At 35.1% G+C, this 72089-nt stretch overlaps 3 protein-coding genes across 3 annotated transcripts; all 3 read left to right on the top strand.

Moving 5' to 3' along the window:
- The first annotated feature begins 28871 nt into the window (after window positions 1–28871).
- On the top strand, window positions 28872–29647 carry LOC131874176 (uncharacterized). The gene is made up of 2 exons (XM_059217431.1): window positions 28872–29201; window positions 29360–29647. The coding sequence occupies exons 1-2, from the start codon at window positions 28872–28874 to the stop codon at window positions 29645–29647; spliced, it is 618 nt and encodes a 205-aa protein (XP_059073414.1).
- Window positions 29648–29761: 114 nt separating this feature from the next.
- Window positions 29762–31568, top strand: LOC131066341 (cytochrome P450 750A1-like). Its single transcript, XM_059218339.1, has 2 exons — window positions 29762–30676; window positions 30815–31568. Exon 1 carries the CDS (start codon window positions 29762–29764, stop codon window positions 30578–30580), a length of 819 nt encoding a protein of 272 aa, XP_059074322.1. The 3' UTR covers window positions 30581–30676; window positions 30815–31568.
- LOC131855839 (cytochrome P450 71AU50-like) lies at window positions 30605–31426 on the top strand. Its single transcript, XM_059217430.1, has one exon. It carries the CDS (start codon window positions 30605–30607, stop codon window positions 31424–31426), a length of 822 nt encoding a protein of 273 aa, XP_059073413.1.
- Window positions 31569–72089: the final 40521 nt, after the last annotated feature.

The following is a 72089-nucleotide window of genomic DNA, read 5'->3' as shown; positions in this document are numbered from 1 at the left end:
CATTCCGCTTGTCTTGAAGTGGCTTATGAGGACACATACCTAATGCGCCTTTTTCCCCAAAGCTTGGGAGGAACAACCACATCATAGTTTTCCCGACTACCAGGTGGCATTAGAACATTTGAGGAACTCATCCAGAAGTTCCTATCTCATTACTCTTATAACATTGAACGCGACATCACCATGGCTGATCTATGCAACACCAAACAAAAACCAGGTGAATTATTCTCAGTATTCCTGCAACGATGGCGCCAAATGTCTAGCAGACGTTCTCTTCAGTTACCTGAACAAGAACTAGTGGAAATTTTCATTTCCAACTTAAACGAAGAAATGGAATTTCACTTGGATGTCAAAGACACAGATTCTTTTAACGATATGATCACCAAAGGTATAAAATGTGAAAGGGCACTCATCAAAAAAGGACTCATCAAAATCTTTAATGAACCCAAAGATGGTCCTCGTCCGCGCTTCAATAGTGATAAACCAAATTTCTGGAACAAGAATAAGAATATTGTCAACGATGGGGTTGTGGATGCTCGAACTATCCAAAATGCACAACCTGTGGTTCGATTTGTAGGACAAAATCCTCCACCTCAAAACAACACAAATGTTCCTCCTAATCAAGGTCGCATCACATCTCATGATGAACCAAGACCTCGACCACAAAAACAAAAACGCACATACACTCCCTTAGGGGAACCCATTGAAACAGTGTTGTGACAACTCCTCTCTCAAAATTTGGTCACTCTACCTAAGCTATCAAACTATGAGCCTCAGGTCAAACCGGCATGGTGGAGAGATACTGAACATTGTGAGTTCCATCAAGGAAGAGGACACAAGACAAGTAATTGTCACCGATTGAAAGATCTCATTCAAGATCTTATTGATCGAGGAGAAATTGAGATTGAAGGACATGACCCAAAAACAACAAATAATGATCATCTGATGTTCAAGAATCCACTTCCATCACAAGATCAAAGGGGTCCTTCCACTTCCCGGCGAGGCACTGATACCACTGATTATACGCAAGCTGCATATAATTACACTGTCAATCACCTGTATGATGCCAGTGAACAAATTGCAACTATCACCTTCAAAAATCCCACCTCAAATTGCAATGTTGTTACGCGTCGCGGCAAAGTTACCATCAAGGCAGCTCTACAAGGCACCACCTCCATCCCAAAGCAGTACAATCTTGTGGAACAATTAGACAAAACCCCTGCGCTTATATCCATTTTGGAGCTTTTGCGTCTGTCACCCTCTCATAAAACTATCTTGGATCAAGCACTCCAAGAGGCGTCAGTCCCTGCAAACCTAAACACGGACCAATTTCAAGCCATGGTTGGAAATCTCAAGTCATCACCTTGTCTCACTTTTTCCGAAAGTGACAACTCTTCATTCCAACAACCTCATAACGCCTCACTCCACATTGAAGGCTTTGTCAACCAACACAGCATCAAGTGAGTCTTGATCAATAATGGAGCAGGCCTAAACATTTGCACACTACAGTTGGTCTCAGCATTGGGATATGCAATAGAATCAGTGGATCCTCGCAAGAAGATCACCATCAAGGCCTATGGTGATGCAGAGCGTTCATCCAAAGGAGCTGTGGTACTACCAATCCGAGTGGGCCCTGTGGTAAAGCACATCATCTGTCAGGTTCTGGACCTTCCTCTGCCATATAATCTATTGTTAGGAAGACCTTGGATACATGCCATGCAAGCCGTTCCATCTACCTACCATCAATGTATCAAGTTCCCACATAACGGTGTAGAGATCACAATCCTGGGCGATGCAAATCCCTTTGCATATTGCCATAATATCAACCATCAACCAGAGATTACTGTTCCTAATAATAGAGAAGCCATTTCCTCCACATCATGTATAAATCCCGCCTCTCTTGCCAGTTCAAACACCACTATACCGAAGCAAGAAAAGCTTAAGATGAAGATCGCAGAGGAAGGTCCTAGAGAATACAACTTGAGTCAACTCTTTTGTGTGGGACAAATGCCCACGTCTCCTAGAACACATGGTAAGCCACAGCAATTACTCCAGCAACCACTAATCATACCAGCATGTGCCTTGACGCCATTCGTCCTTGGAAAGAGTCAAGAGGAAGAGACACAAGATGAGGACCTAGCGGACTGGATCTATAAAGATCCCATTACCACTGATAAACCACGAGTTACACTTCCTACGGATCAGTATGGCAAAGGCCTTCTCATTATGCAAAGAATGGGATATGATGGTCAAAGTGCTTTGGGATACTGCAAACAAGGATGACATGAACCTCTGCTACCAGAATTCAAGCCCAAAGGTAATACAGGCCTAGGTTTTGAAAAAGAGATCCTTCCTAAACTCAGATTCAAAGGAAAACCTAGCAAACCATTTTGCCTGCCTACTGCAAAGAGAACACCTTTCATAATCAAAGCACCATCAAACACTATCCCCACTGCCCCATCGAGGCTCACAAACCCACCACAACCATCTACAATACCAATCATCCCACCAAATGAACCAGTAATCCCATCAATAACACCAATAGCAGCTGCAACTATATCAGAACCCGTAGCAACATCTATGGCACCAGCCATTCCAACAGAAGCCACTGAGGCAACACTGCCGATACTTCCTGTACCCGATCCTTTAAACCCCATCACGGTTCCTGCAGCACTGATCACTACAAAGATACATAAACCAATCACACCTGTCGTGTTTAACTCCAAAGACATCCCAGTATGGTATAGCAATCGGATGCTAGAAAGTGATTCAGAGACCGACTCACATGAGTGGGAATTTGATTCTGTACAGCTTAACACTTCAGATGAGGAAGACACATCACCACCTCCGCCACGCAAAGACATCCCTGTTTACGGAGAAGCACAGATAAAGACCACTTGGGTACCTAAGCTGGAAACATCTTCCACAGACCCTACGTCTCATCCTACGCCTGATTCTAACAGGGAGAGTACCATCAACGACCTTCACCACACTGTCTTAAACCTCACTGATACCTCTAACGAACCTAACCTAATCGATGAAGTAATGCCCATTATCCACCCTGAACTCATTGAATGGAACCAACCAAATCCCCCATGTCTTGACCTCTTCCAAAACGATGAGGCTATCATTGACTTTTTGGAATTACGGGATAATCTACCAAGCGGGGATCACAAAGCTGGATTCGCCATTGCACTTAATAGCGCAGCATACTTCGGGGCGGATGCCAAACCCTTCAGCTGCAAAAATATAACAATAAAACATGGATCTTCTAGTGAAAACCACACTGTGGCACTATTTGATCCAACAAAAGTAAAAAGAAAGAGCGTATCCAACGGTGAAAACCTCTCTGAGGCGCCTGAGGATGAAGGGTTTGACATTCTCCCTGATAGTACACAATAGGAACGATCAACGATTCTCATCGAGGAAACCAATGAATACAATGTGGGGACTCTTGAAAATCCTCATATTATACATCTGGCATCCCTTCTCACTCCAAAGGAACAGCCTCAATTCATAGAGTTCTTCCAGCAGCGTCAGATCAACTTCGCATGGTCATATGCAGACATGCCTGGGCTTGATCCTGATTTAGTCATGCATCACCTCACCGTAGCAGAAGGAGCCAAACCTGTCAAGCAGAAGCTTCGTAAGATGCATCCCCAGATTGCAGTGCTAGTCAAAACAGAACTCAAGAAACTCCTGGATGTTGGTTTCATTAGACCAATTGATTATGCAGAATGGATCTCCAACATCATGCCAGTTGGTAAACCAAAAGGGGGCATCCGCATTTGTACCGACTTCAGAGATCTAAATAAGGCTTGTCCTAAGGATGATTTCCCCCTACCAAATATCGACATCATAGTGGATCTAACGGCAGGACATGCCATGCTTTCACTCATGGATGGCTTTTTAGGATACAATCAAATAAAGATCGCACTAGAGGACCAACATAAGACAGCCTTCACATGTCCATGGGGCACATATTGCTGGAATGTAATGCCTTTCGGTCTAAAGAATGCAGGAGCGACCTATCAAAGAGAAATGACCACCATCTTCCATGACATGATGCATACTATGATGGAAGATTATGTGGATGATTTACTAGCAAAATCACTTACTAGAGAAGGACATCTTCACATCTTAGATAAAATCTTTGATAGACTGGAACAATACCATGTTCGACTCAACCCAAAGAAATGTGTCTTTGGAGTGACCTCCGAGAAACTTCTAGGATACATTGTCTCAAGCAAAGGTATTGAGGTCGATCCAGCAAAGGTTAAGGCAATCATGGACATGCCACCTCCAAGGAATATCAGTCAGCTAAGGACACTACAAGGACGGCTTCAATCCATCCGAAGATTCATTGCACAATTGGCTGATAAGTGTCACCCATTCACACACCTACTACACAAGAACATACGCTTTCAATGGGATGACAGATGCCAGCAAGCATTTCAGGCACTTAAAGGCTATCTCATGAATCCACCCTTGTTGATACCACCAGATCCAAGTCGACCGCTGTTACTTTATATCTCAGCGACAAGTACAGCATTGAGTGTATTATTGGCACAACATAATGCAGAAGGCAAAGAGTGTGTTGTTTACTACATCTCTCGCACACTGGTTGGCTATGAACTCAATTACACACCTATTGAGCGAGCTTTCCTAGCAGTAATCTTAGCAGCCACTAAATTGCGACACTATCTGTTAACACACAAGGTACAACTCATTGCAAAGATTGATCCACTCAAGTACTTACTCAGCAAAGCAGCATTGACAGGTCGCTTGGCCAAATGGGTAATGATTCTAAGTGAATTTGACATTGAGTATGTGGACCGTAAAGCTATCAAAGGTCAGGTTATTGCAGATCAGTTGGCCGATGCACCACTCATAGGCGATCATCCTCTCATTTCCAATTTTCCAGATGAAGAGATATTCATGATCACAGAAGTACAACCATGGAAACTATATTTTGATGCTTCATACACTAGGCACGGCTCAGGGGCAGGCATTCTATTTATCACACCTCAAGGTGATAGCATCCCAAAGTCTTACAGGCTCACATTTCCATGCACAAATAACATAGCAGAGTATGAGGCCTTGATCACAGGACTCAGGTTAGCCGTACAATGGAAATTACAAGAACTACAAGTATATGGCGACTCCCAACTAGTCATTCGACAAGCAACAAATGAATATCAAACCAAGGGTGATAAACTCGTGCCATACAAGCAAATGGTGGACACTCTAAAGACATCATTTACTACTATCACTTTTGAGCAGATACCAAGAGATCAGAATCGAGCTGCTGACGCTATGGCTACCATCGCATCTCTCCTAGATCTTCCACAAAATTCAACACGCTACGAGTTCTTGGTAGAACAGCTTTGGATCCCCGCTTATGATATCCACGAATCCGAAATGATATGTCGCCTTGTTGGTTTCGAATCCCCATGGTACGGTGAGTTCTACACCTATCTTCACGATCATACCCTTCCTCCCAACCAATCGAATAACCAACGAAAAACCTTCATTCGCCAAACTGCTCGATATACCATTATTGCTGAAACCCTATACCGACGTAGTCTTGATGGTACTCTCCTTCGATGTCTGGAACAGGATGAGATAACAAAGGTTTTGGAAGAGGTACATGAAGGAATTTGCGGGACTCATTCAAGTGGTCCATCACTAGCCAAGAAGATCATGCGAGCTGGATACTATTGGCCATCTATGGAAAAGGATTCCTACTAATTTGTCAGAAAATGCAAGAAATGTCAAGTTCATGGCGACCTAATACATGCACCAGCTCAAGAACTGCAACCAATCACAACACCGTGGCCTTTTTGTCAATGGGGCCTTGACCTTGTGGGTAAGATTCATCCATCTTCATCCAATGGCCATAAATTCATTATTACCGCCACCGAATATTTCACCAAGTGGATCGAAGCTGTTCCACTTACCCAAGTCACCGGCAAGCAGATCGCCTCATTCATCCTCAATTACATCATCTGTCGGTATGGTGTGCCCATGTCCATCGTCACAGATAACGGTCTTCCTTTCAAAAATCAGGATGTCCGCGAACTTTGTGAGAAATTTCATATCCAACACCGCTTTTCCACCCCCTATTACCCACAAGGCAATGGTCAGGCCGAAGCATCCAATAAAAACATATTAAGAATCCTAAAGAAGACAGTCAATGATGCCGGTCGTGATTGGCATGTTCAATTGAATCCAGCATTATGGGCATATCGAACTAGCATTCGAACCCCTACAGGTGCAACTCCTTATTCATTGGTCTATGGTGCAGAAGCTATCTTGCCTATTGAGGTCGAGATACCATCATTACGGGTTTCCTTGCACAATCTCATCGATGATGAAGCCTACAGAGTATCTCGTCTTCAGGACTTAGAGTTACTTGATGAGAAACGACAAGCTGCATACAATCACCTCAAATCCTATCAGCAACGCATGAGTAGAAGCTACAATCACCGAGTTAGATCTCGTACATTTGAGGTAGGTGATCTTGTTCTTCGAGAGAATCCTCGCAACCAACCAAATAGAGAACATCAAGGCAAGTTTGAATCAAATTGGCTCGGCCCATATGTTGTCACTGCTGTATTCAGGTCTAGGGCATATCAGTTGGCTACATCAGACGGAGAACCACTCGCAGATCCAATCAATAGCATGCACCTCAAACGGTTTTATACCTAAGGTGTACAGAGCATCAGGCTCCCCTACATATCAGAAAAATACCAAAAACATTCAGAAAATGTCCTGAAGAAAATACAAAAACATTCAAAAAAGTAAAGAAAAATCATGCATCCAAACGGTGAACAAACACTCCGGTGGCACCTTGGGTAAGTATGATGGTGAAAACCTGGCAAACAGGCGCCACTCGTAAAGGCAATGGCTCCAGTATCTTTCAGGCTCGTTGCGATCACATTCATGCACACATACATCCATCCATCCCAACCATGGCTTGTTATTTGATCTACAATTAAGAAAGTACTCCATGCGTCTAGCATCCCACCTTTTCATAGTCAGGTCTACAAACTGGGGGCAATACCCTTACCCTAGTGATGGAAGTGGATTCTACATTGTCTTATATATCATTACGCTCTTCATTCAGGCAATCATCAGAAAATATCAAAAACATTCAAAAATGACTCTCAAAATACCAAAAACATTCAAAATTGTTTCACAAAATCCAAAAAACATCGGAAAACCCATCAAAAATCACACAAAAAAAAAACATGGCAACACCTTGTACATATTTATCCGATCAGATACAAAATAAACATTGACAACTACTCACACACTAACCATTTACCAATCAAACCAACACAATCGACTTCAACAATCCAAACCTGTCTTTAAACAAGGATGCATCCTTCCTTATCAAAAACAAAGACAAGATGACGTTTTCTTTGACAAGAAAATTATGTTAAGCTATCAAATACTTGGTTGATTTGTGAGTACAATCATTTGTTTATCTGTATCGAGATCCTTTCAGCATTGTTTTGTATCGTTTGCACATTATTTTCGATGAAGTTCTGGGGCATGTACTAATGGTGTCTACGTGGGAAGTTCACTAAGCTACGTGATCTTATGCAAAATGCAGTCATAGATCACTACGGCTTGCTGACTACAGTGTATACCTCGACCATATGAGCATGAGCCATTACCAAGGATCCTTATTCTTTATTCTTTATGTATATACTGTTTGTTTGCAGGTACAATGCTCTTCCTTTGGTTCCTCCTACCTCATCCAAACTGGATAAAGGTTTTTATCTCTTAGTACGGTATGAACTTGTCTCAGGATCTGATCAGCCTAAGATCAAGGAGGACGATCCAAGTCATGCACGAAAGGAGATAATCCTTGTCTGTTCCGCAAGCAATACTCTGGTCAACTTGATCCATTATATCAAGTTGCTTGTATTAACTTGCTATATAAAATCCATGTAAGAAATACTCTGGTCATCTTGAATCATTATGTCAAGATGCTTGTATTCTCTTCCAACATTTTAAAGCTCAATGATGAAAATAGAGCACTATGGATCGTCATCTCATCTCATCTGTATATATTGCATTTCGTTGCATTCCACCCATCCATACATTCATAATAGCTGCATATCATTCATACATAGTCATAATAATGCATACTCTATTTTCCTCTTCTTCCATAGGAATGAGTCATAGGTTTTCCATTTCTTCTATCTAACATTGAACCCCCCCCTCACCCTCCCCATCTCGATAATCAGCATCATATACCCTACATCGTTTCTCAATCAACCCAATCAAGCCACGTTCATCACCATCCATCTCTAAATAGGAGGGATTGTGTTTCCTATCCTAAGTCATCCAATAAGCCAAGCAAGTTACTCTGTCTGCACAGGTACATTGACTCACACACACCTAGACTATCAACAGATACTCTGATCAAGTATCTTCGGGTCTCAACAGGTAATCGATTATGGCAAACCTAGACTACATCAGGCATTTATCATAATGACCTAGTCTCAACGGGGCTGCCATGATTCCCCACAACCATCCATCACATGCACACACCATCAATTGATCAACCAATCAAACACAATCCAACAGACAATTACATCAATTGTCTAAGTCTCAACGAGTATTTTGCTTCAGATACCTTGACTTCATCGGGCAATTACATCAATTGTCTAAGTCACATCAGGTCACTTTGATTCACTTACTCAGACTTTATCTTGTCCAAGCAAACAACTGGCATCAATTGTCATGCTTTGACTTGACCAGGGCAATTCAACCGATTGCACCAGATTGTCCAACCAATTTTGATCAATTGTATAGGATCAATCCAAACCCCACACTACATCTGCTATGTATCTCTTGCATGACCTCAGGGTACTTGCTGGCTTGTTGTTTCTTCATATTCACTCCATTTTCTCCCATTCTTTCATCATTAGTTCTAATTTCTTCTATTCTACCTCCCCTCCACTTCTCATTCTTTTTCGAGAGATCGCCCAATTTTTTTGAAATTTTTCGACCCATCTCTCGAGGGGGCATACCACCCATTAAATTTACATTTTATGGGGCATTTCTTCACACCAGTTTTTCTTTCTTTGAAACAATGCGATAAACCGCACCGTCTCAAAGAGGGGCAAATGTAGTCACACAAATCTGTCCAGCTTAATTAAATAAATATTCGCTATTTATTTGATTAAAAATCTACTAGCCATCAGTTAATTAAATTAATATTTAATTAATTCATCTCCAAACATTCTTCTATTAATTAAATAAATTATTCAATTTATTTTAATTAATTCATTCAACCAAATTCAAATCAATTAAATAAATAAAATCTATTTATTTAATTAAAATCCCCTTTTCCTCTTTTAAATAAATTAAATAAAACATTTATTTAAATCATTATCCCCACCCCACTTGCATTTTCCTACAAATGCAACTTGCACACATTTTGAAATAAATGAATTTTTATTTTAAATAAAATCCTATTTTCCCTCACCCACCAAATCCACTTGCAAAAATCTAATCCCCTTCTAGATTCTTCTAACCCCTTCCTAATTAACTTAATCCATCCCCTAATTATTGTCACATTCCTAAGCAAAATGGAGTCACTTCTCAAAGCCTAAAAGTCTTTGATAACCATTAAAGGCTTTCAACCTTCAACCACTAAATGTCTCAAAGTCTTGGATAACCTTTGAAAGCTTCCAACCTTCAACCACTAAATGGCTCAAAGTCTTTGATAACCATTGAAGGCTTTCAACCTTCAACCACTTAATCCCCAAAGTCTCCAATAACCATTAATGGTTACCTCAAACCCTCCCACATGGTTAAAACATTTGTTTTGACTCAACCTCTACCCAACCCAAGGGTCTCATCAAGCCTTTAATGCTTTGACCATGATTATCTCTTAATCATTTGCACAAAGGTTTATCCTTGCATTAACTCCTAATCCAGTGGGTAATCCTAATTTAGGCTTGACCCTTACCTTCTAGATAACCATGAGGTCTCCTCAGGCATTTAATGCCTCCAACCTCTTCTCTCAACCCAATCTTATGTTGACACTTGTCACCATTTCATTGGTACAAATTGTGCACATGGATCCCCAACTTTCAAGCTTGACCCTTGACTAAACCTTTCAATCCTGGCCATCCATTGCTCCATTTTTCCTATAAATAGAGCCCATTCCTTCATAATCCAGATCCTGAAAACTTGTATGCATTTAGGCTATAGACATTTTTAGAGAGCATTTAGCATAGCATAACTAAAATCTTGTCTTTTTGGTAAAATCAATCATTTTAGCATCAATAGCATAGTATTTAGCTTTTCATTTCATATTTGAAGCTTAATATTATATCTCAATCCTCCATAAGCATCCATAGTGCAAAAAGCTGCTGAGAGCTACACTATTTTGGAACTTGGAGAGGAGAGGAACAAGGGAGAAGGAACTAGAGTATGTTAGGAGGTATTTGGAGATGCCTCATCATGTTTGCTTTGATAGTTAAATATGCTTGCATGCTTTTTAGTGTCTCTTTTGGTATGCCTTCATAGATTAGTTTTAGATTGACTAACACTAAACATTTTGTGTGTTTTTGTGTTCTTTGATCTTAGACTAAACTTGTGCCATTTAGGAGGGCATCAATATATATATATATTTCCCACAATAAAAGAAATTATTGATATGACTTGAAATAAAATCTAGAGAACAAGAAATATACATTACTTGTTTATAAGGGTCATATTATTTGTAAACTTTCATGGTATAACACATCACTTGTATACTAATCATTGCATAAATGAAGGAAAATACAAGGTGCATGATGCTATCCAAAATTTTCACATTAAAAGAAAGTGATGTGATTTGAGATATTAAAACAAATCAAATAGATTTCAAATAAAATCAAGAGTACATGGAAATCTACATTAGATGTTTAAAAAATGTTATCGAAATCTCACAAGAAAGTAATTTGATTTGATTTGAGATATTAAAGAAATTCAAATGAAACTCATAGTACATTAAAAAATATTATCAAAATTTCCACAGCTAAAAAGAAAGTGATTAGTTTGAGATATTAAGAAAAAAGTCTCAAATAAAACTTATAAAAATACACTTCTATTAAATTCTTTTTTATAGAAAATTCTCACAATATATGTGTGTATATATATCAAACGTGATGTGATTTAAGATATTAAAAAAAGAAAGAAAATACAACATTATAAAATAAAGAATACATAAAAATGTAAAAAGAATCCAAAACGAATTCAAAATCGCTCCGCGCTACGTAAGTTTGGTAGGTGGTTGTAAAGAGTTCAATCACATAAGAGAGAGAGAGAGAGAGAGAGAGAGAAAGTCTCTCATGGAATTTTGTCATCGCAGCCAAGGAAGCCATGTGAAATGCTCTAATAGGACATACATGCAAAATGTGGAAGCACAGACAAGGGACGTGAACCAGTTTGATCGAATGCCTCAAAACAAATGTGGTCTTATGGAATGCCATGATTCCTGGATAATACGCAAAATGGAGTTTTGAAAAGGCTTCAGGAACTTGCAAGCGAATGCAATGGGCAGATGTAAAACCGGAATCCGCAACCTTTACCAGTAGTCTCCCTGCCTGTGCCAAAATGGGAGCTTTGGAACAGGGTATGGAATCCGTCAAATGGTAAAGGACAGTGGAATTCTGCCAGATGCTGTAGTTGCAACTGACCTGGTAGACATGTAGAAAAATGTGGAAACATAGACAGGGAGCAGTAACTGTTTAACAAAACGCCTCAAAAAAATGTGATCTCGTGGAATGCCATGATTGCAGGATACGCACAAGATTGATTTGTGACAAAATGCCTCCAAAATTTGTAGCCTCATTGAATGTGCCATGATTGCAGGATATGCAGAATTATAGACGAGTCATGTCAATTTTTTAACAGAATGCCTCAAAGAAATGTGTTTTCATGGGTTCACAAAATCAATTTTTTAAAAAGGCTTTAGGAAATTTCAAGCAAATGCAGTTCGCAAGTGTATAGCTGGACTCTGCAACCTTTTCTAGCATCCTCCTAGCCCGTGCCAAAATGGGATCCTTGGACATCCATTAAAGCATTAAGGATAGAGCAATTTTGTCCAATGTAGTTGGAATTACTCTTGTACAAAATGTATGCAAAATGTGGAAGCATAATAAGGGGCAGGAGCTATTTTGAGACCACATTTATTACTAATGTAAATTCGACATCCCTATTCTATTATGTATTTCTCTAAACTTTTAGCACACTTTATGTTTGTTGTTATCTATAATAGAGGTATGGTTGCGAACATCCTTATATAAAAATGAAATTTGCTCTTTCAATAAGCAACTTCAGTTTTTTCAATAGGTTCTACTATTTTCTGTCAATCTTTTAAATGTCTTTAAATAATTTTTTCATTCATAAATTTAGCTGCTAGTAAATCATTTTTCAATAGAGTCTCATTTAGATTAAGAATTTCATTTGAGAAATATTAAGAAATTGAGCTAGAAAGAAAACTAATTTATTATTTAATTGGTAAAGGTTTTTTTATGTATTTATGTTAACTTAAATAAATCCATCTATTGCTTGAATCCTAAGGTAATTGAAAAAGACTTTCCTACATTTAAATTGTGTAGGCTATCTATATTCTATTTATATTTGTAGTGAACTTGACGTGAATCCTAACCTTCATTATGTATTCCTCTCTTCATCCTTAAAAGATATTTTCTCTCTAAACACCAAACTCTCACTCTAATGTTTGAAAGTTAATTATTCTACATTGATTTTTAAATTTTGTTGTCATTCCATGAAACTCTATGTTTTAGTAAACATAAACATAGTCATGTAATATATAGAGTATATAGCAATTAGGTTACTATCCATTTGCTACACTATTATCTTTGTCTTTATTTTCATTGAAAAAACTCTAAATTTTTCTACTCAAATTCCCTATAGCATATGAGGATGAATCATTTTTCAATTCTTTGATATAAATTATTATCTTTCCTTCTTTGACTATTCCCTCCTTATACATTATCTTTTATAGGAACCCTTATCTTAACCATCCATGTATTTTCCTTCCTCTTCCTTTTTTCATTACCTTCGTTCCTCCAAAGTCATTTAACCCACATGTCAAGTCTACATGTCTCACAATTATGACCACTTCGATAATGAATCCCTATTAGATGATGCTAAGTTTGTCACTTACCAAAATTGACTACCACTTGCCTCGCCTCCAAAGTATCACACTTGATAATGTCACCTACTCCTTAATAAATATCATCATCACCCATCTTGAGGGGCTAGAGATATTAGAAGGTATAAGACATATGATCTAAAATCATGTTCCTTTATAGTCTAGCTCTCCTACCTTAAACCCACTCTTCTAGCCAGCTATTTTCTTTTTCCTACCACTTAATATTCCTTCACCTAAATTTTCATGCCTACACCTTATTATCCAACCATGTTCCTACCATTTATGTGTCTCTCTTCGTTCCTCCTTTTAACTATGATCATGTTCCTTTAGGCAAATACTTTACCTCCTACCACTATGTGCAACCTTTTCAACCCTTACCCTTCACTTATATTGTTTGATCCTCTTTAACCACTACTTTCACTCCTCTCCTATTTTACCATGAACCTCACAACCCTTGCCACACTCTTAGGTCAAAACATGTTTTTTTTTTGCATCTCCTACCCTCAATGTCCCAACCCATGTCCTTATCTCTATCGTTTAACACCTACTTCATGAAATATCGATGATGCAATACTAGTTTCTATTCTCCCATCAAATTATACCCCTAGGAGATGGAACATTAAACCTCCTTCACGACATAATATGTTTGGATATAATAAATTAGCCACAAGTATCATAGTTCATCACATTAAACACTGACACATGTGTATGATTGGATAAGAGATATTAAGATGCATATTCTATCCTTTATAGATCAATGTGTATTGACTATTACTTTGATGATGTATTTATAGATAATCATTTATCTATTCATTAAGAAAAAAACATAAAATGGTTCTATTATTTATCTACCTATTATATGGGTTCCTTCATTTATCTCACTCATCTTTTCATGGAACACATTCAACTCAACATAGGATTGTAAGTCAATTTCACCAATTTTTATGCATTGTAATCAAGGTGTAAATGAGAAAGTGATGGATTTAATATTTTGTTATCAATGCATTATTTCACATATCTCCTATCTTCTTCTCAATTGTAATATCAAGAGGGTATTTATTACAATATTTTTCCAAATCTTCGCAATAAAAATTCTTGCATAAATATCTCTCTTTTATAATGTTTTTTACCACTCTATAGACCTATTTCATTATGAAACTACCTTACTATCATCCTCTCCTTTTAGTTTTTCTTAATTATCTCTCTGAATTTACTTCTCACCAAATCATTTTCACCCTTACCTAAATATTTTTCTTCACTTTCATAAGATTATCCTAGGATATGCTTCTATTATTCCAACCTCGAAAAATTATTGAAATTCATTTTTTTCTTTTTTCTTAGGTTTCTACATGGCCTTTTTCTTGAGTTTTTCTTTTTTTCCTTTGTATTATTTTTTCAATTTATCTTTTCTCATTGAGGATTCTCCTATTGTATATTTGATTTCTTAGATTGTCTAACATTTTATCCTTTACTTTAGCTATTCATTACTACTTTAGCCTCATGTCTTACATTTAGACTGGACAATTATCCACTTTTTAGTCATGGTGTCAACACTTCTTATAGAGCACTGAATTTGGGACAAATAGAAATATCATGTCATTTATCACCACAAAAATAATAGGTGGAGTTTTCTCCTATTTTTATTGTGCACTCATTAGTAGAATGTCCTTGTTTATCATAGTTATAGCATTTTGTCCTTTTGGTCCTTCCCCTTTCTTTGACTCATCTATTATTAATGTGGTAGCCTCCCCTACCATCTCCTTCTCTATAGTTATCATGGTAGCTCATATAGGGTCCTACATCTTGAATTTGTGGTACTACATAGTGGATATTGCTAAATGGTCTTATACTTGCTCTCAATTGAAGCTCCCACTATCCATGTGCCAAATAAATATTCAGTGTTCTCATAGCTTGATGATATGTGCTATACATACTCCTATCCAAAATCCTTCTCTAGTCAATCCAAGAGCCATTGGTGCATAGTTATCTTCTTCATGAAGAAAAAATGAACACCTTTTTTTGTCATGTTTGTCCCACTTTATATTTTATAATTTTTACATACTATATTTTTAGGGGAATTTAACCCTATTAGTGTGGTAGCCCCCTTGGTACCTTAGATGATCAAATATTCATTCCTTAGATGGTTTTTCATATTATAATTTTTAAACCAATTTTTACTTCTTCTAAGTTGGGTAGAGGTATTGACTTTTTTACCTTTCATTAGGAATTCTTATTCCAACATTATGTTTCAACTCCAATTTGAAATGACCATTTTCATCTATTCTCGCTAAATCATTCTCCCATACCTTTGACTAGGATTCTATTATGATGATCAATTCTAATAAATCCCTATATGAAGTGGAAATATTCTCATCTACTTCTATTATAATATGAGGGGTTAAACTTAAGATAAACCACTCAATTTTATTGAACTTTTATGTCAAGGTTTCTTCTAGTTTTCTAACCACACTATTAAATTATTGTTCATAATAGTTTTAAGATTCCTCAAAAAAAATTCATCTTCATTGTTTTCTTAATTATTTTTGTTCACACATTAGGTGAATGGATTTTTTTCAAAAATTAGTCACTCAATTATTTTTATGTTATATTATGTTTTAGACATTCTTTAATGCACCATCTTAGTGCCTCGTTATTGGGGGTCTTCACAAAATCATATCATTGATTCTAATCATCATTAATGCCAACCATACTCTAATGGTTGTCTAATGTAAGGATATGTTTGCTAGAATCCTTTGAGTATCTATTATCTCCAAAGTTTCCTTGAAAAAATCTAAGTGTTTGGTGATTGTTACCTATTTTTTGCTTCTAGCTTAACAATAAGTTAAGTTATGTTTGTTTTACAAAAATGGAACAAAGATACATATTACTTCTACTATATTGCATTCCAAGTGCACTAAGAAAATGAAAAGGCAATTATATTATCACATTGCAGATTGCATTCATGTAGATGCATATGACACAAGAAAGTGCAATTATTATTATTTTTAGAAGAAAATGTAATCTTTATTGACAATGTAAATGAATAACATCTCACACAAGTCGTGGGACTAACCATTATAATGCACATGAAGAACACATGATACATTTATAGGTGTTATGAAAAGAAAATACACAAGTAATGAAGGGTGACTCATCATTGCCTGAATGACAAGTCTGGCTTGAGCTACCCTGCATCGCCTTTAGTCTTCCCGTTTGCCTTGCATCCAGCTATTGTGCCCTCGTTGCTCCACATGCCTGCATCTGGAAGTGAAAATGTTGTTAGAGAAATGTTGGGTCATCAAGCAATACTTATACATGCATCTATAAACATACAATATGGCCTTCACATGCATCATAGGAGCTAGCTTGTTACGGATGTCCCAGAAAGCAAGAATTATCAAATATACTTATCATATCACCAATTTTTATCCAATGTGTTTGTTTCCTGTGCAGATACTGGTGTCTTTTCATGTATAGCACCGGGGGTCAAATGGGCTCCCGCAAGGGTTGAGCCCAATGTGCTACAGGTTAGCAAATGAACTATAAGGGGACAAGCGAATCAGGTTGGTATACGTACAAAATAATGGAATCACAATGAAATAATGTTTTCATTCCCAATATGCATGCTGGGTAAAGATAGTCATCTTAGCAACAAGGGGGTGACATTGAAGTTTAAATCATGCTATATTAAGGTGATTGCATTTAACAGTACCATTTGATATCAAAGGAAAATCGCATTCACCTTTATGATTGAGATCACCTTGAAAACAGAGAAGCAACATAAGGAATATGACAAAAAAATTTAGTCAAAGGGTCAAGGCCATGACTTCATAACAATGTCATAAGAGTATACAACAAATACAATATCAACACTAATCAGTAGCCTTAATCAAGAAAACTCCAAGATCCATGAAGTGCAGTGAAGGAAAAAGGACAAAGTCTGTGTATAAGGAATCAATGCTAGTAAAGACAGTAGTGTGCCCTATTTGAGGGCAAATAATAGCCTAAGGACTATTTGCACAGTCTATAACCTGATCAAATGCAGCAGTTCAAGATTCAAAGCAGAATTGTCAAACCCTATTGTAGTGTTTGAGGGTAAAAGAGTAGTTTATGATTCGATCTTTAGATATTATCACAGACTCTAAATTATCAAGTAAACAAAGGACAGAATGAAATTCCAAACAATGGCAAATTCGTCAGCTCTTTGCTCATCAGACATCATAGCACAATGACAGAAGAATACAGTCTAAGGTAAGGATGAATTAACAGTCAAATCATGATGAAGACAAACCCGAGATTAAAGGACAGTCTCGGTGGCAACATTGGATAGTGATTTTTATCAGTCTGGTGTGTTGTTATCTGGTCATCAATAACAACAAAATGAAGATAACAACTTCATGAGTAGTTGTGATAGTTCTGAGGTCACCAAAGATTAGTTCAAATGGTGAAATTTTCTCCAAAAATGCAGTGATAATTATGGCAGTATGGCAGTATTGGAGCAACTAGAGGACTGATCATAATATTATAGTTATGATGGAGGCTATTCTCAATGACAATCTGTATCATGAAAAGAAGAGATATGTTGATAAAGTAATAAAAAAAGTAGCCCCTACCATTAAAAGGGCCAGTTTTATATAAAATGGAGCAGATTTGTAGCCCAAGTAATAGCAATTTGTGGCCGCCAAAAGAGCACAAGAACGCATAGAAATGAAAATCATAGGCAGTGATAATTATAGCAGTGGTTTTCAAGCACACCTTCTGGTTCGAATGATCACAAAAATGCAAGGAGAAAACACTACAGCAATGCCATATCATTATAGTTTTTTTTTTCTTTCCAAGTAAGGTGCAAAAAATCGATTGTTTGTACAAAAAATTTTGTGCACCCGAAGTGGTTCATAACAGAGTAAAAGGCCTGCATTTTTTTTTTTCCAGAAAAGCTCAACTTTGACTCTCAGGGTTCAAACCCTCATGACAGCCTGATCTTTCATTTTCAATTTTTCAAAAGCCCCTTCAAGATGATTTTTAGATTTTCCAGAATGGCGGTGCTTCAAATCAAAAAGTGAAAAATACATAGAAAATATGCATCAAAATTAGTCAAGGTCATGGCCTTAGAGGCTCAAAATCACCTTCAATTTGAGAAGGATGGAGGTCAAAATATGGGTTTAGAAAATAAATCATCTTACCACACATTTTGTACAGAAAAATCCATATGACAACACTCAGAATCATGCCCAGCACACAGCAAATTGCCCAAAATTCCTCCTTTTCGTGTCGAGTTCAAACCCTAGCATGGCGTGGAGTTTCCAGCGGCAAAAGATGAAAGTATCGAATGCCAAAGAGATGAAGAATATAATGAGATTTTTAGGATGTATTTTCCCTATATTGTCATTGATTCATAGGGGCATTTTTTGTTTGCCTTGTTCTTTTTATTTTTCCTCAAACTTCATCCCCCATGAAAAGTAGGGGTGGATATGCAATGTTTTACATCTCTAGGAAATAATATTTATTAAGTGATCTACCATTTATTCACTTGATAATATTTTCTTAATAATTAATACTTATTAAGTGATAAATGATAGATCACTTAATAGATATTATCTCTTAAGAAAATATAACATATGCATTTTTTTTTAATAAATTACTTGTTAAAGTGGAGTTTTAAATTGTCACTTTAATAAATAACTTTATTATATTTATATTTATTAAATGCATTAGCTTGAAATGTAATATACGTAAGTAATAAAAATATTTACTAAAGTGATTTATAAATCATCACTTTATTAAATATCTTTCTTATTTATTAAAAAAAATTGACTTAAAATGTAAAAATGATTAAAAAGGTATTTAATAAAGTGGTGTTTTATAAATCACTTTATTAAATCTTTTTTTCTTTCATTTATTGATAAAGTCAAAGAGATATTTTTTGCATTGATGAAGACTTGCAAGCCTGTCAGGAGATATTTTGGGATCATTTATGATGCATTAGGAGCTTTTATGGCAAGGTATGGGCTGGCTTGACTTTTGCTCAAGTATGTTCCCTTTTAGACTTGTTTTAGGGCCTGAAAAGTGGGGTTTTTGAGCCTGCTCGACCCAAAAAAGAGGAGGTGGAGTCCTTTTGACCACTTTTTGTGAAAAGCATATATATTGCAGGACTTCATTTATTTGAGGGGATCTTACCTTTGCTTCTTGCAGAATGTAATTTTCTGATTTCTCTATGCAGAAAGGAAGGAGTTTGTAACCAGTTTCAGAGAGCTTTTTATAAGCTTTGTAACACTATTTAATAGTAATACATATTTTGCCTTCTCAGATTTCTTGTTTTTTTGTGCTTAGTGCTAATGCAGTTTCAAGTGATGTCTTTTATCCTTGTGATTGTGTTTCTATTAGCACCTTTATGTAGGAGTTTCTAATTATTTGCAAGTCATAGGTTGTGCTAGTTATAAGAGTAACCTTGGGTTGTGAGAAAACATCTTTTCTCCTGCTGAGATTATTATTTTTACAGCCTTCTTATGAAGTGTTGATGCAGAGGTTATGAATTTTTTGAGTTGTACAAGAGTTCCTTTTATTACTGGTTATTTTGTGTGTTAATCAGTTTTTCTAAATTTTTCAGATATTCATTTTGGTGTATCACCTGTTAGATAGTAGTTTCATTTTATGTTCTCCTTCTTCTCTTTTCTCAGCAAAATCATTAGGTTTAGGTGAATGCCAGTTAGAAAGAACCAGCTTTCTCTAGAGGTCCACTTCAGTTCTAGGTCACCCACAACATGGAAGTGTTCCCATGTTTCAATAGGTTCCTGAAGTTAACAGCTTTTGTGAGAGTGCAGGCTTCATTGATAACAATGACTTCTAAGTTTATTCTATTGCTAGATATTATCTCCTCTTCACCAATTAACAAATTAATTTCCTCCCTTATTTACTTCCTCTTCTTTCTCATGGAAACCCCACCTACAGTATCCCTACAAATAAGGTCAAACTTCTCTAATTTCATTATTGTCGTATTTTCTTTCAATTGCCTTAAATCATTTTAGTTAGTTTTTTCACTATAAATTTGATTTACATTATAAACCACTCTATTTATTTAATATTCATGATTTCCATGTCCATTGAGAATATATCTATCTCAATACTATAGTCTTTATATATTGCATCTCTCTTGATGCTTCTCACACTTTTTTGAACATTTTTCATTATCTTTCCTCTCAGTCCTAGGATTGTTTCAACATTTTTTCTTCTTCCTTCTTTTCTATCATGGTCATTAAATAATCTTCAAAACCTATCTTGATCATCTAATACTTATTATATCCATCTTGTTTTCATCTTTTTCCATAAACATTGAATTGATTTAATTTATTCATCATTAACTCCTCTTTTTTGTACCTTAATTTATCAAGTGGTAGTATAAGACATGTAATACTACCACATCTTTCTTTTTAATATCTACAATGATCTCTATCTTATTTTATATTCTAATAGAGTAATTTTACATGACTTATAGGTCTTAGTGCACTTATAGGTTTTCATCATTAATCTATATTAGGTTGCTCTCTTTATTTTTCTAAACTTAATAAGGATAGATCCAACCAACCTTTAGAATTTTTACAGAGGCATTCATGGGGATATCATGGCTCAATCTAAAATCCTTTTCCAAGGGACAATGTGTTGCATAGGACTAAGGAATTGAAGAATCTTATCAAAGTAATCTAGATCATTGATGAGGGTGGTACTTGAAAGAAAATCTCTATAAATTGAGGGTAGATTTCCTATAAACTAAATATGTATTGTTGGGGTTTGAAAAGGGATATAGTTTTCTTGGATATTGATAGTTTTCTTTGGTATGGAAGTCTTTTTATTAGTCACTCTTTTAATTTTTAGAAAGGCATTCCTAGGGAAATCATTGCTAAGATATGAAGGTCAAATTTAATCACATCAAAACATGCACTTTTCTACTTGCTTTGGGTGATTAGGTGCATGTAAGACATGTATCATGTTGTGATTAATTCAAGAAAGTGATTAGATGACACGTAAGAAAATGTCACTATCAGCATATGGCATTAGTTTGGTCATTAAAGGATCATCTTGTGGCGGGGTTTAATTGGTTGGTAGAATCTATAAAAGCCTAAGTTGCATTGAGTAGTTGGGAAGTAGGTTTTAGGCTTACCACATACGAACTTACTTTAGGGAATGTTGTATAAATAATCTTATAAGTTTGAAAGAAAAAATATGTAAAGAAGAGCAAGGATCAGTGAAAGGGATACCCAATATTGATGGAAGAAGTGGGATCAAAGTGAGGGAAAATTTGATACCACTAAATAGTATGAAAAAGGTAAAGGAAAGGGATCAAGGATTAGAGATATGGAGTAGTAGATGCAATTTATGGTAAAAGAAAATATATATGTTCAAAAGTCTAAGACAAGAGAAATGGGTTAGGGATACTTAATGTGGTGTCCCTAATGCTAGAAGAAGAAAAGCAAGGAAAATAGGGCGGAATACATTCAAGGTTCGAAGATTAGTTTTACCACATACCTTATACCTTTTGGATATGATGGTATGAGTAATCCTACAAGTACAAGTCCCATAAGGAGGAAGAGAGATGGAAAGTGGGGTGAGGAAAATGGGTAGGAAAAAAACTAAAAGCCCAAGATTTTGAGACATAAAAGAAAAGTGAATCCTCAAATTAGGAATTGGTGATTTTGAATACTCAATGCATAAAAGAGAGGAAGCATGGTTCAAAAGTGTACATGGAGAATAACTAAGGTTCATGGATTAGTCTTGTAACTTAAGAAGTACATGATTATATGGAGACCTCAAATCCTAGGGCCAATGACAAAAGCAAAGTAGGGAGTGCAAGCATGGGGAAAGTTGTGATAAAGTACATCGATAATGAGAACTTTAAAAGAATAAAATAGTCAATGCTCTCAAATAAAAATGAAAATGTTGAATTTCAAGGGATGGAAAGAAATAATATTGGTAAGAGGAAATATATAGACCCAATAAAGGCTAAAAATAGACATAGACCAATGTGCGCATGTGAAGTGCTTTTAAGAATAGTGAAATGCCTAACAACATGGGGTTTTGGAGTTTTCTGCATTGAAAAGTTTGCTTGGATGCTGAAATGAATCATTTTTTGTGTAGAGGAAGTCGTAGATAATGGGGTTAAGGAATTTAGTGATTGATTTGGAGCAACTATCTATTTTATGGAGGTGCAGACAAGGCATTCAAAAAATCCCTGAAGGGCATGTAGAGGAGACAAGTGGTTGTGTTCTTTTATGCCTATATAATGAAGAAGAATAGCATGGAAAAATATTAGAAGGAAGACAAATTGTTGTGTTGAATACAAGGTGACTTATCTTTGCAGTTTGTTGACCTGGTCATTACCATTTTTGTGGGGCGTTTGATATTTACTTGTTGGGCATTTGATGTATTGGTGATGCATGAACAAATTAATGGAATATGGTGAAGGCATGAAACTAAAACTTTTTTTAAACATTGATTTTGTAACAAGCCATCGAACCACTATAGATGAGGAATAATATAAAATAACATTATCAAACAAGAACAATTTGAAAACAAAAACATAGATATGTAATTATATATATATATATATATATATATGTGTGTGTGTGTGTGTGTGTGTGTGTGTGTGTGTGTGTGTGTGTGTGTGTAAATGATAAACTTAACATTTTTTTTTATGTAAGTAGTAATATCAATTATTCATGGAGTACAATGTATATAAACATTTCAAGAACTATTTTAACATGGATACATATTAAATAAAGTATAAGAGGAATTTAGGGTTCTCAACCTTTGGTAATCTATTAAATTGATTTTTTTATTATCTAAAGTAAGTAATCAAAGGGAAAGTATCATTAGGGCAATTTACCACTCAACCATAGACATGGAAATCTCCTACACATCTATCTACTAAAAGCGACCCTATCTTCGCAAGGGTGTAAGTAGGTTAAAAGTTCTAATGCTACATATGAGGCAAATGTTTTGATCCTACACAACCCTAGTAGGTCACACACTATAGGTTTTGCCTAACTAGTATGGCCTCTGACTAGGTAGTGCATCTAGACCATGTGAACCAACAAATGCTTGTAATTGATAGTGTCACCTTGGCCAAATTTTTTATAGTTGCAAGCATAATTTAATGTGTAGTCATTGTTCACCACTATATTCGACTAGAACCAATAATAGCCATTAGTCAACTGACCGATCACAACTACCTCTTATGCTAATTGTATACTAACTCAAGTTTAGAGGCTCACTTGTTTCTAGGTTTGATAATTTCTATCTAACCATTCTAATTTTAGACTTTGTTGTTCTACATGATTATGGATAGCTACCATTCACAACATTTTTTATATTACTTCAATTGAGTCCACTATTGTAGATTTCAATAGGCACCATATTCATGAACATGAGCTTGCATTATTGCACCCTCATATTTACAAATATACATATGCCCTCAGCTCTAGGGTTCACAATAGTTATCTTTACTTTTGTTTTGTAACAAGTTCAGTAAAATGAACCTTGACTTACAACATATGAGTGCATATGCTTGTTATTAAAATCAAAAGTTGAAAACACAATGCAAAATTCTTCCTTATTCAATACTTTAAACTAGAAATCCTTCAACCTTTTTTATTTGGTTTATCTTCTTCACTGTTCATGCAAGAACAAGTATGATTAAAGCACAATGCAACTACTGCATCTTCATACTTAATATCTGCTTCTATAAAGACTTCTATAAATCATACGACTATTTTGTTTAGCTAAAAGAGATGATAATTTTTATTTGTTGCTATTATAATTCTACCCATAAGGGCTATATAATTGAAGTTTATTGCTTTCATTATGGTTTAGGACAAAAAAAATGTTTCTTATCATTGCCATTATATTAGCTTCTTTGTCTCAGAATTGAGACGGTACAAAAGGCAAACCCTTTCTTTAATGACAAACATGAATGCCTTAGCATAGCTATGCTATTGAGCTTATTACATACTAAACCATAATATTGTTGTGATACAAACTTATTAACCTAAAATGTCAGGTATTAGAATTATTTCCTTCTAACAAGAACATATAAATTTACTTTAATTATTCTTCCTTTTTAATTTCAAAATTCAAACAAAAATTTTAAAATTGGAAACATGGCTTATGTGATTGTATTTCAAGTTGGTTGAGTAGAGTACTTCTTCTAAGCCTTCAATATTCCTTTCTTAGCTTTTCATAGTATCCCCAACCTCTATTCTACCAGAGTTTGAATTTCTTTTGCTTCTCCATTAGAAAGAATTTACCAAAAACAAGCTATGTGATTATCCTCTATTCAATCTTCTTTCCTTATATAATTTACAAACTTCAAGCTTTTCCCAATTAGCTATAATCCTTAGAAGGTTAAGAATATTTCAATTAACTAATAATAAAATTTAATGAATTTAAAATCCATTATATTAAACTATCATTGGATGTGTTGATTATCACTTACAAGGAGTTACGAAATTCTTCAATATATATTTTCACTTTCCATTTGCCTTGGATTCCATTACCCACATTGTTGGGTTCAACATCTTTTCCACAATATAAGATGTGGTTGAATATACTATGGCTTGGAGCCACCTTGCAATATGAATATAGCCAACATAAATGTGATTACTTTTAATTAAGTAATATGACCGATATATGTATGGTTTCTCATGTATTCTTAAGTATGACCTTTAGCCCTTATACATGAATAAAAATTGATTTATAAAGTTTACTAGTATCATTTTACGATACTTATATGAAAATGATACACAAACACACAATTAAGTTATATATATATATAACATGTCGCAAATGTATATACATATATATATATATATATAAACATGTATATATGTACTCCTTATATTATACATACATAATAATTTTGTATCAAATACATTATATTTAAATTAACTTATAAGTCCAGAATGATTATCAAATCAATTTTGAGTTTGAACTTAGTTATTTGATGCCTTAAGTCAACATCATGAGTTCTATGTTAATAACAAACCCTAACAACTTGAGTGATTGTCTAGGGTTGGCCATATTAGATACCTAGTTCACGACTCCACATCACTAGGCTCTATCATCAAAAATTGTCATGACCAATACCTAAGTTTTAGAGACTTCGATGGAAACTCAACCCTTCACCTGATTACCTCCATACCCAATGATATTTTACCTCCTTGGAGAATGGTGAATTTCTTTCAACCACTAGGTCAAAACAATGTAGTTAGTCTAAAATCCTATTAGTAATTTCAACATGTAAAAATATGAGTAGATAGTAGTATAAAACTTATTGACTTATCAAATAAAAACATCACATATGAAATTGTAAACCATTGTTCAATTGGCATCAACTAAACATCACATATTAGTGCAAATTAAGCATTGAAAAGTATTAATGAAAGAGAGAGATGTAACACATTCTTGCAAGATTAGTGGCTAGATAGAAGCATCCAGTAGCAAGGTATGAATGTTTTCTTTTGTTTCGGAATAGATGCAAGAAACTTAGTAAAATATATTTAAATTATGTGTGAAAATATTTGATAGAATAGGACCAATTTTGTGAGAAAAATGAATGTTGTTTCTATGTGTGGGAAGTGGGAAGTAATGTAAGGTAGCATGAGTGTTTTTATAGACTCTATCAATAACATTCCAAGCACTATCAATCTTTCAATGATACCCTTATAACAAGATTTTTTTACAAAGACAAACAATGTGGGCATGAATTTTAGGGCAGATCAGAAGTGGCAATGATAGGTTCAAAAAATCCATCTCTAGCATAAAATAAGTGGTTGACGTGAAATGTGCATGTGGTATGTTTTTTGAAAATAAAATTTAATTTATATATTTTCTCTAATTTTGAGTATTCTAATATCTTCAAGTTATAAGATCATGTTCTTGTCATTTTTAAATCGCTTAAATTTAACATCCTTGTTGTTATGTCACCATATGCTTGGACCTACCAAGCCATCATTGCTATAGTTACAATGCCTACACATCAAATGGATAGGGGATAAAAAGGATAAAATCAAATTTTGCAGATAATAGAGGCAGGAGGATATCTATCATCCCAAGCTATCTTATCGCTTAGGGATGATTTTTTGGATGAGAAGCAACCTATTTGGGCCCCTGACAAAAAGAGAGGGCTTGGCATTATGTGTCCTTTCAAGGATCCAAGAGGAGGCAAAATTTCTTATGGGTGCACTTAGCGTCTTCACATTTGGTTGGTAATTTTACAACACTTGAGGAGGGATAAAACACACATGGTGGAGATATGAACTTCCGAAGGAAAGATGACTCATGTGAAGACATTTGATGATATGCACAACAGAGGAGGGATTGTTTGCGTAGCACTTGAAGAGGTATTAGATACACTCAAAGAAGATGTGAACTTTCAGAGGAAAGGTATCTCATGTGCCTCACTAGAGGAGGTATTAGACATACTCAGATGAGATGTCGAATTTTAGAAGAAATGTGTCTCATTGTGCATAGATGGTGGGAACAATTTTATGTTCTCTCATGTTGCAGGCTATACAGTCAAGAGATCCACTAATGCAGTTAGTTCAGTGTTTCCTAGGTGAGTGAGGAGGATTGGTGAAGACACTTCATTAAAGTTTCAATAAAAGTTGTGTTCAACCCTTTCAATGTTTCACTCTAGTTTGAATTAATGTAATAAAGAAGAATGTTAGAATTTTACAGTAATTAGTATAATTTCTTGATTAATAGTTAAATAATTAATAAAATTAGATTAATGAGTTTTTAGGAAATTATACCATAGACATTTTTCTTAGGAAAAAATAAAACTTTAAAAAGCCAGTGCCTTCCAATTTTATCCGATTGAATTAAATTGATTATCAACTTTACCTTTTTGCGCGCTCAGAACTTATTATTCTAAAAGCTTTTGCAAAGAAAGGAGAGACCAGTAGGCCGAGGTCAGATGATCAAATCAAGTGGAAAGCTTAAATATTGAAGAGTGGTTTTCGACAAAGGCAAATAAAGTTAACGGGTAAGCGATTTTGTTCATGTCTTTGGTGTAGATTTTTCCATCACACCGAAAGCACGTACTGTTGGTTGAGAGGGATCTCATCGTGTATATAGTCGCTATGCCAACACCCCCCCACACGATAGAGCCGGATACAACCACGTACCATGTAGGATTCATACCCACTACGTACCACGTCGATAAGCCAAGCTTACGCGGATGAAGGGTCTAGGGCTTGAGGGACTCGAACCGATGACCTGTGCTCTGATACCATGTAGATTTTGCCATCACACCAAAAGCATGTACTGTTGGTTGAGAGGGATCTCATCATGTATATAGTTGCTATGCCAACATTTGGGCATTTGGTGTTTTAAATCGATAAATCCATGCATCTTTATGCCCCAAATCTGAGAACAACGCCTATGAATGAGTGTGAGTTGATATTTGATTTGTAATGAGTGACTAAGAAACCCTACGCTAGAATTATCAATTGAATCTTTACCAATGCTCGACACAAGGAAGGTCAATATATGCATTTGAGGGTTTCAAGATTGTGCGATAATTTATAGAAAAACCCTAGGTTAATAAATAATAGGGGGAGAGCTTCTGTGAAGTGTGTGAGATACTCGGGCCGATGCCCTAACAGTAGCTTCCACCGCTTTAACAAAATGCTTATTCCTATCATCATTATGGTGGGTATCATATTGTTTGTGCTAATGCTTCTTTGGTTTTGCTTCAAGTGAGTTTAAACACTCCTGCATTCTTATTTTCTGGAGGCTACCTTCCTCGGTTTATCATAGTTCTTTAGACTCTTGCCCCTGTATTTTCAACATGAATTAATTGAGGAGTGATGATGAGATCACTCATGCAACTTCATTGATTGAGTAGTGTCAGTGGGGTCACTCGTGTAGATTTATGTGTCATTTATATTTTTAATTGACTGATATTATAGTTGTTGTCATATGATTATTGTTTGAATGTCATCGTTTATGACACACATGCAGATTGTTGTCTTCTTGATCTTAATCATCATCTTGTTCGAGAGGAGATTCTTCAATTACAACATTTTATCAGTCTTGGTTATGAGCTTCAGCTTCAATTTAAAAATACACAACAAATTTAAAAATAATCTTAATGGCCTTGTGATTAGTGCATGCGTGTCTGTCATGGCAACATCCACTACGACGGTGACCGACCAAAAAACAAACATCCATTACGGCGGTTGGGCCAGGCAAATTTTTAAAGAATCTTAATGGCCATGTGATTTAGCACATGCATATCTGCTATGGTAGCGTCCAGTATGGCGGTTGAGGCGAAGCTCAAGCACCTATTTAAATGGATGAGACCCTCCTTCACTCGGTATCTCTGAAATCGTTAACTTGCTTGCTGTGTTTAACAAGATGAGGACTTTAACTGGTCTCATTAGTCTCATTGTATGTGTTTTTTCTTTCTGTTTTAGAGTCCAACTTAGGTAGTTTGTAAATTTACATTGCTTATGAGTTTCGTTGTTTGGAATTCACAGTCACTAGCGGCGAGCGGAGCTGCACATTTGCATGGTGAAAGAGTATCTGCCCACAACACCCATTCCACAACTTGTGCGGGAACTCATCTCACCTGATGATGATGATGATGATGATGATGATGGGAAAATAGCGTTGAATGTGGCCGATGGAGGAATTATTGAAAGTGGACGCGGGGATGCCTCCAAGAAAAGTTGGGACACAAGGCGTTGCGCCGGTGCCTTTGAATCGTTGCGACGTAGCAAAACTTTATGCTCCAACTACGCAAATGCCGATGGATGCAACGTCGTGCACGTTTCTGCTGGAGAAAGATTTGGTGAGCGGAATCAAAGTTTCTCTCACCTTCTTGCGAGAAAGGGAGAGGCGTTTTCTTCAACGCTCCGTGGCAGACCAAATCCCTTTCTCCTCCGACAAACTTCCGTCATGGGCGTGGCTATTAAGGAGACTTTGCAAGCATGCGAAAGACCTGCCGAGGAGGGCGAAAACAAGTTCTGCGCAACATCGTTGGAGTCCCTGGTTGACTTGAGCACGTCGAAGTTGGGGAGCAATCGCTTAACTGTGCTGGTCACGAATGTTTCAAAGATCATGTCAAAATCCGTGAGGCAGGATTATACCATTGTGGGAGTGAAAGACTAGGGCGCAGCAGAGAAGGACGTCTATTACTACCACAGTAAACAATATGCGTATGCTGTGTACTACTGCCATAAGTCGGCATGTACTTTGGAAGCAGGCAGGAGGATCGCAAGAGTTTGGGTGAAGGGAGAAGATGGTAGGACGGTGGAGGCGGTGGCTGTGTGTCACAAGGACACCAGCGCCTGGATTCCCAACAACATCCCATTTAAGGCGCTGAATGTGAAGCCTGGTACCCCCTCTATCTGCCTTTACGTTCCCCAAGGAGACCACCTGTGGCAGACAGCCGACTGATCAGATCCGCTTCCACCTGTGAAGTAAAACTTGTTAACCACGGTTAGACAATTTCACGACAAGCTGCTTTAAATACATAGATCAAGTATCTGTAATAAGTCAGGCTACCCAAATATGGCGTGGCTTAATTCCTCTGTAATGCAGTTGGGTTTTTCACTCATCTTCCTCTGGATAATATACAGAGTTATCACAAAAAATAAGAGAAAGAGCGACAAGGAAGAGTTGGGATTGCCACCAGGGCCACGGCCATGGCCGGTGGTAGGCAATCTCCATCTTTTGGGAAGTCTTCCTCACAAAGCTCTGGCTAAGCTGGCAACCAAGTACGGGCCCATCATGTTCCTACGCCTGGGCTCGGTGCCCACGGTGGTGGTCTCTTCTCCTGCCATGGCCAAAGAGTTTCTTAAAACCCATGATTTGATCTTCGCCAACAGGCCCCCTACATTGGCGGGCAAGTACATGACCTACGAGCGCAGAGACGTGGCGCAATCCCCTTACGGAGAGTACTGGCGGCAGATGAGAAAGCTGTGCACAATGGAATTGCTGACGCCCAAGAGAACGGAGTCATTCAGGTGGGTGAGGGAGGAAGAGGTGTCCGCCATGGTCAGATCTGTGTCGGAGGAGAGCCAGCATGGCGTGAGCCTCGTCGATCTCAGGAAGCACATCTTTTCCGTCTTACTCAACATTGTGTGCAGAATGTTTGCAGGGAGAAGTTACTCCGACCATCAACTGAGCGGAGGGCAGGAGTTTTCACAGATGGTGGCTGAGATTATGCATCTGACGGGAATAATTGTTCCGGGAGACTTCATTCCCTCTCTTGCTTTTCTCGATTGGGGAGGCTACTGCCGCCGCATGCAGGCCATCAATAAGGTATTCGATGAGTTTGCCGACAAGCTCATCGATGAGCACATTGAGCGAAGAAGGGTTAAAAAGTAGGAAAAATCGGACATTGTGGACGTGATGCTGGACATGGCTGAGATCGGAAGTGCGGAGATACAAGTCTCTCGGCTTCACATCAAAGCAATCATCACGGTCAGTAATTGTCATGGACCCTCAGAAACTACTAGCTCTTTAGTATTGTCAAATTGTGGAACTATTCATTTCGTTAATACCCAATTGCCAAATTTCTGCTTAGACCTCACTAACAAAACGAGTTTAATTCTTTCGCAGGATATGTTAATTGCTGGAGTAGAGACATCTACCACAACTCTAGAATGGGCAATGACTGAGCTGTTGAGAAACCCTCAAGCAATGTCAAGGGCACAAGAGGAGATTGAATTAAAGGTTGGAAGAGATCGTATGGTAAGAGAGAGTGATCTGGTAAGCTTAGACTACTTGCGGTTTGTGGTGAAGGAAACTCTTCGACTACATGCACCAGCGCCCTTGCTCATGGCACACGAGTCCACCCAGGGTTGCAATGTTGGAGAATACTACATTCCACCAAAAACAAGGTTATTTGTGAATGTTTGGGCAATCGGAAGAGATGAAAGAGTTTGGGAAGATCCTTTAGAATTCAAGCCCGAGAGATTTATTGGCTCAAGCATAGATGTGAATGGCCACCACTTCGAATTGTTGTCTTTCGGAACAGGAAGGAGAGGATGCCCTGGGATTTACATGGGGCTTTCTTCTGTTTACTTGGTTGTGGCCCAGCTCATACATTGCTTTCATTGGAATGTGGAGGGTGATTTGGATAGGGAGGAAACGTTTGGATTGACCCTACCAAAGAAGTTTCCTATCTCTGCTTTTCCCTCCTGGAAGCTCACCACTGACAACCCATCATAAGGTTGGATGTACAGTTGGGAGAAAAACTACTAATTGCTATTGTAATTGTGTGAAGGTTCTGCCTCTTCTTGTTGGTTAACTATTAGTCAGTCATCTTGTCATTTTAATTGCACATTTATGTGAAAGGTTAGGTGAACTATCATATCAACATTTAATCAGTCACAATTGCATGTTTATGTTAAAGTTTAGGTGAACTATCATATCGACATTTAATCAGTCACAATTGTATGTTTATGTTAAGGTTAGGTGAAGTACTATATAGACATATAGTCAGTCATCATGTCAATGGTTAGGTGAACTATCATATCGACATTTAATCAGTTCAATTGTATGTTTATGTTAAAGGTTAGGTGAACTACTATATAAACATATAGTCAATCATCTTGTCAATATAATTGTATGTTTATGTGAAAAGTTAGGTTAGGCCCTCCATATTTATGGGAAAAGTTAGATGAGGCCCTCTCTTGTTGTTGGTTTACTAAATAAAATTAAGGAATGAATATTTAAATAATATTAATAGAAGTTTCTTCTTTTTTATGTTGGAATGTTTTTAACTATTTACGATTATCTATTTTAATATGCAAGAGTCTTGATACAATTAAGAAAAAAAATGATTTTAAAATAAATTAAAATTTAAAAATCTTCTAATCTAGTGAGAAACAAATGTCATAGTTATCTTGCTATTGTAATTGCATGTTCATGTGGAAGGTTAGGTTAGGACCTCCATGTTTATGTGGAGAGAGGTGAGGCCCTCCTTCTTACTATTGACTTAGTAAATAAAATTATTGTAATTGCATGAAAGTTCTACCTCGTATTATTGGTTAACTACTAGTATAGGCATATAGTCAGTCATCTTGCCATTGTAATTGCACACTTATGTGAAAGGTTAGGTTAGGTCCTCTAGGTATATGTGGAAAGAAATTAGGTGAGACCCTACCTCTTGTTGTTCATTTAGTAAATAAAATTAAAGAATAAATATTTAAATATTATTAAAAGAAGTTTCTTCTTTCTTATGTCGGAGTGTCTTTTACTATTTACTACTTTCTATTTTTATATGTAAGTCCTGATACAATTAAAAGGTATAGGATTTCAGAATAAATTAAAATTTAAAAATCTTTTAATCTAAGGGAAAACAAGTGTCATGCAGAACCAAGAGGCATGGTAGGAGCAAATGAAAAGACTAGTCGAAAAGTGGAATCTCATTAGGGACAATAAGGTTGTTGCTTAGGTGGTGTGATTGTGATGTTGTTTTTTGCTATTAATATAGTTTTAGATGGTTCTATTTGTTTTACTTTTTGGTTTATGATGCTCATTATTAAGTCTGTAGACTTATGGTTTATTGGGCTTGTGAGACCCCTAAGACTGTTATTATTATTTTTGAATCCGGGAACTATTTTTACTGTCTACTTTACTCAGTTATTTGTTAGTTTAGTTAGTCCTTATTGTAGGAAGTATGGTAGGATTAATATGGGCTGCTACTTTAGTCTGTATATTTTTTATTACTTTTGAAGGCTAGCATCTTTGTTCTATGTTGGGTGCCTAGCTATGTGATGCCTGGGGTTGTTTTACTACTCTCTATTGTTATTGTTGTTTTGTGAGGGATCAAGGCCCTTTCCCTACTAAAGTAATAAAAAACAAGTGTCATAGCAGGAATACTTGTCTTTGTAGTATTGTAATAAAATTATTTATTATTGTTTCAGAGGCAAGTGAAAAATGTGCTGACTAGATTTCCATAGCTCACTGCAATTCTTATTTTTTGTTTTTGGATTCAACTATGAAGGATTTTTTGCATCAACTTTTTGGATCACACCCTGTGATCCATCATTAGGATTTTCTCTCCTAGAGCTCTCTCATCTTGATGATGGATCAAGAAGTGTGATCCAAAAAAATGATGCAAAAAATCCTACACAAAAAATCAGAAAGATTATAGCTTTTAGATTTGACCATGACCCCAAGCATGAATTGTACTAGGTGCAACTATGACTAAGGGTTTAAAATCAAATTATTCCTTAAAATAAATAATTCATTGATTAGTTGATTTTAAGTTTTATAGAAAAATTTCTACAAGCATGGTCAAAGTTGATTAAATTTGATTAATTAGTTTTTGATTAAGGTAAAAAAGGGTTTTTAAGGGAGGGACCTTAAACCCTTTAACAAAATGTCTAAACCAGATATATCATATTATTTGATTAATTGGTTGATTAGTTAAAATCAACCATTATTTGATTAATTAGTTGAGTTTAACTTTGATAGTAAATTTCCTAAAAGTGAATTGAAGTTCATTTTGTCAAAATGAAAATTTCAATACAATAGTACAAATCAATGCACCAACAGAATAAAATCAACACTACATTACATTATTAAATTATAGATATTAAATTAATCTATCTAAAAGTTTCAAAAAGATCTATCTTATTTTATTTTTTTAATTTATTGAATAATTTTTTATTTGATTTTTGAGTTGTCTAACCATTTTCATTGAATTATTGTAGAATTTGTAGTCAACAATTTTATATAAATATTTTTATTTCTATTTTTCAATAATAATATAAATATGAATATTATTATAAAAATTAAATTATTTATTTTTCTACTTAAAGTCATTTTAATTATTTGAGAGTTATATTTTTTTATAGGTAAGTGCTCCAAGTAATCGGGTAGCTCCCTCTATTAAAAAAAATTGAAATTATATGAAAAGTCGATAAGCCATATAAATTGGTATCAAGACAAAGTGATAAAAGTATCCTACCCTAGCCCGAATTTCTATAATTCTATCAACAACTTCTTTGAGAATAAACCCCTCATTTTCATTTAAAAAAGCAACAAATTCAACAATATTGTTTCTTTGAGTCACTCCCTTTCTATACGATTCCTAAGCCTTCTCCAACTTAGTTTTCTTATTTCCCTCATTCATATACAATAGTCCCTATCACTAAATCTCTTCATGGGAGACACCACTACAAATTAATTCATGATAATCCTTGTGCTACTATCCATGAACCTCTGCTAATTTGTAGATCCATTCTTTGGATTTAATAATCTTCATTTTTCAAACTTCAAACCTTATGTTAACATCGATCCTCAAGATAGATCCATCCCTGAAACAGTCTTTTTCAATGATTTCTATAAGACCTGACCATATAGAAGGGTTTGACCCCACCACTACCTCCTCTTTTTTTCTGGTTTGTTTTTTTTTTTGGGTGGGGGGGTGGTGAACTCTATAATTTGTAATTTTGTTTGCTTGTTTTGTTTTCCAATGTTATGTGACTATTTATTGGAGAGAATGTAAAGTAATGAGACAATCTTTTTTCGATTAAAAGGGGAGATTAAAATAAAGGATATTACAATATTTTGGTTTAAAGAAAGATTAATAAAGGATAATCAAAGGCGATCTTATTGAAAGAAGAAGAAGAAGAAGAAGAATTAAGTGATTATTACCATTCAAAATGCTCAAGATTAAGACAAGTATTGGAATGCTTAATGCTATTCAGTTTTGTAGTGTCATGAAATTGTGACCCTAGCAATTTATGACTGCATTAGGGTCCTCACGCATGCAAACTAGAATCCTCTAGCTTGATTGGAGATCAAAGACTGCTCGGCTTGCGAAAACAACTTCTTCCTTGGCCTCTGCATCACTCTTTCCGCACTCTTCCCTAGAGAAAGGGGTAGGACAGGGGCGTGACACCCCTATCCCCCCTTGGATAGGGGTGTGGCACTCTTGTCCCTGCCCTATTTTGGGGCAGGACCTTCCTAGAGCATACATTGTGGGTTGTGCAGTGAGCAAGAAAACTTCCCTGATGTCGACTCGTGACGAAATTCAAATCCACCAACATGTATCTAAGGGGCATTTGTCCTCTCATTTGCATAAGTGGAGATTGCATAAGTTGGATAGGTCGAAGTTGGGGAGATTCAAGTTGCATAAGCGATCAAGCATCCAAGCATTCAAGCATTCTTTTCCAGCATTGAGCATTCTCAAGTCTCCCTTCAAGGCTAGGTGTTGCATTCAAGTCAAGGATTCAACCATTGAAGAGGAGATCCCTTTCAACATTCAATTCTACACAAGCATTTCTATCAACATTGCTACTACAACCTCCCTTGATTTGATTTACAATTCAATCTTTCATTTAAATCTACTTGCAAGTACTTTCTTTCATTACTTGGTTAATTCCAAAATTGGGGTTTGACCTAAAGGCAAACCCCCAATCCCAACACATTTCCCTCTCTTTTCTATGTGTAGGTTGCAAGTACGTAGTTGTACTTTCAAATTCGGGCTTCATTTACAGAGGTGGAAAAACCCTTTTCATTTCGTGGATTTTTTGGAGTACCGTGTACATTCCTGCCACGGTCCAGACAACTTTTCATCAAATTTTGCAGGGTGACTTTGTATCGATGTTTTACTGCCAAATCCAGGTGCACAGCTGCATCCCCTATTCCAATCTCAAGCTATAATCGATTCTTTGTCACTTTTGCATTACACAAGTCAATCAATTACCTTTCCAAATCACACAAAGGAAGAAGGGATCATCCTAACATTCTTAATTCATTCAAACTTCAATCTATCATCTTTGTGTCGAGATTGAATCTAGTGAATTATCCCTTATCTTCCTAATGTAATGGTGAAAAGTGCTTGAAGGATAATCAATAGCGAAAATCTCATCTCTCTTTGAGGGAAAGGGTAGTTTCCTTCTTGATCTATCATTCACCATTTTCCCACCATTACAAGTTTATTGTGTTAATAATTGACTTTATAATTCTTGTCAAATTTTTACATGTTATAGTTACTTTGGTTTTTTACATCTAATTTAATCTTATCACATCTTATAATTGATCTTAACATTAATATTTAGTCCATTAATTATGTTGGAATTACTTAATTTAAGTCTTGGAGAAAAGTGCAATTACATTTGGTATTAGAGCCAAAAATTGGGCTTTCGAGTTGTTAGTTCTTGAATCTCTTCTTATTTTTGTGTCTTAGTTAAGAGTGAAAAGACTCTATAGATAAATACATAAGATCAATTTCAACAACCACACATTATAAATTATATTTAATTTAGATTAGATTGCACTAGTCATTTATAGAGAGAAACATAGTGTGCTATGCCACATATACTTTTAAAAATAAAAATAAAAAATAGAATGAAAGATATTCTTAATATAGCAATATGTATTAACTATTTCTAAGTTGTATATACCTAATTACCAATACTTCAACATATAAAATGGTTATATTGCTAATTTTGTTAACAATGACATATCATTTGAAAAAAAGAAAAAATCGTAATTATTTGTTATGAATATATGAGATGATCCCTCACATAATATCCAATATAGAAAATATGCATAAATTAGCACTCTAAAAAGTGAAATTGTCTTTTATTACAATTAACATGAAAATAAATTGAATTGTCACTAATGAAAATATAAATAAAAACATCTAATTCTTTATTAATAAGAACACCAAACCATGGAATAATGGTATATTACACTTATTATCCTTAGTCAATTAGAGAGAGTTTACGGTCATCAATTTATAGACAAGGATAGGGAGTGACAATGTATAAATCATTACATTATTCCTCACAAGAAAAATATGAGAAGTGTCTCACATCAGTTGAGACCCCAGTAAGTGCATCATGTTGGTTGATTTCCTAGAGAATACAAAATATCTTACCAATACCCTTTGTAGGATAGATCTTTTATTTGTGTCTCACAGCCAGTTACCACACTATGTGGATGAATAGATTGATCATTGCTACCACTTAATTTACAGTGTCTTTTTCTAACATTCATGTAAACAGTTTATGGTCATTGTTACCACTTAATTTATATAATATATGCATGTATCTCTTGTAATGGTTAAAAAATTAGGGTTACGGTTAAATTAAGATAATAAAACCACTAGATTACCTTATAATTAAACATTACATTAAAGAGGAGATGAATCTAATAGATCTAGACATGAAAGACCAAGATTCTAATTAGATTCTTGGTTCCTTGGATATGGATTTCTCCTCTTTGAGTTGAATTGAATTGGATTGTAGTATATTAAGGAAAAATAGGTGATTATTGAAGTTGTTTGGCAGAAACAATGAGCTACAAATGTTGTACAGAGCCACCAACCTAAATCTGGGCAAAATAAGATGTGACGGATTTGTTCCTAGAAGTTTGACCTGATTTTTTGGGACCAGGTAGTATCAATTTGCCATGGTCCTCCGAATTTTCTAATGTCGAAAGATAAACCTATTCGTCTCTATGAATTATGTTGATCCTCCTGAACACAACTTTGTACCTATTGCTTACACACAAAAAGAAGGGAGAAATTGTTGGGAATAGGGGTTTTCCTAAGTCAAACCCCAATTTAGGAATTAACCTTGAATGAAATAATGCAAATAATGAAATAAATGTTGAATATATATACCTCAGATCTATAATTGTTGATGATGATGTTTTGCTCTTTGAATGTAATCACAAATATTGTATGAAATAGCATGAACATGACAAAATCCTAATCACACACACATGCTCGCATAAGGATTGACAAGAATTTTCTCCACAATACTTGATGATGAATATGTAGCCTTCAAGATATTTGAAAATGCTTGATAATGAATGATTCACGGATGCACAAATGTTAGATTTCTTGTAGATGGAGACTTAGATCCAAAATGAATTGATATAATGTCTTTATATAGGTTTCTCTAGGTAAATTACTGATAAAGGCCAACCTCCAATAGTCATGTATAGCCACGAAGATAAATTTTCATCAAGAAAATACAACACTCACCCTATTTCAAATTTGGGCTCCTTTGAGGGACACCATGGCATTTTAGGGCGCCATGATCCACACCAGGATGTACCACAACCTGGTCCCACTACAAAGGGGACCAAAACAAGATTTCAGGGAGGTGGGTATCACTTTGTGGGACCCACAATAGGTTGTTCATGATATCAAAGTTGGGTAATTAGCACAAATCGAGCCTAGAGAGGTGATGGAGATGGACCATGCTAAACTAGGGGCACAAACACTTTCACCCAAAAAAAATACAATAGGATTTACAGTATAATATTTGAAAAAAATGTTTCAACATCCCAACAACCAGTCATGATATCTCTAGTAGGAGATGACAATGCATATCCACATTCACATAAAAAATAACTATAACATATTTATTTATAAATGATTATTTTTTTTTAGAAATTATAAATTTCTTTTTGTGGGGCTTTGTCACATCTATATTTTGTGTTTCTCAACTTTACAAATTTAATAATGGGACAATAGGCTCTGAAGATGACTTTGTACTTGTGCGCATTTATTTTAATAAAGTATTCCTCCATTCCTATATTTTATTCTAGAATGGGTGATTGGGTCAAATGGAACACAATAATTGCACACTATGCTTACCCACCTTCAATAAAATACAAAACTTTGCACCTAGAAATTGTTGGACATTGCTACTGCTAGGATATGTTGTTGTCATTGATGTTAAAATATTCCTGTTATTTCTCTAGTGTTTGCAGATTGGGAAGATTTTATGATCCGATTTGTAGTTTTGTATTGGTGCTTTGCATAGTTTAGTATGTCCCCTAGTATATTCCAGTGTGATCAAATCTTGAGCTAAGATTTTGGTATATTGTTTGGGATGATCTTATGCATCTTCATTTTAGATACTTCATGATTTGGTGCTCCGCGAGTGATCTTTCTTCGTGACAGTTGTTGATTGGTTGTGTTATTGAGCTTTCATATGTTGATTGGTGAAGATTTGATAAGTGGTATTGGTGCAGTTGTTTCTAATTATTCTAATGTGCTTGTTGGTGTTTCCTAATTTTTTCCTATTTGTTTTGATGATCCACATTGATCATTGTATGATTTTTTGGTGGTTTTCATGAACCGATGACATTCTTTGTGGTATGCAGTATTTCGGGTGGTGTAGCATGTTGTTGTTTTAAATCATCAAATTGATCTGGTGGTCGATCTTTGTATCTTGTGATGTAATTTTGTAATTATGAGTTAAGGGTTTAGCTGACCTTGTTGTCAAGGTTGATGATTTGTATATATAGGTGATATTGTCATATAATTTTGGTGTCGAGGTTGCGTCTGCATTATTAGAAAGTGGTGTATGTTTGATCAAATGATTCATCATTTGGAATTGTGATTGAGGAGAGATTCATGTTGTTGAGAAGACATTTGTGCTTAACCGGAAATGTAATTAGGAATTTGGAGATATTATTCCTACAGTTCATTTCTTTCGGATTGTAGTTCGAATCTTCTTGTAAGTCAATGAGACTTCCTTGAGGGTTGTAGCCTTCTGGGTCATTTATTTGAGCAGTGAGCTCTAAGCACTATGCCTGAATGGCATGTGCATTCCCCATTGTATCATTTACACATACTATTGTAGAGTATCATCCTACTATGGGTAGGTTCCCACCATGGTTTTTCCCTTAACCTAGTTCTCTACGTCAAAAATATTGTTTTTATGTCTTGTGCCTTCAATTTGCTTATCTTTACTATTGTTGCACTTTATCATATCTATTTTTTTGGTTAAGTTAGTAGATCTGGTGAAGACTGATTCACCCCTCCCCCCCTCTCAGTCTTCCTTCATTATTGCTGCCAACAATTGGTATCAGAGATAGATCCTCCAAAAGAAGCTTAACCGCTTGAGGAGATCTGGGATGGCAATTGCAGGTGTTATCTTTAAGAAAGACAGTCTGAGATTTGATGGAAGTAACTATGCTATATGGAAGAACCGGATGGAGATGCACTTAAAATATCTTGGAGAATATTTCTAGAAGATTACAAAGAATGCCTAATCTATTCCTCAGAATAGACCAGTTACTGCTAATGAGATCAAGGAAGTTGAACATAATATTAGAGCGAAGGAAGTATTGCTTAGTGCCCTGACTGATTCTGTGATGACAAATTTAATGGGACTTCAGACTGCACATGAGATCTGGGAGAAGCTTGAAATCATGTAGGAAGGAGAGAAACAAGTGAAAGTTGCTAAGTTATAGAGTTTGAAAGGAAAGTATAAAATGTTGAAGATGGGAGAAGGTGAGAACATACACTCTTTTCTGGCTAAGATAAATGACCTTGTCCTAGGCATTAAATATGTTAATAGAACTATTGAAGAATATGAAATAGCTGGTAAGGTGTTGAGATCTTTGCCTTTTGCTTATAAACATAAGGTTGTTGCTATTGATGAGATCCAGAGTGTGACTACAGTGACAAGAGATATGCTAGTTGTAAAGATTACTGCATTTGAGCTAAGCAAATTTGGAGAATCACATGGAAAGTCTGAAACATCATTTAGAGCAATAACATTTGTAGCCAGAAAGAAGAACTATGATCCTGATGAGTGCAAAATATCTAGATATGAAAGAGAGAGAAGAGAGATGGAAGAGAAAGAAAAAGAGTTGGATGATCTTGAAGCATTGATTTCCCAGAGATTGCCTAAAGGAGACGGTAAATATGATAGAAATTTTCCTTTGAAATATATCTCTTGCAATAAGATAGGACATTTTGTTTCTAGATGCTCGGAGAGAATGACTAAATATGATAGGCATGATAATTTTGATAAGCATGATAGGAATGATAGATATGAGAAGCATGAGAAGTATTATAAGCCTTACAAGTTTAACTGGAAGTGTAGAAATCAGAAGAACTGTTATTGTGTTGTTGATGAAGGTGTTACAGATGAAGAATCAGAAGGAGATGAAGTTGTATTTCTTTCCATTAAGGAACATGGACCTGTACCTATTGATTCCGCAAGCTACATTGTTGAGGAGAAAGCTTTAGCTGGTAAAGTTGAAGAGAAAGATGAATGGGTGATTGACAGTGGTTGTTCACATCATATGACCGGTGATAAAAGCAAATTTGTGAGTATGGAAAGATATGATGGTGCAATAGTGAGATTTGGAGATGACAAAGCCTGTGTGATCTATGGGAGAGGTTCTATTTCTTTTGATGGTAAGGATAACACTAATGATATCTTGTATGTTGAAGGTTTGAAGCATAATCTTTTGATTGTTGGACAGATGGTTGATAAAGGTTATGATATACATTCAAGAATGGAAAATACAAAATCCTAAATATCTCTGGTATAGAGATTGCATCTGAAACTAAGACTAAAGGTAACATTTTGCATTTCAATGCCGGTGAGAAAAGTTATTTGATTGCTTAGATTGATGAAAGTTGGTTGTGGCATAGGAGAATGTTTCATGTTAACATTGATACAATGATTAAGATAAGTTCTACGCAAGTTTTTAGAAATCTTTCTAAGATTGTTAAGCCTACTAATCCGGTATGTAAAGAATGTTAGTTGGGTAAGCAAACAAGAATTTTTTTCAAGAGAAAATAGTATACATCTAATGGATTGCTAGATCTTGTGCATACTGACCTGTGTGGACCTACAAATGTTAGAAGTGTGCAGGCTGATAGATATTTTATGCTGCTAATTGATGATTATTCTAGGATGATGTGGGTTGTTTGTTTGAAGGAGAAATTAGAAGTATTGGACAAGTTCAAGGTATTCAAAGAAAAGGTGGAGATTGAGTCTGGATTGAAGGTGAAGTGTATGAGATCTGATAGAGGTGGAGAATTTTGTTCTAGTGAATTTAATTCATTCTATGAGAAGCATGGGATTAGAAGACAATTATCTTCTCCTAGAACCCCTCAACACAATGGAGTTGTTGAAAAGAAGAACAAAATTGTCTTGGATGCTCCAAGGACTATGTTGATTGAAGGAAATGTTCCGAAGATCTACTGGAGAGAAGCTATTAGCACTATTGTCTACACATTCAACATTGTTCATATTAAAGGTGATATCGGTAAGACTCCTTATTAGTTATGGTTTGTTCATGTTCCTGTACTGTCAGATATTTCAGAGTATTTGGTAGCAAATGTTATATAAAGAGATATAAGGATATAAGAAAGTTTGATGCTAGAAGTGATGAAGGAATTTTCATGGGATATTCAACAAAGAGAAAATTCTACCAGTGCTACAATAAAAGACTGAGAAAGATAGTACAAAGTGCAAATGTGAAGGTGGATGAGAACCTTGGGGAGGAGATTAGAGCATGTGGAAATGATGATGGATAGCATGTTATTTTAGCCCCTGTTAAGACCGGAGCATTAAAGAAGACTGATCTGGTAGAGACTGTTAACCCGGATGTTGTTGTTGTCGGTGAAGAGGTGCAGGAACCTAAAAATCAGAACAATCAAAAGACTTTGAGGTATGTAAGATTGATTCATTCTAAAAATCAGATTATTGGCGATAAAAATAAATGTGTGATGACTAGAAGAAGGTTAGATGTTGAAGAATTGTATTTAATTTCTAAAGTTTAACCTAAAGATGTTGTTGAAGCTTGCAAAGATGAAAATTGGATGAGAGCTATGGAAGAAGAATTAGATTAGACTGAAAATAACAACACATGGGAGCGTGTGCCTAGACCTACACATAAGAACATTATAGGTACTAAATGGGTGTTCAGGAACAAATTGAATGAGGTCGGTGAAGTTGTCATAAATAAAGCTATATTAGTTTGCAAAGGATATTCACAGAATGAATGAATTGATTATGAGGAGACTTTTTCTCTGGTGGCCAGACTTGAAGTTGTTAGACTGTTGTTTGCATATGTTTCTTATAAAGATTTCAAGGTATATCAGATGGATGTCAAATCTACCTTTTTGAATGGTGATCTTGAGGAAGAAGTCTACATTGAGAAACCTGATGGATTTTCATTATCAGAAGATGGAGACATTGTATGTAAGCTGAAGAAATCTCTTTATGGATTGAAGCAAGCCCCTAGAGCGTGGTATGCTAGATTAGATAAATATTTGTTAAAATTGGGATTTAATAAGGGTGTTGCTGACAGTAATCTATACTTTAAGATTGAGAATGATAAAATATTGATAGTTTGAGTCTTTTTTGATGATATTATCTTTGGATGAGATGATAACTTGAGCATGAAGTTTTTCGGTGATATATAGAAAGAATTTGAGATGACTATGATTGGTGAGATGAAATTTTTCTTAGGTTTGTAGATTTCATAAAATGGAAAAGGTTAAGTACAAGGTAATGAGTCACAAATTCATAGAAGTTTGTGCGTTGGAAAACATGCTCTTAGAAATGAGGGCCCATTTTCCAAAAACAGGGTCTCGTATTTGCTTCGGGCCCCCGAGCCAAAAGGTAATGGGGGCCCAAGGTGAAAATAAATGAGCCCCCATTTTGTTCTAAAAGGGGGCCATCTTTCAAACAAAATGGGGTCCCATTTTTTAGAAACAGGCCCCTGTTTCGAAATCATATTTTACCCTTTTTTCAAGCGGATTTTGTCATTTTCACCCTACAATTGAAGTCAGAAAAGGAGATCAAAAATGGGCCCCCGTATTGTGGACTCCATTTCAAGCCTCCACCACTATCTCAGGTACACATTCAATCATCCATTTTCACATTTTATAATTTTCTTGTATATTTTTCCTGTTTTTTGAGTATTATTTAAATTTTTTGGGTATTATTTTAGTTTTTTTTTGAAGTAGCCTATAAGTAAATTTGTGTTTACATTTGTAAATTCTTAATTTTGATTTGAAATATTTTTCAACAGTTAACCCTAAACCCTAATCAACAAATTTACAAATCAAAATCAAATCTAGATAGTTAACAAAACAAAATATAAAATTTACAAGATACAAGATATCTCAGAAACATCAAAACCAAAACCAAATCGAAACAAAACCGAAACTAAATGGAAATCAAAATGAAAACCAAAACCAAATCGAAACAAAACCAAAACTAAATGCAAATCAAAACGAAAACGAAAAACAAATCAAAACAAAACCGAAACTAAATGGAAATCAAAACCAAATCCAAACCAAACTGAAACTAAATGGATGTATCAAAACCAAAACCAAAACGAAATATTCATTAAGAATTAGCCATTGACATAGTCAAATTATTATAGATTCGATAACTATTTTCCTATTATTCAATGACATGACATAATAGGACCAATTATGGACCTATTATGTCATGTCATGGCATAATAGGACATATTATGCCATTATGTAATATTAAGTCGTGTCATGGCATAATAGGAATATAGTAGGTCCTATTATGCCATGTCATGGCATAATAGGACACATTATGCCATGACAGAAAATTATGTTCCTATTATGCCATGTCATGGTATGATAGGACCAACTATGGACCTATTATGTCATGTCATGGCATAATAGGACACATTATGTCATGATGGCATAATAGGACACATTATGTCATGATGGCATAATATGTCCTATTATGCCATGACATTGCATAATAGGTCCATAGTTGGTCATGTCATACCATGACATGGCATAATAGGACCTATTATGCCATAATGGCATAATAGGTCCTATTATGCCATGAAATGGCACAATAGGACCGTTAAATGTTTCTAGGAATTATTCTTTTAGGTATTGGGCCTTTCAACCAATAAACGAAAAAAATTCACCACTTCTAGCAAGCCACCATTCCAATACTTTAAATTAAACATATGTACCAAAATTGTTCTTAATCCTCATTAGGCAATACAAAAGTTACCACTATTAGTTATCGGTACCTTTCTAGTGCCTTGGATCATTTTTAGGTGACCATGTGGCCTTTTGGGCTATTCTAGTGGGTTATGGGAAGTCAAAAAAATAGGTGAGATGTTTTAAATTTCATGGATTAGACAAAATCCATAATTAAAACCACAATTTCAGCTAGTGGACATTGGGGTTTAACTAAAAATTCATTTTAGAAGAGGGAAATCCAAATGTATAACCTTAAAAGTAATTAATATTACTCTTCAAATTTTAGATATCAAAGTTTAGGCTTAGGTTTATGCCATGTCATGGCATAAAGGTCCTAATATGGTCCTATTATGTCATTTCATGGTATAAAAGGACCAATTATGGACACATTATGCCATGTCATGGCATAATAGGACACATTATGCCATGATGGCATAATATGTCCTATTATGCCATGACATTGCATAATAGGTCCATAGTTGGTCCTATTATATCATGTCATGGCGTAATAGGACCTATTATGCCATGATGACATAATAAGTCCTATCATGCCATGAATTTGCATAATAGTCCACCTATTATTCCATCATGGCATAATAGGTCCATAATAGGACCTATTAAGCCATGGCATGACATGATTTTCTCGAATTGCCAACTTCATCGTCTAATTCATCTCCAACACTCAAGTACTAATTCAACATGTTTACTTAGTATGATAGGACCAATTATGGACCTATTATATCATGTCATGGCATAATAGGACCTATTATGCCATGACGGCATAATAAGTCCTATTATGCCATGACATTGCACAATAGGTCCATAGTTGGTCCTATTATATCATGTCATGGCATAATAGGACCTATTATGCCATGAAGACATAATAAGTCCTATTATGCCATGACATTGCATAATAGGTCCATAATAGGACCTATTAAGCCATTACATGACATGATTTTCTCGAATTGCCAACTTCGTCATCTAATTCATCTCCAACACTGAAGTGCCAATTCAACATGTTTACTTAGTATGATAGGACCAATTATGGACCTATTATGCCATGTCATGGCATAATAGGACCTATTGTATCATGTCATGGCATAAAAGGACCTATTATGCCATGACATTGCATAATAGTCCACCTATTATGCCATCATGGCATAATAGGTCCATAATAGGACCTATTAAGCCACGACATGACATGATTTTCTCGAATTGCCAACTTCATCATCTAATTCATCTCCAACACTGAAGTACTAATTCAACATGTTTACTTAGTAAATGACCACTTGGAGAGGTTACCATCTAATACATTAGTACTATTCCAACATGAAGTACTAATGTAACATGTTTACCAGAACTGTGACTTAATTACTTATTGTATAAATTACTTTATATATCTTGATCTTATTTTACTTTTTTTACAAGTTCATGTATGGAATATTTTATATTGATTTTAATAGTTGATGCATTTTACAAGAAATGAATGCATTAAATTGAATATATAATAGATTTATGAAGTTTCAAAGAAAGTTTTTATTAAGTTTTGTGCGCAAATTTTATATTTAAAGATTCAATAGTATGTACATGTATAATTTTTTAAGTTCAATATTATATTATATTTCATGTGTATCTCATTCAATAACATATAAATGTTACTATTTATAAATATTTTTTTTAAAACTAAAATAGATTCTTCTTTGACATAGAGTTGTATATAATTCATTTATATCTTTATATATGCAGGAGCTCTTTGTTATCATGGATGTCTTTGACATAGATGAATTGTTAGGTGAAAATCCCCCACCACCACCCCCTCCTCCTCCACCTCCACCTCCACCCCCTAGATTGGACGAAATTCATTTAAGAGAACGAATTAATGAAAACCTACAAGTGATTGAACAAAATATTACTGCTATCCAAAATGAGCCAATCACCCCCCCCCACCACCATCTTCTAGAGTTTGCAAAATCAATGCAAATTGTTGTTGAGTCAGTTAGATCTGTTGATTCTCAATTAGATCAATTTCATAGACAACAACAAGAGTTGCGTGATTTTTATGCCGATGGTTTAACTTATAGGCAAATCACTGATCTTAAAGTAACCAAAGCTCATTTATGTCCATATTTTACTAACCCAAAAACAAGAGAACCAATGTAACCTTGCCAGAAAAGAATTTCAAATAGGAGGTGTGATCATCCAGAAATGGCTAGACACTTTTGGGATAGATGGTGGAAAGTTTTTGATTATCCACCACATCATAATTATGAGGTCCCTTTATATTTTTTGAAAAAATTATACTGTGAGTTTGTAATGCACCGAAAACCAAATTATTTTGATATTAAGTCATTCCGGGGTGTTGGTCATGGAATGCCACAGCATAGATTAGGGACATGCAGTAATAATCCCCTACCAGATCCACCCATAGTTCCACTTGTTGCTCCATCGATTCCTGTAGATGTGCAGAATACACCATTCATTTCAACATTAGATGCTTTGACTTCCCTCACAGGTAACCTGAGTGAGAAAGTTGCACACATGGAATCTTCTCCTCAATCGATGCCACATATGTGTACGAGTTGTCATCAGATGTGTGTAGGTCCTACTGTTAATCCAGGATCCGCTTCAGTTGCAGATGAGCATGATGCAGCAGATGATACTATGATGACATCATATATGGATTTTCTTTGCTCTAATAATCATCTTGAGCAGGTATAGATATATACATGTACATGTCAATCTAATACTTCATTAAATATAGGTATAAATTAAGTGCATGTCTTTTTTTTAATACAATCTAATACTTCATTAAATAAATTTGGTTTATGTAGATAAGAACTACACCAAATGTTCGAGTCAATATTGCATCTAATCCTACACAGCTTGGCACACCTTTTGGGGTATAGTATCAATTTCTATCTAGACATTGTACTAGCTTTTTAAGTTAATATGTTATCATCATATACTATATAAATTTTTATGTTGATACACTGAATTCTTCTTTCTCCAAGCTTTAGGTCATGAGGGACCCTCTACATCACATCAAGAAGAGGGTGTGACAACTATGACACCATCTATTGTATGTATCTTAGAATTCATAAATTAAATATGAACTCTTACAACATTGTAACTTAACTTGAAATTATTTAATACACACACACACGCACATAGATATGTGTGTGTGTGTGTGTGTGTGTGTGTTCAATAAATATGATTTCATTAAATGCATGTTTGCAGGTGGACACTACTATCAAGATAGGCTATCCTCGTCATTTTTACCAGAGCCAATTTGAACGCACACTGACATCCTTTGAGGTCCTAATATGTAATACTTATTTTGACCTTATTTTGACACTTAATTTAAGATTTAATTGGACACTTTGAATTTGACCTTGTACAGGACTTAGTTAGCACTACATTTGGCATTAATAGTGCACAAGATATTGCTAGAGGAGATACTGGTAGAGGAGATGAGCAACCTTATGTACGATATTTTATTATATGATTATTTAATCAAATTATAAATGTTCATTTTTATTAAATAATAAAAATAAATAAACACATGTATGTGCTCATGTTCGTTATATCATGTTTCTTATCTTGTATACAAGATGGTACAACTATCGAGCATATAGTACATGCAGAACAAGTTACTGGAGTTGATGTGTGCACACATATGGTAAGTTTGTAACTTAATTTATGATTCCAACTGTATTTGATAAATGATTATCTTTTAATAGTTAATCAAGTATTTTAATATTATTTATTTCTTGTACAGCATGAGACGGGTGGATCCGGTCCACGTCCCGAGGAGAAGAGACCACAAGATGTTATCGATGATAGCACTTAGATTTTACTGTTTATTTGGCTCTGATATGATGTACATGTACTATTTTATATGATATGTATTTTTTTATGGACTTTACACATTTGTTTACATGTGTAATTTTTTTTTAACATTTTATATATTGTATTGGACGTGCACATACTTTATATATATGGATAGTTGCATAATAGGATTAGATCGTATATATTTTGTGGATTACATATATATATGCACATTAGATATTATGTGGAGTTCATCATGTTACCATCCAGATATATATGGATTATGTGGACTTGAAATTTTATTTATGGAACTTGTGCTTAAATAACCTTATATGGATTATGTGGACTTGAAATTTTATTTATGGAATTTTATTTAAATAACTTGTGATTAGATAAAATAAAGGTGTACATCATGAGCTAACAATGATGATAAGACCAAAGTATCAAAACATATCTTATAATTATAACATATTTTAAACTAAATTAAAAAGTATTAATCACCATAGATACGCAAAATATATAATCAAATATATAATTACCATTACAATAATAATGATGATAAGAGAAAAGTATCAAAACATAGGTTTAAATATATAATTACCATTTCAATAACAATGATGATAAGAGCAAAGTGTAAGGAACAAAGTAGGTGATATAGTGGGGTCCTTACAAGTAGAACGAGTGGGCTATGTATGAAAATAAATTTACCCCATAGAATATATAATATATTGAATAGAACTTGATTAAAACATAATTATCTCATTCATAAATTTGACCAATAGTCTCTCATTTATGTATATTACACAAAGTGTAATCAAGCAGACCTATCTAAAATTAAAAATAGTCTATTTAAATTATAATAATAAGGATATATATCTCTCAAAATACAACATAAAGTATGTACAAACAATAGTAGTCATTGAGGCCAAGTCTACTCTGAGAGACCTGGAAAAAAAATACACATATGATTAGTTTTTATAATGAGGATGCATTCAATTTAAAATACAACATAAAGCATACATCACGACTCTTCAAAGGGATTTTCCTTAAGGGTACAAAACTTTAACTTATTTGTAATTATTCAAAATGAAACATAAAGTATGCACAAATAACTTGGTTTTCATTAATGCCTTCTACTTGTGTTAGACCTGAAACAAAATTACTAGATTAGATTTTATAATTATGATGCATGATTTAAAATGCTATATAAAATATATATCATGACTTTTAAAAGGGAGGTGGATTAAGGGTTCAAATTATAACTTACTTGTATATATTCATTCTGTTATACCATATGCATCCTCTCTATTTTTGAAAGCATCTATAATTGTCTTGTGGTCTTCCATAGAAAGAATCCATAATTGTTTATTAGCAGGTTTTCCACGATATATCCAATTTTATATTATTTGCCACTACCAAATGCGAGTAATGTATAATCTTCTTCTCTAATTCATAATCTTCAAATGTGGGCAATCCATTCTTTCTTGTTAGATATTTGCATAGCTAGGTGCCAACAACAACCACAGATCATGTTGGATAGTCATAACCATCATCATCTACTCGAGGAGTGGTTAGCTTATGTTTTGGCTCTACACATCAATCCGACCAATACTCTATCCCCTCTTCATTGTCCTCTGGTGCAACAACAGCATAGACATGTCCTGTGTACAAAACAATTTTATTTTAATATTTAATGAGAAATAAAAACAAAAATATACACTGTAAGATTTCATATATGTACTTGTAGACACCTAAAATTGTCCTATCTAATTAAATAAATATTTTTATTTATTTAATTATTTTATCCTAATTCCTCTATTAATTAAATAAATCTTTATTTATTTAATTAATTCATTTATCCATTTCTAGCTTTATTTCTCATTTAAATAAATACTTTTATTTATTTAAATAACCCTTCTCCTAAATTAAATAAATATTTCATTTATTTAATTGATCCCACTTCCTCTATTAACTAAATGAATCTTTATTTATTTAATTAATTCATTAGCCTTTTCTACTTATGACACATGTCATTCATCTCTTAATTCTTACACTACCTACCATCTTATTATTTTCTTATTTCCTCTACCTACCCTCTAATCCTAGCCGACCATTTATCTTTTACACTTCTCAATCTTATCCCTTCATTTTCTTATAGTGTCTTCTATATAAGAAGATGCTTCCTTAATTATCAAACCTCCTCAACTACGCATTCTAATCCTCTGGATTAGCATTCAAATTTTCATATGCGATCAAGCCTACTTGCAACCACATTTCTGTTCTTTGTTGAGCTTGTGTGCACACATAAAATCTGAGAGAAAATATACCAAAGAAGGTCAATGGAGATAGGAAGAATGGAGATCCAAACCCTATTGGACATGTGATGGTATAATCTTTGTGATTTTGTTGATTTGCACTGTCTTAGGTAATCTTCATATGTTATGGTGGATCTTTGTTGTTGTTAGGCTAGGGTTTTGTGGTTGAATTCATTTAGTCTTTCAATATTGTTGTTTTCATTTTTACCATAAACATAACTATTTAATAAATCAAAACAAATTTCAAAAACAATTTTACCTTGTTTTATAAGATCTGAAATGTGATCATAGTCATTTGATGCAAACATATGATCCATATCTTCATCAGTTCTTTCATGCAGATCATTTACATTTATGGGTGTCAATGATCTTTGTTGCCATTCTTCAACCCATTCTTTATTCTCACAAAATTCCCAATCTCCGGAAACACAAAACTAATAAAAGCAAGCAAGCTCCCTTGTGAATATAGTCCATGTGTTTGAATTAGAACTCTTAAATGAATGTCATTTAGCTGATCCAATGATGGTATTACAGTCATGCCGAATAGGAATACTATCTTCCTCTACCAACTAGAAGAAACGTCAAATTGCAGAGTTCTCAGTTGATCCTTTTGACAACTTTGAATTGCACCAATCTACAATTGCACGAGCAACTCTGAATTTCACTGCATCCTCGAATTTCAATTGTTCTCTAGCAAGAGCTCTTTTTACACTAGCACCAGCTCCATTGTGTTCCCCTTTACCATGTCGCGCTTCAAAAAAACTCCATAAATGTTGGACATTGGTTTTCTTGTGAACTCTGCATAGCCAATAAAACATTCTTGCATTTTTGAATTGTCCAGTGTAGTTATCTAACCATATCATGTGTTGTTTCATGTCAATTTCTTTTTCCTTAAGATTATCATGAAATGTGTCAAACAAATGCTAAACAAACTCTGACGAGTGTAATCGATTATCACTAACATAGAAATGATACTCCCTCAGAAAAAAATTGTTATCTTCTGTATTGTCATGGTCATGTCTATATAGAATGTGCACAAATATGGCCACTTGCACAGAGTTGTAGTATTGTGATTGAGTTTCCTCTTGTGGTTTTAGAGTATAATTTTCTGCAAAATCCACAACTGATACTATTGTTCCAACTAGAAATGTGTTCTTGCATATGTGAAACTGTCCATCAAGCCATCGAGCATGTTGGAAATGTTTCACATATTTTGGAATAATATGACTTTTAAACTCATTGATAAATGCATTCACACTATTCTGTTTTGTAATCAATTCTAAACGTTTCCCCATCTTTCCATCCTTTAGAGGGTATTCTATATTTTATTTTTAAATCTCCTAACATCAACCATTTTTTGTCCAAACTCAGATGAAACATGTTCATGCAAACATTCACCTATCAAAGAATAGTTCCCACATAAATTGCAAAGGTCATAAATGCATGAACTCGAAAGAAATAATTTCTCATTAGGTGGTTTACAAAATAAAGCTGCAATAAAATCTTTTATAGTTTCAGGTGGAACATAAACACCACAATCCTACACAAGATCATTACCATGCAACATACAACATATATATCGAAAAACATCATAATAGTAACGAAATTGAACATGAGTATTGCAACAACAAGGTATTCTTTGTTTATTGATTTTAACATACCAGGGTTTGCATTTTTCAAATGATCTTTGACTAATTCGTAAATTCATTAACACAGATTCATCACTATATTTTTTTAAAGAATTTAGTTTGAGTCATGTCAAGAAGATGTTTTGGATGAGGATAACGAATTTTTTATCCCACCCTTAACTTTAAAACATCTCTAGCATTTGATGAAACTCTAGTGTTATCATGCCAAAATTTTGCAATTAATTGTTTACTTTCATCATTCAATTTCATGTCCGACCTTTGAAGTCTACCACTAAAACTCCAACAATGGTTTAGTGGATCGATTTAAATTGTGTCTCTTCTTTTGGCCACTCTTGACAGGGTTCTATGATGTAAGTTTAAATAGCCACTTACATCACTTAACATTCTTTTACTAGCAATTGTTTTGTCAACTATAGCAGTTGTTATAACTCTACGTGTTGCATTCTTATCTTTAGATCGACTTGTTTTTCCGATAGAATCGATAGCACTGGAAATAGCAGATACAACTTGCTTATATGATTCATCTTTTTTTTTGGTTTTGCATAAATACCTATCTTTTTCATGACTTTACGCATTTTTAACATTTTTATTACTTGTAGCATTAATTAACATTGAAATCCTAACTTTTTATTATAAAAAAATTGTTTATATAATCTGTTCGCATGTGTTCTGATTTGTCTCCAAGAAACTAACCCGTTAAGATTATCTAGCACATTGCTATCAATAGTAAACAAATTACATTCATTTTCTTTCAGAGAGGGTGGTGTAATATTTTCAATTTTTATTTCTTTCCATATTGGTGTATTAAATTTATATCCAGCTTCATTTAAATCAGCAATTTGATTGGCAGCATAGTCTTGGGGATTTAAAAATATACTAGGATTCGCATCCACATGAACATTTGCATCAACAGTCATACCCGTGTTTGGTTCTACATTTCTTGCGTCCATCATGATCTCTTCAATGGTCTCATCTACAATGAGCACTAAACTAGATGCTTCAGTGTTATTTAATTGTCATTGTTGTGATCTTCGATCTCTTTGGCATTTTGCCTCCTTCTCTCTTTGTGCTTGAATTTCGTCCACTGTCATTGTCTTCCTTTGTTTCTTTTGACGTTGCTTAGAACCCATCTTTACAAACTCCTCTTCAAAAAATAATATCTTTTTACTGAGTTCTTCTAAAATTTGTGTAAAAAAGATTAAAAAGTACTGCCAAATGCTGTAAAAAATGTTTGTTAGTACTGATTCCAATGATAGTGTGGTAAATTGATGAAATTTGTCCTTTTTTTTACAGTAATGGTTATTTAGGAACGGGCCCCCATCCGTTCCTAAATCCAACGGTTAAAAAAAGGAACAGGCCCCTGTTTTATAAACGGGCAAACGGGGGCCTGTTCTGTGGAAGTTGATTCCACAACCTGCCACTTGCCTCGGGATTAGGTTTGAGATAGGCCTCGGATGGGCACACCTAAGACATGGACCTGCAAATTCAAATCTCCATGAACGAAAGCACAAATATGAACTTCTGAAATAGTTTACGTGCCTGTAATTAGAGAATTTTTATACGAAATTAAAACTCATTTCAGATTATACTGTCTAGATTCTAAATATGTAAATTTATTTAAAAATTGATTATTTTAACTATTTTTCATTTAATTTATATTAAATCGGGTTCAAAAACTTGAAATATTAACTAATTTTGTTAATTTAATAACTTTTTTATTTAAATTAATTTTGAAAAAAAAATTATATGTCATCAATCGACACAAAAATATTTTCTATTTAAAAATAAAAATTAAAAAAATGTTAAGTTTACAACAAATTTCTAAAAATATAATTACGGTCATTAAAAAATTAATTAAAAAATATATATTTAAAAAAAAAAATACACAAAAATATGCTCATCAATCTTCAGTGTCTTACAAACCATTTCCCAAAACGGTTTGAGAAAATAATTTTAATTGTGTCAAAAAGTGTGGGTCGTACACATGCATGGTATGGTTTTGAAACAGGGATTTTTAAAACATAGTTTTTAGAACTTCATTCAAAAAGTTATTTTTTATTATTTGGGTATTAAAATAAATTACATATTTGGAAATTACACTCAAAGGGCTAACTTTTATATTACTAACTTTTTCCAAGATTCAATCTCCAAGTGTTTCAAAATTTAAGCTCAAATGAGACAAAATCTAAAAATCAGGGAAAACACTTCCACTTTTTGGCCAAAAAGTGGACTCAGCTTCTTGCATTGACCCAAAAGGTATATCTATATCACAAACTAAGTATGTGAAGTGATTTCTAGAGAAGTTTGGGTTAGATGACTCCAAAATGGGTGGAACTCCTATGGTGACTGGCTATAAATTGTCTAAGAATGATGAATCTCCAAAAGATAATTAGAGTTTGTATAGATCTATGGTTGGTGGATTGGTATATCTTACTCAGACTAGACCAAAAATTATGCATGTTGTGTGCATGGCTGCTAGATATCAAGTTGATCTGAAAGAGATTCATGTCACTGTTGTTAAGAGGATATTCAGATACTTGAAGGGGACTGTAGATTATGGTTTGTGGTATCCAAGGAATGATGATTTCATGCTATGTGTTGACACTGATGTTGATTGGGTTGGTGATGTTGATGATCGGAAGAGCACTACCAGTGGAGCATTATTTTTGGGAAAGAAAATGGTTTCATGGGCTATTAAGAAACAAGATTCAGTGTCCTTATCTACAGTTGAATCTGAGTACATTATTGTTGATAGTAACTGTACTCAGGTAGTTTGGATGAGGCAAATGTTGAAGGATATCAGAGTTATCTATGATGAGCCTACTATCATATACTATGATAATTCTAGTGCTATTAAAATGTCAAAGAATCTAGTGCAACATTCAAAGACTAAGCATGTGGCAATCAAATATCATTACTTGAGAGAGCAAGTCAGTGAAGAGAAAGTGAAGTTGGAGTATGTATCTACAAAGGATCAAATAGCTGATATTTTCACTAAGCCTTTATCTGCGGATACATTTGTCTATTTGAGAAACAAGTTAGGGGTATCCACCCCTCCTGGTGATAACTAGATGCATTGAGTTGCATCAATCTGATGGATTTCAGAGCCTTATCTTTTTATCTGGATTACTGAGTTGGTGTTGCTCCTTTGGTGGAGTAGTCTGTGTTTTAGGAGGAAAGATTCTTGAGATTCATGTTTCATATTCTAAAGGAGGAGAGAGAGTTTAGTTTTCTATTTTGAGATCTTTGGCATTGTTGTCAAAGGGGGAGAGAGATAATGTGAAAAATTATTTTATTTGTCTTGATATTAGGGGGAGTTTGTTGGAGATATCTTCTTTCTTTGCATTGATTATTTTTCACATTCATATGTTGCCATCAATGCCAAAGGGGAAGATTGTTGGAGATTGTTGGACATTGTTGCTACTAGGATATGTTGTTGTCATTGATGTCAACATATTTTTGTGATTTGCTCCTGTGTTTGCAAATTAGGAAGATCTTATGATCCAGTTTGCATTTTTGTATTGATGCTTTACAGAGTTTAGTATGTACTCCAGTATATTCTGGTGTGATCAGATCTTGCGCTGAAATTTTGGTATAATGTTTGGGATGATCTTATGCATCTTTATTTCAGATAGATTGTGATTTGGTGCTTTGCAAGTGATCTTTCTTCGTGACAATTGCTAATTGGTTATGTTCTTGAGCTTTCAGATGTTGATTGATGATTTGATAAGTAATATTGGTGCAGTCTTTTCTGGTGATTCTAATATGCTTGCTGGTGTTTCCTAATTGTGTCTTATTTTTTTTTATGATCCACATTGATCATTGTGCAATTTTGGTGGTTTTCATGAACCGGTGATGTTCTTCGTGTTATGTGGTTTTTCTGGTGGTGTAGCGTATTGCGGTTGTTCTTGGCATGATTTTCGGTGGAGTTGAGCATTTGGGAATTTGAATTAGGTCCATGTTATTTCGTGTAAATCATCATATTGATCTAGTGGACAATCTTTGTATCGTGTGATGTAATTTTGTAATTATGAGTTGAGGATTTAGCCGACCTTATTGTCAAGGTTGATGATTTGTATATGTAGTGTCATAAAATTGTGTCACCTGCAATTTTAACCATATTCGAAGTCCTCACTTTGGTGATGACACCCTCCTTTCTGACCAAGACCTCTTTCTACATTTTCACCCCTTGACCCCTTCTTGTTTGAGCCCTGAGATAGTCTCAGGACCTTGTTTGGGCCCCAAAATAGGGCAGGACAAGGGTGTGGCACCCATGTCCCCCTAGGATAGGGGTGTGGCTCCCCATGTCCCCACCTCTTAGGGTGGCCCTATATTGGGTCTTCTCGGTCCCCTATGCATAATCCGACCTCGAGGTTTGTAATTCTTCTTTGTCGATCTTCGTTGATTGAAAATTAATCCTTGAGGCATGTATAAAAGGACATTCAGTTCCCTCATTTAGAGGAGGTGAATTTGATCATAAGAAAGCATAGGCGAAGATACACATCATCAAGCATTCAAGCATTCAAGTCTTCTTCATCCATCCATGGAAGCAATATTACAATATTCATTCACAAGAATGTGTGTGTGTTAGAGTTTTGTCATATTATATGCTATTTCGTGCAACACTTGTGATTATATTCAAGAAGCAAAGCAATCATCATCAACAAGTTGCAGATCTATAAGGTGTACATTTCCATTGTTTACATTCAAGCATTTGCAATAAATTTCTTTCAAGGTTGATTCCTCAACCGAGGTTTAACTGAGGCAAACCCCTATCCACAACCCCTTTTCCTCTCTTTTATGTGTGTAGGTTGTAGGTGCACAACTATAATTGCAGGTTTGGGCTTCATTTGCAGAGACAGAAGAACCCTTTTCGTTTCGTGGATTTTGTGGAGGACCATGTACATTGTCACCATAGTCCCAACGACTTTTCTCCAAATTTGCAAGGCAGATCCGTATCATCCTAATTAGCTCAGATCCAAAGTTATAGTGCAATCCCGAACAGGTAGCTCCTCATTTCATTCAAATCTCTCTTTTTGTTCCACATAGTCAACAAGTCAACTTTCATATTTACAAAAGAGGGCAAAACACACTTCAACCCTTGCAATCCACTTGGAATTCACATTCTTGTCTCTCCTAGATTTGGATCTAGTGGATTCAAGCCCCTCTTTTGAATTTAAAGTTCCTCCAAGTGAAAATCATCCTAGTGACTTCCTTTCACTCTCTTAGGTGGGGAGTCACTAGGGTTCAATTTTCCAATTTACAATCTATATAGATGATATTGTCATGAAATTTCAGTGTCAATGTTGTGTCTGCATTATCATAGAGTGGTGTATGTGCGATCAAGTGATTCATCCTTCGGCATTGTGACTGAGGAGAGATTGGCGTTGTTGAGAAGACATTTGTGCTTAACCAGAACTATAATCAGGCATTTTGAGATGTTACTCCTTCAGTTCATTTCTTCTGGATTGTAGTCTGAATCTTGTTGTAAGTCAGCGAGACTTCCCTGAGGGTTGTAGCCTTCCGGGTCATTGTATTTGAGCAGTGAACTCTAGGTAGTGTGCTTGAATGCATGTGCATTCCTCATTGTATCATTTACACATAGTACTGCAGAGTATCATCTTACTATGGATAGGTTCCAACTGTGGTTTTTCCCTTAACTAGGTTTTCCACGTCAACAATCTTAGTGTTATGTGTTGTGCCTTCAATTTGCTTATCTTTACTATTGTTGCAGTTTATCATATATATTTTTGTGGTTAAGTTAGTAGATCCGGTGAAGACTTATTCACCCCCCCCACCCCCCTCTCAGTATTCCTTCATTGTTACTACCAACAGAAACAACCAAAATCGATGTATATAATATTAGTATGGAAAAAAATCATAACTATATTATTGAATAAAATTATAAAAACAAAAAATTTGATCATGGGTCACCTACAAAATTAATTAAAGTGGTGGATAAATAAGTTTCATCATCATCATATTTTTGTCTTTACAACAAATGATCACCTTCAAAGATAAACCACACACTTGTGTTACCATAAAGATTGAAGTCACAATAGCAAGCATAAACCAGTAAGATATTAGAACCAAAAAGAAACTATTCTAAATTTTTATACCATACATAATAGCTTAGTTGATTTACATGTCAAAGATCATCATTATCAACTATATTACTTCACAAATTCAAAAATCAGATCATATCTCTACAACATAGATAAAGTTTGTGTCCAACTCAATAAATGTCAAGAACCAGAAGGAAACTAAGAGTGGGGGGGTGGGTGAATCAGTTGTCTATGAATTTCAACCCAATTATAACTTACTCAAACTTGATGCATAATACTGGTAAACCAAACTTAATGTCGGTTAACAGATTAACAGTTAATATCAATACCGGTGAAACTTAATACATGAAACAGAAAGAGAAACAAAATCCACAACACATAACACAGAGATTTGTACGTGGAAACCCTGTAAGAGGAAAAACCACAGTGGGAAACCTTACTCAAAATCAGATGATACTACTACAGATAGTATGTGTATACCAAAAGGGGTCTACACATGCAGAAAGTCCAACCGCCTAGAGCTCGATGCTCAATCACAAAATATGAGTCACACTAACTACAATTGGATGGTTAAATTGAATGATAGTGTACTTCTCAAAGTAGCATCTCCAATGCTGGATTCAGTACCAGTTAAGCTCTGATAATCACCTTGAAAACCTTCCTTGAACCTTCTCTATGGTCTGCTTCTATGATCTTCAATATTTGCACATACCATGTTACATAACCTTACATAACATGCGTTATTCACATATACATTGTTGCTTAGCTCACAAATGAGATCTTACATATATACAAAACCTAAGACCAAATGTGTAGGTCAGCTCACTAAGAATATTACAATTAAATCAATTACAAATAAGTTAAGATGTGATGCATCATGTCGGCTCAGTACATTTACAACAATATCCAATCAATAAATCATCTCCATAATGTGTCGTGCTGATCTGGAATAGATAATGCATATCGGTCCATAACCTAGACCAATTTGTCGGTAACAACAAATATGTCAACTCGTTTAGACCATTAACCATAATTCCAAAACCAAGTATCCAAACCATGTCTTCGACATAATCAAATGATCTCCAGATGATAACAAGTCATCCTCAGTGTCGGTGATCAATATAACCTGCTAGTGAACAATATATCGATGACTGTGCATAAGTCATTGAACTTGCCAGTGAGCACAATGTGCCAGTTCAACATAACCAAAGATCTCCAGAAGGATAAGTGTTGATATCAATGACAAAACTAATGCAACATATCCATAATTCCAACAATCTCACCCTTTGGCATTGATGGCAACACAAGATGGAAAAACATCTAAGTGTCAAAAACAAAATGCCAAAAACCAAAAACAAACAATCTCCAAAATAGATCAATACCAGAAATCAAAATCAAAATGCAGAGAGTATATATCTCTCCCTCAATGAATAATCTCTTCCCCAAGGATAATGTTTCCTAAATACAAAGTTTTTCCATACATATCTCTCTCCCTTTGATATCAAATGTCAAAGCAATAAAAATACCAGAACTACTAACCAACTAATATAACTAGTTACTATAGCCAACTACTCCCCCTGTGAGGTAGCTCTCCTTCATCAAAGCCAGAAAAATGTTTCTCTATTAGTTTCTGTTGGTTTGATGTCAATCTTCAACTATCTAAGTCTCTATCGGTGAGGTTATTACCCCAAGCTACTCTCTGAGATATTGAAAATTTTCCTTAGGCAAAGGCTTAGTAAAGATATCTGCAATCTTCTCTTTAGTATTCACATAAACCAATCTTACTTATTTTGCTTCAACATTCTCTTTCGAAAATTATATTTGATAGAAACATGTTTAGTCTTAGAGTGAAATACCAGATTCTTTGATATATCAATTTTTTTTGAATTATCACAATAAATGATTATAGGTTCTTTGCATTTTACCTTTATGTCCTTCAACATTTTCTTAATCCATAATACCTAAGTACAATTAGTTGCTATTGCAACATATTCTGATTTTGTTGTTGATAATGATGTACAACTCTGCTTCTTGCTCAACCATGAAATCAATCTGCTACCAAGAAATAATGCTCCGCCAGTGGTGCTCTTTCTGTCATCTACATCTCCTGTCCAATTTGCATCGGTGTATGCACATAAATCAAAAAAATTATCTTTAGGATACCATAAACCAAGATTTGTTGTGCCTTGTAGATACCGGAAAATCCTTTTTACTGTTGATTCATGATTTTCTTTAGGATTACTCTGAAATATTGAAACAATACATACTGCATTCATTATATCAGGTCTTGGTTGTGTCAAATACAGTAAACCTCCAATCATATATTTGTATCTTGTTGGATTAACAAGAGCTGAATCATCCTTCAATGTCAATTTATCAATTGTAGTCATAGGAGTACTTACCGGTTTAGAGTTTTCCATACCAAATTTCTTCAGTGGTTTCTTCAAGTACTTTGTTTGACATATGAATATACCTTTATCAGTCTGTGAAATCTGCAATCCTAAAAATAATTTTATCTCCCCAATCATAGACATTTCAAATTCTTCCCACATCTTATTAGCAAAGTCTTTACACAATCCATCTTCTCCTCCAAAAATGATATCATCAACAAAAACTTCAATGACCAAGATGTCATCATTAGTTACTTTGAAATATAAGTTGTTGTCAGCATTACCTTTAGTGTAACCAAGCTTCAAAAGATATTTGTCCAGTCTTGCATACCAAGCTCTAGGAGCTTGCTTCAATCCATACAAAGCTTTCCTTAACCTATAAACCATATCTTAATCATTTATCAATAAAATTCCTTCAGGTTGTTAAATGTAAACTTCCTCTTCAAGATCACGATTCAGAAATGCACATTTTACATCCATTTGATATACTTTGTAGTTCTTATGAGCTGCAAATGCAAGAAATAATTTGACTGCCTCAATTCTAGCTACCGGTGCAAAGGTTTCATTATAATCAATTCCCTCTTTTTGTGAATATCCTTTACACACTAATCTTGCTTTGTTCCTGATTATCTTACCATCTTCATTGAGTTTGTTTCTGAATACCCATTTAGTTCCAATTACAGTTTTGTCTTTAGGTCGGGGAACTAATGTCCATGTATTGTTCTTTTCAATTTGTTCTAGTTCATCTTCCATGGCTTTAATCCAATGTTCATCTTCACATGCCTCAATAACAGATGTTGGTTCAATTTGAGAAATTAAACATACCTCTTCATTTTCCAGTCTTCCACTTGTCATAACACCTTTACACTTGTTCCCAATTATCTGATTTTCTGAGTGATTCAGTCTTACATACCTGGGTTTATTTACTTCTTGTTGTTCTTCAGTCACTGTGGAATTCTCTAATGATGTCAGTGTGACTGGATCCGCACTCTGTATAGGTTCATTTATGATCATCTCAACTGTCGGTTCAAAATCTATAGACCTTGAATTTCCTCTAAATTGTTCATCTATCTTCACATTAGCACTCTCAATGATTTTTTGTAATCTTTTATTAAAACATCTATATGCCTTGGTTTTAGATGAATAACCAAGAAATATTCCTTCATCACTTCTAAGATCAAATTTACCAATATACTCATCTCTTCTAATATAACATTTGCTTCCAAATATTCTGAAGTATTTAAGAGTAGGAGTATTACCAAACCATAGTTCATAAGGGGTATTACCGGTTTCACCTTTGATGTGAACTCTGTTAAAAGTGTAAACCGTTGTATTCACTACTTCTCTCCAATACACATGAGGTAGATTTGCTTCCAATATCATGCTTCTAGTTGCATCCAGAATAGTTTTGTTCTTCTTTTCCACAATTCCATTTTGTTGAGGTGTTTGAGGTGCAGATAGTTGTCTTTTGATTCCATTTACTTCACAGAAGGTATTAAATTCCTTAGATGTAAATTCTCCTCCTTGATCAGATCTTAAACATTTGATTTTCTTACTGGTTTTATTCTCTACCATTGCCTTGAATAGTTTGAATTTCCCAAAAACTTTTGATTTCTCCTTGAGAAAAGTAACCCAACACATTCTAGAATAATCATCAATGATTAGCATAAAGTATCTATCTACCTGTAGACTTCTTGTTCTTGCTGGACCACACAAGTCAGTATGGATTAAATCAAGAACATTATTGGATTTCTCATAAATACTCTTAAAATTTGTTCTAACATGCTTTCCCATTTGACATTCCTTACATATCGGATTATGAGGTTTCATAATCTTAGGTAAATCCCTTACTGCCTTAGTTGAACTGATCTTTACAATGCAATCAAAATTTACATGGCAAAGTCTCTTATGCCATAACAAAATTTTATCAATATGTGCAATCAAGCATGTCTTACCATTGTTGTTCAAATGAAAGATATTACCTTTAGTCTGATTACTGGTTGCAATCTCCAAACCAGTTACATTCATGATTTTGCATTTACCATTCTTGAATTGTAACTGAAATCCCTTTTCAACTAATTGATCAACACTCAAAAGATTATGCTTCAAACCTTTAACATAATAAACATTGTCAGTATTGTGCTTTCCATCCAAATATATAGTGCCTTTTCCTTTGATCAAACAAGTTTTATCATCCCCAAATCTTACTAGACCTGCACTATATTTCTGAAAAGATAAGAATTTACTTCTATCACCAGTCATATGATGTGAACATTCGGAATCTATGATCCATTCATCCTTTTCTTCAATTTTAGCTGCAAAGGCCTGCTCTATCGGTGGAACAGTAGGTGTCGGTTGATCTTCTTTTATTGAAACAAAATCCCATCCATTGTCTGTCAGTTCTTAATCAGAATCATCAGTAACTCCTTCATCAGCATAGTAACAAGATTTGTCTCTATTCTTCTTAAATTTGTATCTCTGATATTCAAGGTTAGGCGTATATGTTCTTTTAGCTTCCTCTCTCAATCTTGCATGTCTGTCAGGACATCTAGATGCCATATGACCAACTTTATAGCAATTAAAACATTTAAATGGTGATTTACCTTCAAACTTACTTCTAACTGGACCTTTAGTCATTTTCCTTGCAAATAGTGCTTCAAGTTCTTCCAGTTCTTCATTTTCCCTTCTGATATCTTCAAGTTCTCTTCCATAAAGTGCTTTCCAATCAAATTTGTCAGATGATGATGACGATGCTATAGATGATGATGCTTTGAAGGCTAAATCTATTTTAATTGTAGCAACAGGACCAAATTCCTCAAGCTCAAATGCTGAAAGTTTTCCAACCAAGGTATCTCTAGATACTGATGTATTAGGCATTGTTCTCAACTCATTAATAGTAGTTACTTTCATTTTATATGTCGGTGGAAAAGATCTTAAAACTTTAGAAACAATTTCATCTTCACTTAAGGATCCTCCACAACATTATATTCCTAAAACAATTTCATTAACTCTTTCCATAAAAGCATAAATTCTTTCATCTTCTTCCATTTTTAAATTTTTATACCTGACCCAGAAACATTCTAGTTTTGCAATTTTGACAGTGGTATCTCCTTCATTCAATGTCTCCAATTTATCCCAAATATCTTTAGCAGTAGATCGGTCTGATAATCCCATGATTTGTTGATCTGATAATGCACTTAAAAGTGCTTCTCTTGCTTTGCAATAATTTTCTTGATCTTTACCCAATGTTGGTGGATTAGGTTGATTCGGTGTAGGACCAACATAGCCATTCTTTGTAACTTCCCATATGTCTCTTCCAATGTAATTCAGATGTTTCTGCATTCTAATCTTCCATATACCATAGTTGGTTCCATCAAGTTTCAGACTGTCCTTCCTAAAAATGTTAGTTGCCATAGGATCTCTTCAAGTTGTTAGACTTCTGCAAAAAGAGGACTAGGCTCTGATACCAATTGTTAGGACCCAAAAGGCAACTGAGAGGGGGGGGGGGGGGGCGGGGGTGAATCAGTTGTCTATGAATTTCAACCCAATTATAACTTACTCAAACTTGATGCATAATACCGGTAAACCAAACTTAAAGCTGGCTAACAGATTAACAGTTAATATCAATACCGGTGAAACTTAATGCATGAAACAGAAAGAAAAACAACATCCACAACACATAACATAGATATTTGTACGTGGAAACCCTATAAGGGGAAAAACCATGATGGGAAACCTTACCCACAATCAGATGATACTACTACAGATAGTATATGTATACAAATAGGGTCTGTACATGCAGCAAGGCAAACCACCTAGAGCTCACTGCTCAATCACAAAATAGGAGTCACACTGACAAAAATTGGATGGTTAAATCCAATGATAATATACTGCTCAAAGTGGCATCTCCAATGTTGGATTCAGTACTGGTTAAGCTCTGATAATCACCTTCAAAACCTTCCTTAAACCTTCTCTATGGTCTGCTCATATGATCTTCAATATTCGCACATACCATGTTACATAGCCTTACATACCATACGCTATTCACATATCCATTGTTGCTTATCTCACAAATGAGATCTTACATATATACAAAACCTAAGACCAAATGTGTAGGTCGGCTCACTAAGGATATTACAATTAAATCAATTACAAACAAGTTAAGATGCGATGAATCATGTTGGCGTAATACATTTACAACAATATCCAATCAATAAATCATCTCCACAACGTGTCGTGCTGATCTGGAATAGATAATGCATACCGGTCCATAACCTAGATCAATTTGCTGATAACAACAAATATGTCAACCCATTTAGACCATTAACCATAATTCCAAAACCAAGTATCCAAACCATGTCTTCGACATAATCAAATGATCTCCAGATGATAACAAGTCATCCTCAATGTCGATGAACAATATAACCTGTCGGTGAACAATATACCGGTGACTGTGCATAAGTCACTGAACTTGTCGGTGAACACAATGTGTCGGTTCAACATAACCAGAGATCTCCAGAAGGATAAGTATTGACATTAATGACAAAACTAATGCAACATATCCATAATTCCAACAATAAATACCTATAGGTTTGAGAATATTTTTTTCTTGTGGCATTACTTTAAATGAAACCTTTATCCTCAACACCCAATATAGGAAATTTATTGTTAGTTGACAACCTACCACTCTCAATTTTAATAACTCCATTGAAATGCATTAATATAACCTTTTAGTGTGCATGATTGTAAAGGGTTTTTATGGTCATTTGCATCATTTTTAATGCCAATTTACTTTTCAATGCCTTGATTTTTCATTGCATAAAACAGTTGTAAAACACTAGTGGTCATGTACTCAATTGTGGTTTCATGGTGGTCTTCTTCTATGCCCATGTATGAATTCATGGTGTCATGGTCACAATTGGCATTGTGTTTTCCTTTTATCCTCTTCATTGGGCTCATGTTTTTCATATGTTATTTAGATTCCTTTGCTCATTTGTACTAGGTCCTAGGATTGTTTTTCTCTTATGTTGGCTTCAAGTTTTGGGATTATTTTTGGTCATTTTTTCCTTTGTCTCTTTCTCTCACATGTGTTTGGTCTTCATTTCTCTCCTTCCCCTATATTTTATATCACAAATTCAACTTTAGGATCTTTTTTAATTGTATTTTATTTAAATATTGTTGCGTTTTCTCGTTCTCTTTTTATTTTTGTTTTTGTTTTGATCTTTATCAAATCCTCCCATTCATTGAAACACCAATTGAGGTTTGTGATGATGTCACTACATCTCATCAGTCTTTAGACCCATTTAACAATCCCTAGCCTTCTTTGAGAAGGAGATTAGACCACCATAATCCTTATTCTTTAAGGCCTTGTTCTAAAAATGATTATGTTTTTTGATCTTCAATGATTAGTCCTACATCATACCTTTCAACTCATTTTGATCTAGGATAGACATCCTTCTTGAGCCCCAATCTTCAATTCCTTATCCTAAAACTATTAGGTCTTTTGACCTTCTATGATTAGATTTTCGTAATAACACTTGACTCATTTCAATAAAGTTTATATCTCCTTCCCAGCCCCCAACTCCTAAAGCCTCACTCTAAGGATGAATAATCTAGAGAATCTATGATCAAACTTGCTTCACACCTTTTGACTTATTTTTGCATGACCTTAGAGTCCTTTCTAATCCCTAATGCACATCTATTATGATATTAAGTCTTTTTAGTTTCATTGATCAAGTTTTTATCTTAACATTTAACATGGTAATAAGGTTCATTTCTAAATTCCAATCCTTGATTCCTCATTCTAAAACCATCTTGTTCTAGGCATTGATAATCGCGTTTCCTTTATTACATCTACTAGAATTTAGGTATGAGTGATTCAAGTGTGGTTTGATTGATAAGGTATCATATGCATAAATTTGCTTCTCTATTTTATATTAACATACATTTTCTTATTATTTTAGGAACTAGCATTGTTTTTATTAAGGAAAAAATGGGTTTTACAGGGACCCGAAACCACAGAGTTTACAAGTTAGATAAAAGAATCAAACAAAGTTCAGTAAGAAAGGAAATATACAAAACAGACAAAAATGGATAGTAGCAACAAGCCAAAAGTCAACAAAAAGCCAACACCAAACAGACAAAGCTAAACAAAGGATTTTAAGATATTAGCAATCTCAGCTTCAAGGTTATTCATCTCCTGAGCCACCTTCTTCAACTCCTAGATCTCCTGAGGTTCAGAATCCACTTTTCTCTTCAGGTTGGCTCTAGTCCTCTACGAGGGGCCGGAATCTTCTTTCTATCTTTTGTCTTTTCCAACTTCCAAGTCCACAAACAGGGTCCCCTGGTAGGTTTTTTCCATCTTATCCACCAAGGTGCTCATAGTAGTAGCAGAATTCTTCACAATTTTGTGGCTTTTCTTCATAATGGTGTTCATAGTTGGGTAAAAGTACAAACCTATGTCACACTTTTATAAAGGAAAAGGTTAACACAACAATAAGTATTCAATTTTGACGCCATAAAAGTGGCATTTATATTTTGAATTTGAAGATGATGTAAATTGATGAAATGTGTAAAATTTGATGACGTTTGAGTTTATTATTTTTAAAAAATAATATTGTCAGGGATTGGTATGTTTTTTTTTACTTTTAAAGTCAAATTTTTTATTGTTGAAAAATGTTGAAAATCAGGAGTTTTAGTTCCCACCAAAAAACAAAATATAAATCAACTTATTTTTTTCTAATTTTGATGACATATATGTTGGGAAAAATGGTGTCTCAACCTTGCATTTATGCGAGGTTACTATTTATAGTAAGTTTTCATTTGAGCACGAAATGGTGCGAAACTCTCCCTGAAGCTTCTGGTTGGCTAGATAAGCATTCCGGTAAAGTTGCGTCGCAAGGTCACAGCTAGTTTTGAAGATATTAAAGTTTTTGTCTTGGAGGGGTGCGATAAAATGTTTAAACTTAATTTTGGGGGCTTTAGAGGCTCCAAAATGCCCTGAAAAGTGGTCATAGCCAGTTACGAGGTGATAGAGCACTTCGCGAGCTTTCCGACGCTTCAAACGGTTCGTCAATCGGACACCCGGTTCTCAAGTTATGGCCTCCGGAAGTTTGTACTCCTGAAATAGGAAAAATAATTTGTATCGGATACATAAATGAACTGTAAAAGGGAGCAACACGTGTTGATGTGTGCTTTAACATGTCATAGGGAATCTAGAAGGGAGATAAGGTCGGCTACATCTTATTGGGTGGTTTTAGCCCATGGTTTTGTAATACCGTTTGACGGTTTCTTGTATTGTATCTCCTATTTATGAGGTGTGTGAGATAGAGGTTGGGTGTAAGAGAGTCTTATGGCTATTGAATTGCCTCTGAATCTCTGATTAGTGGTACTCCTGTGAAGAGTTTTCTCTGCAAGTATGTTGTAATTTGTTTTTGATTGCTAAATAAAATATTGAGCTACTTTTGGAGTGTGGGGTTTTTTTCCTGAAAGGGTTTTCCCCACGTAAATCACTGTGTTGTGGTATGAATGCTATTATATCTATTTCTATTTTTTTGTAACTGTTGTAATGATCTGAAAAAATTTTGCATTACCCTCCTCTTAAGGTTAGTGTAGAAAGTTGTTTCTGCTACTTAACTTCCTTACAAGTGGTATCAGAGCCTGATCACCTTTGGTTTCAATTGTGGGCAGTTGGGTTTTTTGAACTAATCCAGATTTGAGTGGGAGCTTGTGCAGAAGACACTTTTTGATCTTGTTGCAGGAATATTCAGATGGCGAGTTCGTCAGGGAGAATAGAGGTGGAGAAATTTAATGGAATTAATTTTGAGATGTGGAAGCTGAAGATGGAAGATTTGCTAATAGATCAAGATCTTTGGGGTGCTGTTGATGCGAATGTCCAAAGGCCCTCAGATCCTACTGCGGTAGCTCAGTATGACGTTATGGACCGAAAAGACAAGGGTCTAATCAGACTGTGCCTGGCAGACTCTATTCTAATCAATGTCCATGAAGAGAACTCTGCAAACAAGCTATGGACTAAGCTTGGTGAGATGTATCAAGTGAAATCTTTATTAAATCAAATTTTCTTAAGAAAAAAATTGTATTCCTTGAAGATGGAAGAGGGTGGACGAATTGCAGACCACCTGGAAGCATTCAATATGTTGGTGGCTCAATTAGTATCCATCAGTGTTAAGATGGATGAGGAGGAGAAATGTCAGATCTTGCTTTGTTCTTTGCCTGATTCGTAGGATTCTCTTGTTATGGCTATCGGTAGTACTTCTGTTGTTTTAAAATCTGAAGACGTGGTGGGTGCCCTACTCGGTGAAGAGATGCGAAGGAAGGTATCCATCAATTCAAAGGAAGCCCTAATCGTTCGTGGAAGACCTAAGGAGAAAGGCAAGAAGAATGAGAAGCGCGACAAGTCCAAATCCAAAGGGAGATCGAAATCTCCTGGAAAGTCCAAAGTCATTTGCTGGAACTGCGGTAAACCGGGTCACATCCGTAAGGACTGCAAAGAAGAAAAGAAGAAGAAGAAAAGAAAAAGTTCGATTCTGATTCTGAGTCCGACAAGGAAGATGGCGATGCATTTATTGCGGCTTTGGCGACTCATGCAGGTAATGATGCCTGGCTAATTGACTCAGGTGCATCTTTTCATATGACTTCCAATAGGGATTGGTTTTCTGAATATGAAGGATTTAATGGAGGTAAGGTGTACTTGGGTGATGATTCACCTCTAGACATTGTTGGTCGAGGTAAAGTTAGAATCAGGTTTTCTGATGGTAGAATAAAAAGGATTAATGGTGTGTTACATATCCCTGGATTAAAACGAAACATGTTATCTGTGAGCAAACTGATAGATGCGGGTGTGCAGGTAGTCTTTTCTGAAGCAGGATGTAAGATGATTAAGGGTGCTATGGTAGTTGCTAGAGGTGTCAGGTTTGGCACTTTGTATAAGCTTGAAGCATACACTGTTGAGTGTAATAGCACTTCTGTAAAAAGTAAATCTGCGGATACTTCACTGGAAGATTTGAAGGTTTCACCTTCAGCAGATGGAAATGGTTTTTGGGTACCTAAGGGTGCTCTTTCGTCTGAAGCAAAGTTACCTGCAGAAAAGACTATGTTATGGCACCAGAGACTTGGCCACATTGGAGAAAAGGGTCTAAGGACCTTGAAAAATAAAAACCTTGTTGAAGGTTTGAATGATTGTAATCTTGACTTTGATTTCTATGAGCATTGCATTTATGGAAAACAAAACCGCGTTCAGTTTTACTCGAGTTCTCATAAAACTTGTGGTGTTTTGGATCTTATCCATTCTGATGTGTTTGGTCCAGTAGATGTCTCTTCGATTGGAAAAACCACATATTATGTTTCATTTATTGATGATTTTAGTAGAAGGACATGGGTTTATTTTCTAAAGAGTAAATCTGAAGTTTTTAGTCGTTTTAAAGAATTTAAAGCAATGGTTGAGTTGCAGACTGGAAAGAAAATAAAATGTTTGAGAACTGATAATGGCGGTGAGTTTTGCTCTAATGATTTTGATAGATTCTGAAAAGACTGTGGAATTAACAGGCAGAAGACAACTCCGTATTCTCCACAGCAGAATGGAGTTGCAGAAAGAATGAACAGGACACTGATGGAAAAGGCTAGGAGTATGTTGAGTGGTGCTGGTCTTGAACAAAAGTTTTGGGCTGAAGCTGTTGCCACTGCTTGCTACCTGATTAACAGGTCTCCTACATCAGCTCTTGTTGATAAAACGCCTATGGAAGCATGGTCAGGTCACAAGCCTTCATTGAGACATCTTAGAGTTTTTGGTTGTGAGGCATATGCACATGTGCCAAAGGAGAAGCGAACAAAGTTGGAGAACAAGGTTGTGAAATGTATCTTCATCGGGTATAGTTATGGTGTGAAAGGATACAAGCTTTGGGACCCTGTTGAACAAAAGGTAATTCACAGTAGAAGTGTTATTTTTAGAGAAATTAAGTCTCCTTCTGTTACATTGCAGCCAAAACAGACTAAAAAAGAAGATGTGATTCAACTTCCTTCTACACCTGAAAGAGTTGAATCGAGACCCCTAGATAGACAAGAAGTTGAGGAGAGCTCGTCTAGCTCTGAATCTTCAGAAGAGGAGGAAGAACCTCCAACTCAGCTTGTTCGAAGGTCTACAAGACATAGACAACCACCTGAAAGGTATTCACCTAATGATTGGAGATGTATTTTTGCTCTGAATACTAGTGTGGATGAACTGAAATCTGTAGAAGAGGCATTAGGTATGAATGATGCAGAATCCTGGAAGATTGCTATGGAGGAAGAAATGGCAGCTTTGAAAAAGAATGATACATGGGATCTTGTACCATTGCCTGAAGGACGAAAACCTGTTGGTTGTAAATGGGTGTTCAAGAAAAAGATTGGTTCAGATGGAAACATTAAGAAGTATAAAGCAAGGTTGGTTGCAAAAGGCTACTCTCAGGTTGAGGGTGTTGATTACGGTGAGATATTTTTTCCTGTTGCAAAAATGACGTCCATTAGATTTTTGCTTTCTATTGCTACTACTTATGATTTAGAGGTTGAGCAAATGGATGTGAAAACTGGTTTCCTTCATGGTGATTTGGAGGAAGATATTTATATGACACAGCCGGAGCACTATGTGGTGAAAGGTAAAAGTAATTTGGTCTGTAAATTGAAGAAATCTTTGTATGGCCTCAAACAAAGTCCTAGGATGTGGTACCAGAAATTTGATACATATGTATTGAGTTTGGGATTTGAACGTTCTAAATCAGATCACTGTGTTTATTATAAATCTGATGGTGATCATTTCTTATTCATTGCATTGTATGTTGATGATATGTTATTCATTGGTAAAGGGAAAGGTATGATT

This window comes from Cryptomeria japonica, chromosome 3, assembly GCF_030272615.1.
Source record: "Cryptomeria japonica chromosome 3, Sugi_1.0, whole genome shotgun sequence".
NCBI classification, from domain to species: Eukaryota; Viridiplantae; Streptophyta; class Pinopsida; order Cupressales; family Cupressaceae; genus Cryptomeria; species Cryptomeria japonica.
Note: the sequence above shows the minus strand (reverse complement) of the source record. Positions and strands in the feature narration are given on the sequence as shown.

Bases quoted from the DNA above. Each gene is read 5' to 3' on its own strand.
- LOC131855839 (XM_059217430.1), top strand. From the start codon at position 30,605: ATGCTGGACATGGCTGAGATCGGAAGTGCGGAGATACAAGTCTCTCGG.
- LOC131874176 (XM_059217431.1), top strand. From the start codon at position 28,872: ATGGAGGAATTATTGAAAGTGGACGCGGGGATGCCTCCAAGAAAAGTT. The intron at 29,202-29,359 runs GCGAAAACAAGT...GTGAAAGACTAG, and splicing joins CGAAAGACCTGCCGAGGAGG to GGCGCAGCAGAGAAGGACGT.
- LOC131066341 (XM_059218339.1), top strand. From the start codon at position 29,762: ATGGCGTGGCTTAATTCCTCTGTAATGCAGTTGGGTTTTTCACTCATC.